The following is a 72089-nucleotide window of genomic DNA, read 5'->3' on the forward strand; positions in this document are numbered from 1 at the left end:
AGTGGACAGATATGTGTGTGTATGTAGGGTTCACATGGGTCAGGTGAGGGGGCTGAAATATGGCTGCCTGCACTGAGCTGGAAGGTAAGTTGAACAGGCACAGGTGTTGGGGCTACAGCCAATAGAGTGGAGCTGCTCCCCGAACCACTGACATACACACTGGCACCAACCAGACAGAGAGAGAGAGTGGCAGTACTGATCCCACAGCTTTCTGGCAGGAGCATCTCTCATTTTCTCACCCCATCGTCTCCTCACTCTCGTCTGTCTCTCGGCCCCCTCCTCTTCCTCTTCTGTCTCTCCACAGCAATGCAACAATTAACCAGGCAGCATCTGGTGTAGCAGAGGTAGATTCAGTTTCTCTCAAACAAATCTGACAGTGACTCCCGCAACCCCTCTCTCTCTGGCTAGCGCAGTGTAAATGGTATTACTTGGCATGATAGTGGATTTCTAGCATTGCTGTATTTTGAAAACATCCTTGTTATTTTGTTGGCACTGGCATGATGTATTTGGAGCAGACAATAGGAGGAAGCATTTGCCAATGTCCTTTAGTATAAGGCTGTTAAATTCTAGCTTGGCTTCAGCAACCACTTATTTAAGTGGCAGGCATTTCTCTTTCTCTGTACATGTGTTTTTACATACTAAAGCCTGTCATTCTTCTAGGATTATGCTATTTTGATATTATAATCCTTTATGTTTAAGAGAAAAGTTTAGGCTGAAACTTTTTTAGGAAACTAATAACTACTTCACATATGGATTCTAGTGGTAGTGATTTTAGTGACTTTATAAAAAAAAAAAAAAAAAAAAAAAAAAAAAAAAAAAAATTCTGATATTGTAATTAAAAAAACTAATTTTAAAAAAAGAAAAGAAAAACTGTATATTATATAGCCTCTTAAAAAATTATTATTATTATTATTATTATTATTATTATTGCTTGTAACTTTTACAATCTTTTCATCTTTTTTTTTTTTTTTTTTTTTTTTTTGGACTTCGGAATAACTAAAAAAAAAAAAAGAGAGAAAGTATTTTCTTTATAAAAATGTCCATAGAGTTTAAAGAGATTTTTGTAGTTTACACAACTCTCCCTTGTCTAAAAATTACACTTTTGAAATAGGCTACCTCATATATATTTTAAATCATTATAAGTTTTCTTGAGGCCCCTTGATTTAGAATCACTGGTCTATATAAGAATGAACATATCATTCAAATCAGTTATGATTTGTTCATAATTCTGATATCACTTTCCAATTCATGAACATGACAAGTTGAGGTACAGAGGATGCCATAATTTTTGTTCAGTAAACAATGAGTTAAATTTCGGTCTGCTCAGTTCTACAAAGCTATCATATGGCTTCACAAGACTTTGAACATACTGTAGTGGAAGAGTCGGATGGACCAGTTTTGTTTTTTATACTTTTAAAGGCATTTTTAAGGGAAACATTGAACACAACCCGTAGAAAAACATCTTCTCACAATTCTGGCAAGAGTAGCTTGAGCTAATGCTAAAAGCCTAAGATCCTTCTCTTCTCATAATTTATTTGTTTGTGGGTGTCTCCGGGGTCTGTTGAAAAGCACACCTGATCCCAAGAGGCTCCGAGAATTGAAACATTGATTCAGTGCTTGTATGACAGCAGACAAGAAAAATGTATTGCTCAAAAACACATCCAGGTCTTAAAGAATATTAGGCTGCAATGACAGATATATGACATTTCAAAATAGTGCTTAGAAACACTAAACTTCTGTGGAGAATCAGTATTACAGCTAGTTACCTCCAGAAAAAAAAGCTTTTACTAACTATCAAGTGCACTGATGACTCTGTTCCTCCAAACATGGAGTCTTCCAGTTGACCCTGAGTAACACATTTAGAGACTGACCTAGTGTTAACAGCCAAAAGGACTCTTTCCAGGCTTTTTGCACCTCTTCACACCCTCTCCTTTTCCTTCTCCCATGAGACCCAAAGAACAGAAACCTAGTTTAGCGTTTTAATAGTTTTCCACGCCATGCACCTCCAAAGGTCAGGAGAAGGACATCAGCAGCATGGCCGGGTTCCTCTTAAAAGCAAGGCTGGAACCACAGAGCACAAGGCATATTTAGATCAACTTTGGCGAAACATGAAAGCACAATCCCTTCTATTGGGTCCTCCACCTAATTATGGCATGTGCCCTCGTTCCCTTCGTAAATTGTCCTCTGCGTCTGGTGTCATGGAGAGTGGTTTTTATTGTGCTCGTTAGATAACAGGCTGGTGATATTGTGGCTATGGTGTTGTAATGGGCCTTGATTAGCTACAGAAATAGATTTGTGTGAATGGCATGTAGCTGGATACCTCACTGACACAAAATTAACATTAGTGTCAATTAAATTTTAATCAGAGCAATACGCTGCAGATGGGAATGAGACCAGGAGTGTACATTAAAACAACAAGCTCTGTGATTAGATGGCTGGATCATTCTCTCAGTTGTTAAAGATAAATCTCCTATGCTTTACCGAAGCCTACGCTCATTCCTTCTTCTATCCCCACTCCTTAGCCTCTGCGTTTTTCCCCATCTATTTTTCTTTCTATGCTCCAACTCACCTGGTTCAGCCTAGATAGTCTCCTGAATACTCATACTGCTTAATCGTCATAGAACATAAATTGAATGCATTTCTAGCAGTCTCCATCCTTTGCTAAAAAATAACTAAATAAATAAATAAATCATTTTGAAGTTGCTTTTGCACTGGTGCCAGATTTATAAATTATTTGGTGTGAATCTTATTCTTTGATTAACATCCATCAAATAAAATGCTAAAAAAAAAATATGCAAATCTATAAATTAATACATTTATATTTTAAAATAATATATTTTTTCACCAGATCACAATAGACATTACTACAACGTTTTGTATTATCTAAAACAATTTAGAGTTACATTTTCAGTAAAACAAACAATTTCATGACTTGCAAAATTAATATTTCTGATCCTAAATTTTGATTGGCTGAGCCACGTTTGAAGCTTTTGTAAAATTCTCTATAAGCACAAAACACTCCCTCTCTCACACATGTAGATACTCCACGTCTCTATATCCCTCGAACGCACTGGCTCTCTACCATGCAACCATCTCCACACGAAATCAATTGCCAGCTCTCGGCTTTTTCTCCTCATACGGCCCTTTTTTTCTTTCCCCTCTTACAAATCTATGCATCTTCTTCTCCTCCACAATCACTCTCCTCACATCTACCCCCGCCTTCAAAACACTTTTCCCAGCACAAATCTCTCTCAAATTCGCTGGCAGTCCACCTCCTCTGTCTCAGGCGAACAGGTATAGGGTTTTTGAAATGAGATGAGACAAATGATATTTATGGATTTGCCGTGGTGCGCGAGGAGCCTAAGCTGAGGCCATCACTGAGCCCATTGTCTGCGCACATGTGATTCTTAATGTGCTCCATTTGATTTAATGTCTACGATAGGTAGGATGAGGAGAAACTAGGTCACAAGTGTCCTTACTTTTTTAAATAATAAGGCGAGACTAGAGAGTGTGTGTGCGTGTCTAAGTGCGTAGAAGGCTTCAAAAAAGAAAAAAGACTGAGGTGGGAGGGAGTCTAATTCAGAGAGAGAAATGGCGTTTACAGGGCAAGCGGGAACCGAGCGAGGACTGGTGAAGACGAAGACGAAGCAATGGCAGGAGTGGGTGATAGCGCTGGCAGCTAACGAGAGAACGAGTCTGTGATTGCCTCTCAGCACCCGTGGTGACACTCTTCTGATAGGCAGAACAAGTGAAAAAGAGAAAGAAGGTATTTATATTGCTAAAGCTCCGTGTATTCTTTTTCTCCTCCCCAGTGGCGATTCTAGACTTTTTTAATAGGGGTGGCCTTAGTGGAGCACTGATTAATTCAAGGGTGGCATCATAAAATCATGCATCAAACACCATACTCATAAATTGAAGGACAAAGGCTGTACTCTTACATTAAATTTATTTTTATTTGAATAAAATCAAATATAAATAAACAAACATCTCAAACATAAAAATACACCTTCAAGACTTTTTGTTTTTACAATAACAACTCAAACATAATATCTTTGGCCATCTATTTCTATAGCTGTTAATATCCAAAATCCAAGTTCTCGGCTAAATACTATTTATTCATGGAACAATGAATTACAATTTGTTTGACCATCTATATATTGTTGTTAAAACAACTGAATGCGCCGATTTTTGTGTGAGCTGGCGAAAACCTTGATAAAGTCATCCATATTTAAAGCTTTTGCTCTCCTGGATTCAATACTTAACACACCTAAGTGGCTAAGCCTACCATCAACCATGGTGGTCCTTAAGTGTGTCTTTATTAGCTTCAGGGCTGAGAAGCTCCGTTCACAGCCTGCAGTACTCACTGGGATGGCTGTGGCAACCTTGCAAAGCCTAAAGAGGTCAGGGAACACCTCTTTATAGGGTTCCAAAAATACAGTGAAGTCTGTAACACTTCCCAATTGTACTGCCCCACTGTCCATCTTTCTCTTTACAACCCTTCTGGCCTGATGCAGCTCATGGGTCAAGTCCTCTTGATCACTGCCATACAAATCACCTAATTGTAAGACTTGAACCTTGTCTAGGAATGTACAGCTTTGAGGGTTCAGTGCCTGTATCCCATTCATGAGTACACAGTTTGACTTTGAAAACCTTCTGTCCATCTCACTCATGATGCAATCTAGGATTGGGTACAGTAACCTTTGCCTAAATGAGTTTTTGTCCTCATCACCCCTGCGTAGGCCTATAGTACAAGTTATATGAGACCCACCCAGTTTTGAGCTTACTCTCTGTTCTCTCTTTTTTGTGACATTTTCAACTGCTACATTACACAGCTTGGCTGTATCAGATATTTCTTGCCACAAATCATGTGCAAATGTCTCGTTCCTGTACTCCTGAAATGTAGCATGAAGTGATTCAATCAAATCAACTGCTATGGCTAAGTCAAGTGAGGGGGCCTGTAGCAGGTCAGAGAGTCGCTTTGTGGTTCCAAGGAGTTTTTGGAAAGTTGTCAGTAAGGCTATGAATGTAAGGTCAATCTGTGCTAATAAACCTCGAGCATCAACAGATCTGTCCCCATTGTCCTCTGAACTGATCAGCTCAAGAACATGCAGGACGGCTGGTAATCTATCCAATAAGTTCCTGCAAGCCACTGCTCTACACGCCCATCGTGTATCACTCAGTTTTTGCAACTCTCTGCATTGGCCACCATACATATCTTTTTGAACCTCCATCCATTTTTGATGTACATAGGACCCGGTCATATACACATAGAGTCTTTGGAGGAGGGTGAAGAAACAATCTACCTCTGCCACTGACTTCACGGTGTCCACTAAGACTAGATTCAGGCAGTGGGCATTACAGTGGACATAAAATGCCTGTTTAGCCTCTGCCTGAATTCTGGCTGCCACACCCGAGTGTTTCCCACTCATCACAGCTGCTCCATCATAGCCTTGCCCAATCAGGTTCTCCTTGTAATTGAGCCCATATTTTTCAAGGCATTGTATGATTTTATCACTAAGTCCCTTAGCATCCAAATCCTGAGCATGCTGAAAATCAAGGAAACTTTCATGTATAGCCCCACTGTAGTAATACCTCACTACCAACGACAGTTGCTCCTTTTTCTGGAGGTCTTTGCTTTCATCTGCAATTACTGAGAAAACCTCACTCTCCTTCACCTCCTTTACAATGTCATCCCTCACCATGTTTGCAAGACACTCCAGAATTTCATTCTGATGGTTCCAGATGTGTACTTTGCATTCCCCTTTTCCCTCATTTTCTCACTTATAAGGGCATCATGATTAGCAATCACAGTTAGAGTTTCTATGAAATTCCCCCTATTGTCAGAGTCCTCTGACTCCCGGTGGCCCCTCTGAGCCTGCTTCTGAGTTGCTGTTAACAACAGAACCTCTGCAATTGTTTTTATGTATCTCCTGTTCTCCTCAACTTTTCTTTTGTACTCTTGATCGATTAAATCCATTAACCCAGAATCAGACAGCATACGATTCTTATATTCTCTCCAAGCAAACATTGCATTAACGTGACTGTCAGACCGGTCATGCAATGTAAGGCCTCCATCTTTATACAGCGCTTTCTTCCAATGTGAAAAACCTGCCTGGGACGTAAATACTGATTCTGACGCTGAAGGGAGTGAGAAATGTCTACATGCATAACAGTAAGCTGAATCTTTGCTAACAGAATACTCTAACCAAGAATACTTGCTGTACCACTGCGGGTTGAATGCCCTTCTTTTCTGACCTTGTGTGGTCTTGGGAAACATCCTCAGCACAGGTTGAGTTGGATCTGCTGCCCTTGATTGGGAGATATCTGGAAAGAACAAAAGTAATTCAGCAAATCATACAAACATGTTTTTTCTATATATATTTTAACCAGGATAAAACATACAGTACACACCATGAGGTCCAGGGGTTGGGTTTGTAGCTGCACGTGGACAACCAGTGAGACAAGATGATGATGATGGACCTAAATTTAAATGTAAAATACATTTTGTTGTATTAACTAAAACAAGTGCAATTCAATCAAATATAGCTGATATGTCATACCCTTATAAGGATCTGAAGTGTCTCCAGCACCCTTGTCTGAATCTGAAATAGCATTTAGAATGATTTCACTTAGATGCCAAAACATTTTTATTTTGTGTAGGCTAAATAAAAATGCTGTTAAGATTGTTTTTCCAAATACATAGCCTATTAAATCAATGATACCATAAAATCTAATTCTAGATTTTACATACCCAGGTCATCAGGTGAAGCTGCTAGCTCAGTCGCTTCACCCTGCCTGTCATCATACTGATCTGACTCGCTAACATTATCTGAACCACTGCTGGTACTGCTAACTTCAGCTGCTCTGATCAGTTCACTGTCTTCATCAGGTTTGCTTTTCTTGCTAACGAAGAACTGTTGGATATTCTGGTTCCTTTTCATACTGCAATGAAGTCAGATTTCATTCAGAACAGTCCAACCAACCCCTAGGCTACATAAACACCAATTAAATACTTTTTTTTCCCATTTACATTATTAGTAATTATTACTTACATTATTATTAGAAATTGAAATGAAACAAACGTGGAATGGCACAATGCACAACAAAAGAATGTATTATTTACAATTAATTACACATAATTAAAGCTTAATAAAAGGCCACATCTGACCTGTGAGCTAAACTGTTACTATTTATAAAGTTTAAACGATATAGACTACTCTTTCATGTCATTACTGCATTGTTAATGTGCAAGTCGAATTCAGTGCCTGTCACTTTAAGGCCCTGACGGCCTTGATTCTCACGGTTTAAACTAAATTGTTGTTGTGCATTGTGCATAAGGATATGTGGATGAAATTAATTATGTTTTCCATGTCGTTTGTTAAAATAAATGCTCTAAAGCCTAACAACTCGAAGAAAATCTGTCTTGGATTACAGGAGATGCTGTAAGTGTCTTGTAATGATAATTTCTATGATTTTGGAAACACAAATAACTATCTCCAGATGTAAATGGTTGCATATCCTATTACTCAAATTCAACTAAACCCACCAGTAGGCTAGACCTTAATTTCACAGCATAGGTATGTTAGCAACACAGCTTGAAAACATTGACTGTATAGCCTATAGAACAAACAAAAACGAAACCTTACGTGGAATTTATCTGGGAATATATAGCCTAAAGCCTAATTTCCTGAAGGTAAGGGCGAGCTATGGCGTGTTTAATTTGGTTAAAATATAATGTAGGCTACGTTTTTTGCACAAAATTGCGTCTGCTAATGATAAATCTTTAAATGCTTTTTTACAAAAGTAGCCAACAGTTAATGACCTAGCAGATGTCGACTGAGTAGGCAGGTAACTTACAGTAGATAAATTACCTTAACGTTACATGACGTGATTCAACAGACGTGATACTGGGCTGTGTGTGCGATTAGATATCAAGGCAGATGTGATGGGTAAATAGATATCTTTGCGTGCTAGCACAAGTAACGTAAATACTGCTGTACACTCACATGCTAAAAAAACAATAAGCCATGTATCGTTGGTTAGCTTATGTCAAACACTTGCTACTTACATTTCTGAGTTCTGGTGTCTGACTGCCAAAGCTCCCGCGCTGATTTAAAGGCAGCAAAGTGCGTCAACAAAGGTTCCGCCTTTGACCACGTTAATGGCCAATCGTAGAGTAGGATTTTGGGGTGGCACCTGGGGTGGCCAATCGAATCTCAGGGGTGGCGTGGGCCACCCCAAGCCACCCCTCTGGCTCCGCCCCTGCTCCTCCCATCCATTCTACTCCAGGGATATCCACAACAAGCCCTGCTGCTGATTGCTCTCGGCCATTTCTCCACACAAGTTCCACTTTCGGAAAGTCTGTGCTCTCTCTCTCTGCCTCGATGACGGTAAATTGCTGGAGCTCTTGATTGCGAGATGCTAGTTAGCTTTTAGCTTTGAGATCCTCACAGTGTAATAGTCTTTGTTGGCGTGATTGCATTGAGGGGGCTTTGACAGATATGTTTTTTTTATAGGCCACTTGGGTTGGATTCTCAAGGAGAGTGGTTTAAACTTCACGATGTGATTACCTCAGCATCTAATGTGCCGTAAAACTTCTCTGACCTGAGTTACTTCTGCAGCAGTCTCATGTAGCCAGGGCTTTCACTAAACCACATAAAGCCCATATTGGAACACATTCTGGCAAACTTAGACAGGAAGAGACAGTCTGGTCAGTCTGACCACTTAACTGTTTAAATACTTTTTATTAATATGTTACTATTTATAAAGTTTAAACGATATAGACTACTCTTTCATGTCATTACTGCATTGTTAATGTGCAAGTCGAATTCAGTGCCTGTCACTTTAAGGCCCTGACGGCCTTGATTCTCACGGTTTAAACTAAATTGTTGTTGTGCATTGTGCATAAGGATATGTGGATGAAATTAATTATGTTTTCCATGTCGTTTGTTAAAATAAATGCTCTAAAGCCTAACAACTCGAAGAAAATCTGTCTTGGATTACAGGAGATGCTGTAAGTGTCTTGTAATGATAATTTCTATGATTTTGGAAACACAAATAACTATCTCCAGATGTATAGCCTATAGAACAAGGCAGATGTGATGGGTAAATAGATATCTTTGCGTGCTAGCACAAGTAACGTAAATACTGCTGTACACTCACATGCTAAAAAAACAATAAGCCATGTATCGTTGGTTAGCTTATGTCAAACACTTGCTACTTACATTTCTGAGTTCTGGTGTCTGACTGCCAAAGCTCCCGCGCTGATTTAAAGGCAGCAAAGTGCGTCAACAAAGGTTCCGCCTTTGACCACGTTAATGGCCAATCGTAGAGTAGGATTTTGGGGTGGCACCTGGGGTGGCCAATCGAATCTCAGGGGTGGCGTGGGCCACCCCAAGCCACCCCTCTGGCTCCGCCCCTGCTCCTCCCATCCATTCTACTCCAGGGATATCCACAACAAGCCCTGCTGCTGATTGCTCTCGGCCATTTCTCCACACAAGTTCCACTTTCGGAAAGTCTGTGCTCTCTCTCTCTGCCTCGATGACGGTAAATTGCTGGAGCTCTTGATTGCGAGATGCTAGTTAGCTTTTAGCTTTGAGATCCTCACAGTGTAATAGTCTTTGTTGGCGTGATTGCATTGAGGGGGCTTTGACAGATATGTTTTTTTTATAGGCCACTTGGGTTGGATTCTCAAGGAGAGTGGTTTAAACTTCACGATGTGATTACCTCAGCATCTAATGTGCCGTAAAACTTCTCTGACCTGAGTTACTTCTGCAGCAGTCTCATGTAGCCAGGGCTTTCACTAAACCACATAAAGCCCATATTGGAACACATTCTGGCAAACTTAGACAGGAAGAGACAGTCTGGTCAGTCTGACCACTTAACTGTTTAAATACTTTTTATTAATATGGAGGGCCAAATTGAAAAATAGCCTGACTTTTTACCATCATCATAAATCCTGGTGCACACTGTTCTAGGGGCCTTTCACACAGAACATGCCTTTTTTTTTCATTTTAAATAGTGATAACAGCAAGACATGCTTTTATGACAAAAAAGTAACACAACAAAAAATGTGCAATGGTGCAACATGTTCTGTGTGAATTGGCCTTTAAAAAGATGGTGCCGGTATGATTTTATCATGAAGAACACAAGTTATATATAAGAAAATGTTGTCAGTGTGGGCAGTATTGATTGCCAGAGACAACATACAAATATACAAACCAAAAATATTACAGATTAAATATAACAAGAGCACATGAATTAAATTAATCAAGCAAAATTCCATGAAATAATAATAATAATAATAAATGTCAGTTGTGATTTCATGGTGACTTTAACTCTGAAAACAATCACAAATTATGTTGTGCTCGAAGACATCTTGTTAACTTGATCTCACTGCCAAAGAAATCTTGAACATCTTTCAAAAATTGTGATTTCTTTTAATTAGCATATTAGCATAATATAGACTAAACATGGAATTTATTTGAGACAAACAACAGTGTATACAGCAAGCATTTATCAACATTCCTATTAGTTCTGGAACAACATTTCTATCAATGATCTAGATTTTAAGGTTGTGTAAGTCTAGGGTTTAGGCTTCAACAAGGCTCACTCAACAATAATAAATCAACATCAATAATATACAGCATTACTAATGGTCAGAACTATGCTTTTCTGACAGGAATGTTGATTCAGGAACACTTGCTACTTGGCAAAACCACTGTCACTTTGTAAATCCCCAGTCAGCAGATATTCAGTGGTACTGAGCTATAGGTACAGATATGTGATCGTGTACTCTTAGCACTAGTCATCTTTCAGCAGGCCACTCTGTTGTACTCCTGCTCACATTACTTCACACTTGGGCTTTAATGTAACATTTTGCTTGAAGCATGTGTGTGTTGGTGAGGAGTCTGTAATGATGCATTTTTGCCCTGAGTGTGTGTTTGATTGACAGACGGGTGTTTGGCTTAAAAACACGCTGCAGTAATTAGCCCGGCACAAGAGCATCTGGTCCTGGCGTACACCTGCTCCTATTGTACTGTGAGTATCTGTTTGTGTGCATGGGCAATATTGTTATTCAGATCATACTGGCTAATAACTTTATGCTCCTAGCTCACTTAATTAATTGTTGAAATGTACCTGTGCTTCATAACAATAATTCACAATAGAGATAGGCCAAAAAAAAAGTGTCCTCATGTAGAGCTGCTTCCTTATTGTTTTGATGATAACAATAATAATAATATAAACTTACTTATATTAATTTTTATTTTGTACTGTCAATCCTAAAAAAAGAACACTGAACATTATAGTGGACAATAGCATTGTCACAAAAGCACAAAAACAACCCAACCCATGGTGTGGATACACACACACTGAGAATATTGGAGTGTGAAAATACATTTCAGCATGTGTTCACCTGGAGGCATGTGTTTACCCAGGTGCGGTCTGCTTAACCTGTCTGTTTTAATTGTGAAAAAAAAGAGACTCTATGAGTGTTAACTATCGACATGCTCACATAAACGGTCACTAATACCTCAAAGCTATGTTTCAAAAACAAAAAAAGCTAAAGAGCATTTGATGTTTATTGTATGCGGATTAAGATCAATGCTATTATTACATCATTAAGCTGTTGTGTATCAGACATTTTTGGGATTTAAAAAAAAATATATATACATATTAATAATATTGATTGTAATATTGTCTAACAGACACAATACAGTATGCTGAGAAAACAAAATGCATCAGTGAATGCTTACTTTTGTCTATTTGTCAGCGACTTAGAATCCGGTCAAGTCGAGTCCTTCTAGGATGCCAGGCCGTAGCTGTTTGTAATTCCTGATCAAGTAAAAAGATTCAATACAAACAAAAATATAACTGATCATTTGTGTGCTGCGTAGATTTTTTATTTTTTTTTTACTTCCGGACACCTGCTGTTGGGCTCCTTTATGAGAAAACTGTTTGTTTTCCACATCACCGACTGATAGGTCAGAACAAGCATAATAATCACAGAACTATTAGATGTCTCATTAACAACTGTTTACAGAGAGAATTAAACTTGAAAGTCACCAGTTGTTTTACAGAACAAATACACACATGGCCCTTTAAAGATTGTGTTCTCTTTGATTTCAGGCAAATCACTGTACAGTGAGGCATATTTTCTTTCTTAAAACACAGAGGACCAAATCGTGTGTGTTCACTACAACTACTGTTAGTTGATAGAGACATCGTGTCTATAGTGACAGATCAGACTGTCCTCTATCTGTGTGCCAAATTTTATAACTTTCCCACAAGTGATTCTAAGAGCTGCCGTAGGCTTCCAGAGTGGAAGAAGAAGAAGAAACTTTGGTGCTTGGCCCTTAATAATGACAAACACTCATCCAAAATGCTAATGGAGCACTTTCTCAAGGCCTCCTTGAGTCAAACACCTCATATCTACTTCTATCTAACAAACAGTATAACAGAATTAAAGCCCAGTGAGGCCAGTAGAAGCCAAGCAAGGTAGCTTAGCGTATTGTAACGTCACCTTTAGTTCTGTTTGCGTACCAGCACAGATGGCAGTACGGAGAGGAGGCCGCCGCCCATAACACTAACGGAAACACACCTTTAATGCGTCGGCGGAACACTACAGATGGTGACAGAGAGGAGGCCATAGCCCTCAAGCTGAGACAAGATGCCTGCCGGAGATCAGACTGCACTAATGTGACTCAGAGATGGTGATCAGTCAAGCACAGTAGCACACAAAAGACACACACTTGAGATTAAGTTCAGTCGAGTGTTACGGGTATCGTTGACCATGCCGTGGTGGAACAGATCACACAGTGGAGCTTTATCCTCTTCCACCCTGAAGACACACACGCACACACCACACACACACACTGATCTGACGTTTTAAACTGTGACTTCCATCTGTGATAATAGCTTAAAGGTATGCTGAAGGTGAACTTTGACAAAAAGCAAACCCTTCCTCGCTCTATTCATACACATGGCATTTTTCCCATTTCTGTTATTCTTGAAAAGCTTTTTACTTAGTTGGCACAGTTCTGCCGTGCTTTAACTTTCATTGCCAGTACCCTTTACTGGGGTTTTACACAAATGCACTGACACTCATTCGTTTTCTTTGACACATACTTTGCATACTGTAGCCTGGCATAACACCAAAGTGTTTCTGACAACATCAAAAGCAGTCGGCGATGCGTAAAGTCTTGACAGGGTAATATAACCTCTCTGCCTCTGTTTAACCTCTGGAAACTGGGCTAAGCTATGTACACTACCGCCGATCCCGTACACGTCAATCTCGATGCTTCGTTTTCACTTCGTTGTCTTTTTTGGTGGTGTTTAATACCACTGGCACATGCTTTAACACAGTATTCTTAAGAACACAGTATTCTCACCATCCCAGGCAATGGAATAACGTGCCTGTGGTGACATTTCTGCTAAATTACATTTTGTTGCCTGTTGCATATTTCGCAACCCTTTCAAAATGAAATGTCAACTGAGTGTAGCTAAAAGCGCATTCAATTTTATCTGAAACAGGTGAATGTGAATCTGGAAATAGTTTATGACATTAGTTGCTGTACACTTTAAATTACATTTCTGGTGAGAGGTGGTAAAATGTAAAATTGAATTTGAAAGTAATATAATACCGACACTAAACCCTACCCTAAATCTAACCAAAAGTGTTAACAAGCAGTTAACATATGTAATAACGTATTTGCTGACGAAACCATGGTATTTTAACTTGTTCATACAAGACTTTTGACACTTTTCTACTGCATGGTACAGCATTGGTACGGTTCACTTTTGGGGGGTTTTCTAATGGGTATAGTACCTGGTACCTGGTACTTTTTTTAGTACCACCTCGGTTGATGTTCCAAGTTAAGCGTACCATTACCAAAACGTGACATGTAAACTCTGCTGATCACTGATTGGCCGGAGAAAATCTTTACAACCTAAATCACTGAACTTGCGACACAAATACGACAGAACCATTAGATTTAAATCAGCACAGCCAGTGAAGGATTGAACCCAACTTTGTTTTGAATGAGCGCACCTTTTTTAACAATCCAGAAATGGCTGTTGCATTGTCTATTGAGGAAGAACAGACGTTCCTTTCATTGATAGCAAAGGAGCGGATCCAGCAAGAGCTTGATTGGGTGATGCGGAATGAAAAAGTTTTTCACGAGTCGGGGCAGTAGAGGCAGCGCAACAATAACAATATGTGAATAATCCCGCTTACTCTGAAGCAGTACTAAACAGCAGTGGAAACACAAACTGAGTTGAGCCGTGCTGTACTGTACTGAGCCGAGCTGAGTCGTACCACACAATTGAAAACGCGTCATATGAGCTCTTTTATCATGATCTGAGTTTCATCTGACTCATACTGGAGTGCTCCACATTAAGTTAGAAAAGCAATACATATGGAATTGATTTTGTGATGTGTCAAAATGTAGTAGCTTATGAATAATATAATATAAATTATAGTCTTTACATTTTACCATTCACAAGGAAATCTGTAGAACAAATCTGTGAATTTTTAAAAACTGAAACATGCGTGAGTTGTGAAACATGAGTCAAATGCAATAAATACTGAAACATTTTGGTTGTAAGATGCTAAAGCACAAGACATAGAATAGATAAATTCTGTATCATACAAAATGGATGGTAGCACTAGTTACTACACACGACACCACAGTAAATCATGCCCATAGCAATGTTCGCATTATATTAATTATATTGCTAACAAACAATGGTGTTAGCGTACACTATGGTTACACACTCTAATGAAAACAGCTTAACTGAATGTTACAACTCTTGCTCTGGCCCTATTATTTATTTTATTATTTGATTTGATTTTGGAATGGCACAGATTAAACTGTGCCTCTCACTTGACACTCAGTAGTATATTTTATTATCTTAAAGAAATCATCTAATGAAAAAAAAAAACTGCTTGGAACCTCGTATCTAAAATAACAGGCTCACTGAACAGGGAATTAATAATTACTAAAACAAAGAAAGGAAGGGTGCAGACAGGAGGCCACCATAGCTATATAGGAAAGAAACTTTCATGACCCAATTTGAAAGGGAGCCATGCCATTTCAAGGTAAGTTAATTTTCTAAAGCGGCTGAGTAATTAATTTCACAGGAAGACCTCACTTTTAGTGCAACGTTTTCTGAAAATGGTTTGACGGCGTCATGAACTAATTGCATATCAGACATGCCTACCTTTCTTTTTAACATTATATTCAATTACACATTGGCAATTACAAAAGCAAAATAATTAAAGGCATAATTTTATAATTTAATCTACATAACCATATTCAATCCTTGACCCAATGGCTGAGTTCTCCCTTCTTCAATACAAATGAAGTAGCTCAGATAAGATACACCTGGAATTTCACCTTGAGCAGTCAATCAGCAGAAAAGTTCATAGGTTACCAGTGCACCACAAACAGAACAGGAGCCAATTACAACCCAGAGCCTCTCCGTTGACAAAAGAGCCAAACTGAGATAGAGTATAGATTTTTAATTTAAAACTGCAACATTGGTGGCCAAAACACTCTCATTTCAATAGATATCAAAGGGAGGGGTCGAGACCGAGCGAGCGGGATTTAGGATATGGAGAAATTATGTTTGAACAGAAAACTTATGAGGGCTAATATGCTATGTTCCAGAGTTAAATATGCATACTCAAGTGAAAATATTCATATTAAAGTGCTTCTAGGTTTTCTTTAAATGTTGTCTCTTCACACAGCCTTTGTCGCAATTAGTTATGTGTGTTTATTCTCACTTTGTTATTTACTCCGATTACACTTTATCTTTGACCATGTGATATAATTGTAAACTTTGCGGAAGAACTATCTTTGTGTAGAGGTTTTACTTCGCATTGTGTTATTAAAGAATAAAAGACATCTCTCACAGGATGAAGCAGTTGTTTGTGTTATAGCTGGTTTCCATTTGCTCTTTCTTTCACTGCATTAAAACATAACAGGCATTATCTGACCAATTTAAAACCAGACTTATTAAACATTATCTGAAGTGTTCCCAACTTAAATTACTGATCTTATATTGAATAGAACAATGTTTAAAAAAAACAAAACAAAATTGATACATAAGCAGAGGTGATAGAAACACACAGTACCTCTCTTCTCTATAAAACTAAGTGGAATCAAATTTATCTCAAAGGCAGGGTAAGTGATTTGGTTCAAAACCCTTTTTTTTTGGTTGAAAGTCTCTTCTCATTCCGACAGCAGTTAAGGTATCTAAATGCATTTTTTATGTATTTATATAATCTGTGGAAGGTGTAGGTTGATAAAATGTTTGTCCGATCATATCCTTTGGTCCAAGAACTACAACAGGCTATCCTACCTGCCTGTCAATGTACAGTATGTATTTGCATACCTCCACTCACTGTGTTCGCACAGACATGATGCGTCATTTAGCAGATTCCATTATGCTATTGCAGACCCAGTGAAAATGGAAGCTGTTATTATTTTCATATTATGTAGTTTATACTGTAATGCTTTCTCACCAGTGAACGAGACATGAGGCAATCTGACAGCACTGCATTCAACCTTCCTCCAACATTGTCTCTCATCTTATCTTTGGTTAGCCTCTGGGCTGTCTGTGAGCATTCTTTGGAGAGTTATTAGCAGGGAGAGTGGGATCATATGCTTTTAAAGTTAACTTGCTTTCGCTAGCCTCTCCAAAATCACCTTCCCAACCTAAATGACTAAATGACCAAAATGACTAGTCAGTTAAAAGTAAGCCTTACATAATTAGGTTAATTACGTTTTTTTTTATTTTTTTTTTATTTTTTTTATACAGACTGTTCCTCATAGTCGCAGCTTTCAACGTTCAACATTGAAAAAAAAATGCAATGTTTGTGTTGCAAGACACTAAAAAACATGACAACTCTAGAATTGTAGACTGAATCCAAAAATGTCAATTCAAAAGCAAAAAGCCTAACAGTAATCATAAGAAATATACAGTATAGTTATTTACAATATGTAGTGTAGAACTTGCGTGTGTAGAAGCTGCATGTGTTGTTGAAAGTTGGAACCAGAATGTCAGGAAAATTTGCTGAGTTGTCAGGGATTCTTCCTGGTGAAATGTGATGTAATCAATGAGCCCCAGTCGCCAGTCTGTTGCGTAATGTGCAAACCACAGCAACTTCATGAAAACAAAACAATAGTGCAGTGTGAAAGAAAGCTATCCTTAAACTTTGAAAATCTTGTAGTGTGTACCCGGCATTAGCGATACATGATGCAACTCTTTATGAGAAGATCACACATTACATGCATAAGTGTTTACAAAAAACATCACACTATGTTGTCTGTTATGTCTTTTCTGGAAGTGTGACTGAACAAAATAATCCAGGAATTTTCTGGAACCTCTGCGTGGAAAAGGCTTTTGTTACCAAATGTCACTTTCTATGACTGTAGTGTTTGCATATTGACAGAAATGAATTCATAGACTCAACTTCCCTGACAGAGTTTACCATTCGGTTACCGCTATTTTACACTCTCAGTATGTCAAAACCATCTCCACTAGGTTGCATCTCTAAATTCATTTTTGAAAGTAATCACAACAGAAAGTATTAGAGTTTAAAAAACCATGACCTTGCTGTCCAATCCAAGTAGATCGGTTTTCTGTCCTGTGATAGATTTTTGGTAGGTATGAGTCAAAGTGGTGTGTGTGTCTGTGTGAGAGAATAAAACAGAGCAAAAGAGAGTGGGAAAGAGAGAGAGGTGAGAATGTGACCTTTCTAGTTTGTGTGCATGTCTGTTGCTGTTTGTAGCAATCGAGGTGTTGCTAGGGGTCCATCTTGACAACTTCCTGTGATGGGATGTAATCAGGCTGGCGGCTTTCCTCACACCTGATCTGAGTGTGTGTGGCCTGTCACCTAAATTTAGCTCGTGTAAAAGTCCACACATTCACAACCGCACACACTTGCATCACAAATGCATAATGCCAGATAATACAAAGCACACACAATGAAACATAAATCATCATCCTTTCACATTTACAGTCATACACAAAATAAAACTCTGACAGGAAGGCCTAATAGACCAGCAGACCTGATCCTGTTCAAATATACACAATCTTATACTTAACCTAACATATCTAATGACCCAAAAACCAAAATGGTCTCACAGTCATGCACACACACACATTAATTCAGTGCACCATGGCTGGAAAAACCACAGAGCCTGAGTACACACATAACCTCGCTGAACATACGCAGTCTGTAATCCCTGTAAACATCGACAAGAGGATAGCTGTCACTTCCAAGCTATCAGCAGCTCACTAAGAAACAGGGCAAGCCTGAGGTGCAATGCACTCTCCTTCTAACCTTACTGTCAACATTTCAGACTGCACTCACATGCTTGCACTAAAGAAACAGGAGGAAAAATTAACCATATTCTGTCAACTCCTCAACCTGGGTCTGACTCTCTGAAAAAAAAGCAGCAGCCCACCTTTCCATATGAAGAGAGAGTTCACACAAAAATGAAAATTCTGCCATCACTTATTCAACCTCAAAATGTTCTAGACCTGTTTCCGTTCCCAAGAGGACAGCCCCATCATTGTAAACCAAACAGTTGATGGTAGACATTGAGTTCCAATGTATAGAAAAAACAAACATACAAAATGAAAATAAAAATACTATGGAGGTAAATTACTACCATCAGCCTTTTGGTTACCAGCATTCTTCAAGATATCTTCTTTTGTGATTAACAAAAAAAGAAACGAAAATTCAGTCATTATTGATACACCCTCATTCCAAACCAACAACATTAGGTACCTCTGAAAAGACCTGAATGTGCACTTTACAGGACATACAATTGTTACATGTAAGGTCTAAGAGAAATCACTAAAAACTCCAAAAACTCCATAACTGCTTGTCAGGAGGATACATAGATATTAGTATCAATAACTGCAATAAATCTGCAAATGTAATCTTCAAGCAAACTAAATCTCCAAAACTCAACCCTTACTGCAAACTTTTGTGTTGTTGTTTTGTTTTTAACAGTAAACAGTATCAGTGTCTCATTGTGTCTCACCCCATATTCTCTCTGTATAACTGCATTCCCAAGCGCTTTGTCACACCGTTGATGATAGTTTATATGCATTTGGAATCATCACACAGTGCTTTGCTGGTATTTTCGCTATTATCAGGAGGTCATGGACTAGAAAAGTAGCATTTGTTCAACATTAGGAGAATGTTTGTTTTCTGACGTCGGAATAAAAAGTGTTTGCGGAGCTACTTGAACATCCCCCTTGACAGATGACTCATCCATCAAAGCGAGGTAAACTGATTTGTTCATTTGTGTTACCTCTCTGCCATGAGATCCTGATTGCTTCCCTGCATCATCTCGGCGTAGTTCTCACTACCGCCTACGCAAAAAATACTTTGAAATGTCAGGATGTTGCAATTCGAATAAGGATGAAAGTGGCACAGCTAAATCTAGATACATCTGCGGCACCTGAGAATGAAAGAGCAGAGATTAAAGGCGAACTTGTGCCATGTCCGGTCAACATTCCAACACTGCGCTTTTAAATCAAATTAATTCTGCTCTCATTTCTCTAACAAATTAAATAAGCACCACCGGATTCTATAGTGCAGGTTTACTGCTAACTGTAGGCAAGAACATTTTCCCCTTGACATTATCCATATGATTGCAGTTCCCCAGGTCTTGAGTCTGCACTCACTTTTAAAGGTTTAGTTTGCCCAAAAATGAAAATTATGTCATTAATAACTCACCCTTATGCAAACATGTAAGGCCTCCTTTTATCTTCGGAACACAGTTTAAGATATTTTAGATTTAGTCCGAGAGCTCTCAGTCCCTCCATTGAAGCTGTGTGTACGGTATACTGTCCATGTCCAGAAAGGTAAGAAAAACATCATCAAAGTAGTCCATGTGACATCAGAGGGTCCGTTGGAATTTTTTGAAGCATCGAAAATACATTTTGGTCCAAAAATAGCAAAAACTACAACTTTAATCAGCATTGTCTTCTCTTCTGTGTCTGTGTGAGAGAGAGTTCAAATCAAAGCAGCTGGATTTCCGGTTCGCAAACGAATCATTCAGTTCACCAAATCGAACTGAATAGTTTTAAACGTTTCGCATCTCTAATACGTATTAATACACAAATGACTTAAGCTGTTAACTTTTTTAATGTGGCTGACACTCCCTCTGAGTTCAAACAAACCAATATCCCAGAGTAATTCATGTACTCAAACAGTACATTGACTGGGTGAGTTATTAATGACATAATTTTCATTTTTGGGCTAACTAACCCTTTAATGCTGCTTCAATCATGAGCCATCTGTGGAAAATTTGACTCAGTTTGATTAATTGACTGTATTCAATGAAAATCTATTTAAAAAGACCATAATGACTGCAACAGCCCTAATGAATGATTATGGTTATGGTAAGATGTATCTCGCATCAGCCTGTATTTGCTTTTTTTTTTTTTTTTCTCTTAGAAGAGGGTGATGGGATGTACAGTATCTGTAAGACAGATTTCTTGTATATGATAACATGCAGTGGTAAAGGCCTGTTCACAACACATCAACATAATGATATTGGAGTGCATTGGTGTGGATGCCAATATAGTTATAATTATAGTTATCTTTACAGTTATCATTCTTGGTGTGAACGGGCCTTGACAGATTAACCTCAGCTGTAGAAAAGCAAAATAAGTCAGTGGCATGAATGCAAAAACACATTCATCAGCCTGCTGTTAACTTCACATCTCTCTTACAAAAGCACTTACTTGAATGCACTGGACTTGTCAGTGAATACAAAATTATACAGTAATACCTTTAGTAGTAAATGAGGTAAGCTCAAAAGCTATTCATTTTCATTTCATTGCCACATATTTGGTCACTACACAGACTGAAAATCCCGTGTTCACATTTTCAATGTGTCAAGACTGGGTGAGATCATAAAAAAGCAGTATCTTATCTTGTGCTTGTTGTACGAAGCCATTTTAAATCAAATTTATTGTCCATCATATTTTTGTGCCATGTGCTGCTGATTGGATCATCCATCGTCAATGCTGTTTACTTGGACACTTTGGCCTCACCCAATGCAAATGAGAAGAATACATAAACCAATCACTGTAGCAGCTCAGTGTAAGCATAATTCATATTTCAAGCACTATGGTGTAAAATCAGAGAGATAGAGAGAAACATGGAGAGTCCTTGTGTACTGTCTGGTCTGCTGTGTTCTAAGCATCAGTGATGGGTTACTGTAGCTTAATTTATCTTATTTATCTTTTTATACATGTATTTATGCACGATAACGTACAAACTAATCAACTAATGCAAAAAAAGGAAGAGTGAACACAGAACCTTATATAACCTGAATGGATATAGATAAATTGCTTGTTCCATCTTTACATCGAAATACAACAATATATATATATATATATATATATATATATATATATATATATACTGTATATAAATTTACAGCTGTAGGATACAGTGACCTAAATCCAGTAACGTAACATTATTTTAATTGATAGAAATAATGAAGTGGTCATCTCTTCCTCTTTAAAATTAAAGAATAGTTCTTTTAAAAAACAGGGTTTTACCGTAGTTCTAACATATATATTCTAACATATATATATATATATATATATATATATATATTTAAATGTATTAATATTCTTTTTTTTATTATTCAGCTAGTTTTAAAGACAACATTTCTCATTTTAATTTTGTTTAACCGGATATACTAAAATAAGTAAACAAAAATGACTAAGAAATTAACTTAATAATAATAAAAAAAAAATATATATATATATATATATATATATATATATATATATATATATATATATATATATATATATATATATATATAATCTAGCATTTTATTTTAATTATACTAAAATAACATTTAAAGAACTGTTCAGTGCAAGGTTCTTTGGACTCAAAATTGTCTTCTTTGTCATCGTTCTGAAAACCTTTTGAAACCTTTATTTTTAAGAGTGTACATAGACACACGCATTACATATATATTTTTTTCCATAAAAAAAAAAAAAAAATACAACAAACCTAAAAGTTACAGATATCAAACATTTCTGTACCTGTTATGCTGCAGTAGGAATGACCCTCCTACACTATTTTACACCTATAAAAATGTCACCAATCTATATTGTGCCTCTCTCCTAATTCCTGACTGGTTGCATTAATGGTGAAACTCGGAGCAAGCGGGAATGTTTAAATTGCTGTAGGCAGTAGAGAGAGGAGTGCTTTGAACATTGGCGTAGGGTAATTCAGTAACGGTAATCTGTGGAGCACAGATAGCGCATTTCGGATATGAGTGGAATATGAGAGTGATGATATCTTGGCCAGGCAGGCTCTGCAGCACAGCTGATTATTAGCACTGATATGAATGTTGTTTGATTAGGCAAATATGGATTGCAGATGGCACGCATATGAAACGGGGAGGCGTCGTTGACAACCGGTGTCTGGTCAGTGGAGTGACATGACAGTATGTGCATCCAGAACTTAAATTTAGGCATAGTCTTATTCATGTCTCACAATGTCAACAAAAAGAAAATTGAACCTGATATGCATAAACAAATAATAATCGTCAAATAATTATTTTACATGTCAATAAAACTAAGGTTTGAACGTAAAGGGGGGGGGGGGGACTAGATGGTGATATCCAGAGAGAAAGCATAACTCCAAATCTCAGAAGAGCTGTGAGCTGTGATTTAGGGTCAATAGCATAGCCACGGGCTGATTCAAATTCATGTTGGGGAAAAGCTTCATATTTTCATTTCTGCGACGCATTTGAGACAAATCGCTCAATACCTGAAAGACAAGGAAATTTAACCAATGTGTTTTCCTCTCATTCCACAGTGGTAATTTCTCATTTGTAATCCATTTTTCTCCCACGGCTCTGTGGTCTCTGGGAGCACATATGGGCTGCGAAAAGGGAAGTTGCAGGGAAGATGCATCATTTGACTCGGAAAAACAACAATCTTTGAAGTGGACCACACACACACACACACACAAAGAGTGTCGCTCTCATCTAATTGCAAATTCCAATTTTCTTGAAAAAGACGACCTCAAATATGTAAATCCTTGTGGAGGGTGCTTAGATGGATCAGATTATCTAGTCTTCCACTGCAAGGATGGAAGCCGGGCAGAACGGCAAATCTTCTTTAAAAAGCTTTGATACAAAAACAAGTCCCTGCATGGCAGTCCACATTATCATTCACAAATGGAGTGTCCACGTGAGGACCCTTTGGAAAATATAGAACATTAAGACCGTTGAGACCCTTTTGCATGTTCTACAATGATTAAAAACAGCTCTTGCTATTGATTAAGGTACAATGTTAATTAAAATCACATTTAGCTTTTAACTAGCACGTGTTGTTTGTCCCTGGCATGTTTGTTTGCTAGTCTTGTTTAGGGCTTCCATTAAGGCTACTTTCCACCACAGACCTAACAACTTCCACGAATGCGGAACGCTTTAGTGTCAGTGCATTAGAAGCACAAAACCCTTTTGTTTTTGGTTGCTGTCGTTGTTGTTACAACAAGAACTGTTAATAAATAAAATAAATAAGAATGTAATATAAAATTAACCTTCTATAAAAAGTAACTAAAACAATATATATATATATATATATATATATATATATATATATATATATATATATATATATATTAGGGGTGTAACGATACGCGTATTCGTATTGAACCGTTCGGTACGACGCTTTCGGTTCGGTACGCGGTACGCATTATGTATACCGAACGGTTCGTTGGAGTATTTAATTATATTTGAAAAAAAAAAAAAAAAAAGAGAGAGAGAAATATAATGATATGCGTTCAACAAGGTAGCCCAATAACCCAAACAACGTAACAGGCAACGCCCCTGACACTCCCGAAGAAGAAAAAAACACCATCTTATATGTTTATGTTAGGCTACTCAGCAGGCGCTCGCTCACTCAGTACGCGCTGAAGGCTCGTTGCAAAATAGCCAATGCGTTTAACAGACTAGAAATGAGAAGATCCTCCAATAACCAACAGGTCTGGTGTTTGGGTGCACTTTGGATTCCCTTTAAGCTATAATGGTGATGGCAAGAGAGTGGTGGATAAAAAAACAACGGTATGTCGCATCTGCAACATGACAGGGTACATTTATATTTCTGGTCTGTTAAATGCATTCGACATTTTGCAACGAGCCTTCAGCGCGTGCTGAGTGAGCGAGCGCCTTAGGGGCCGTTCACATATTGTGCCTAAAAACGCGTGGAAAACGCTAAGCGCGTCTTTCTCCTCCTTTCCAAAGCGCTCGGGCAGAAGCGCTCATGAGGCGTCTGTCTTTGCTAAGCAACAATGACGTGCTCTCTCCATGAGACGCGGAAATTTCAGCGAAGGATAAATGGATTTGCAGCTCTAAAAATCGCTTGCAGTAGCTCTGCTACTAAATTTATTTCAAAATTGCAATCCATATACAACTATGATCAGCTGTTCCTTCATCTTGGCTGAGCTTTCAACGTTGTTACGGGAAAGGATGAAGCTGATTGGTTGGTTCTTGTCACATGACCCGCGGTGCGCTTGCGGCATTCTGAAAAGTTGAGATGTTTTTACATTTTGTTGTATCTAAAACGTATCGAACCGAACCGAACCGAACCGTGACATCAGTGTATCGTATCGAACCGAACCGTGAATTTTGTGAACCGTTACACCCCTAATATATATATATATATATTATTATTATTATTATCATAATCATACCCATCAGTCACAAGTCATTAAACTTGGAAGCCATAGAAAGAACCTCTTTTACTTTCAATATACAACATACATTATAATAAAAAAAAAATAAAAAAAAATGAATGCCCTTTATTCATTAAATGCATTATATCAACATAAGGCTTATGGTCACACAATACTTATTACATCTCAAGTCTAATTTCAGCTAAAACCTGAAAACCAAAGAAAGAAAATATCGATATTTTTAGTCAATACACAATATCACATATATTTTATTAAATAGTAATGCGACACATTTGCTAATAATAATGCTGTAAATGAGTCCTACCTGTCCCAACATTCCCTATACCTTTTCTTAAAAAAGAAAAAAGAAATACAGTTTATCAAGGTAAAATCTACCTATAGTTCCCAACGAAAGTATTGTTATGTGTAAAACATGTTGAAGATTAGTAAACAAAAATTTAGTATATATATATATATATACTAAAAAAAGAGGATCTGTTCCTCATTGCTTCAAGAAGTCCCTTACTAACATCAAATATATGTAGTGTTATGATATGATGCCCTGATGGGTCTGAAAAGCTCTCTCTCACACACACACACACACACACACACACACTCACTCACTCACTCACTCACTCAAATTAATTAGGTCATAGATGTCTTGCACCGAGAGCCACATGACCAGACCACTGAAGACATTACAGAGGTGACTATCAAACAGAGCTCAGCAGTAAGGAGCTGCCAGCAGAGAAAAAGAGAGCGCGAGCAAGAATCATTTTTCCCACTTCTAAGTGTGGATGAAACAGTCAGTGCCTCCAGCATAGCCCTCGGTGACCCGTTCCAAACATCCACATTCCACTCAGGTAATTTCCTGCTCTGTGTGAGTGAATGTGTGTGGAAAGAAAAGCAAAGAAACAAAAGGGGAAAGCGAGATAGAAGGAGAGTCACAAAGAGAAGACGACAGAGACATGGAGAGAGAAAGTCAGGCATAAAGACAAAGATCTAAGAAAAGCCTGGTGTTGAAATGTTCCCCCTTTGGCAAAGTGACAAGCCTGTAATCAATATCGCAGCATTACAGAGGCTGACCCCAGGAGGACTGTGTGTAGTTCTGAGAGGAACCTGACAGTGATGAGAGGAGATATTAGCTCTGATGTCACGCGAACATGAAATTATAAATTCCTTATTGCGCTCGCTTCAGCGGAGCTCAAGCTGACAGACAGGTTCCATGCTGCTCTCACTCACAGCTTCACAATGGAATGGCACTACACTCAATAGAATGGGATGGTTTGCACTCCCGCTATGTGCTGGCAGCTCTTGGCGGAGCTCTTTAGACTCGTAGCTCGGATGAGGACTCTATAGTGTAGCTAGCATCAGAGCCACGCCACTCTCAAAGTATTACAATAGTTCATCTTAAAATTCTGGCAGCGTTTACTCAGCCTTATGTCATTCCAAACAAACCTGACTCTCTTTCTTCCAAGAACAGGATCAGCCTGATTTTTGAACAAATCATTCAGGTTTTGTAAATTGAATTTACTAATGACTCGCAAGAGATAAAGAATGATTCGTTTACTAACCAGAAAGGACTTCTCTCACGAAAGTGCCAAGGAGAGCAAAAGTGGATGTGAAAGCAAAAAAAAAATATATATATATATATTTACTAGAGCCATGTACCATAGTATTTACTTTTTTTTTTATGAATTAAAATAAATGTTGAAAAAACACAATGACAAAAAGCACATAAAATTACAAAAAGGTAAACACTAATGCAAAATATTTAATAGTACTATATAATAGTATATACTGTAAATAATACTAAAATAACACTAGTGATGTCTGATATGTCATCAAATCATTTCTTTGAATCAGTCCATCATTTGAAAAAATCATCATCAAGAAAAAAAGAATGCATACATTTTAACAACACATGACCAGTATAACTTGTTTTTTGAGTTTGGGTGTTTTCAAATACTTCTGGGAGCACTTTTGACAATGACTCTTTATTGAAATTGGACTTTTAGAACACTGAAGAATAAATGTCAGAACTTGTGCCCTCTTCAGCTCCATTCTAGTTGATCTGTGTAGCATACTGTAAATACAGCAGTTTTCATTCATTCTATAATGCTTCTAGATGGCTTATTCCCCATTTGGCATTCAGTTTCTGATGAGATTTCCACCATATTTCTTCATAGGCACATGATACACTTACTAGTCTTCAATAGATATGCTGATAAAACACATACTTTTGTTCTTCTGTTAGTAAATGTGTGAGGATAATAGGAGGATGGCCAAAAAGTATGAGAGAGATCGCTGATTCAGCTATATGAATAATGCATATATCATTATCAGTGGAGCTGATTCAAGAGCTTAGTGCATTTTACTCATTCACCAGATTCAAGGCCAGTTATCGAAGCCTCTCTCTCTCTCTGTGTGTGTGTGTGTTAAAGAAGAAGACCAACAAAGACTTCAGCTGATAATTAAATGATTGTGAGGCACTAACAGCACTAACACACAGACCGTTAACTCTTAAAAGTGATGTTATGGTGTACTAAGTGATCAGTTATCATCTACAATAATTCATTCGTAGACTCAGTTTGCATTTGCTTTATCTTTAGCTAACCACAGTCATGCCCATACTGTCAGAATAACTAAACATTCAATCTGAATAAGCAAAGAAGAACAGAGCAGGCATAATTGTTATTCTTAACATCAATATTATATTAATACCCTACTGTTTAAAAGTGAATGTTTCACAAACATACTGTTTTAAACATTGATAACAATAAGAAATATTTCCAAAACACCAAATTAGCATACCGGTATTAGAATGATTTCTGAAGGATCATGTGACACTGAAAACTCAAAGTAATGGCTTCTGAAAAATCAGCTTTGGCCTCAAATAAGGAATCCATTACTCTTTTAAATACATCAAAAAATGAAAACTTATTTCAAACTGTAATAGAATTAGAAACGCAGCAATTCCAAGAGGGTCCTCGTACTGTGGTGCTCGGGCCCTAAAAAAAGAAAAGAAAGAAAAATAAGTTAAATGATAATTAACAAAAATTAGAATGAAGTATTATTATCATCAGGAGAGAGAGAGAGTGAGAGAGAAATATATACTTATATATATATACACACACATAACAAAATTCTCTGATATTATTAGTATTAGATAATGGGATTTTCATAGCCAGCATACCTTTAGGTTTTATTGAATGCATATGTGAAAGACTGAATATGTAAAACGAGAAATATTGAATGCTTTGAATAAAAGTGTCTGCAAACTGCATAAATGTAAAATGTAAATGTACAAATAATCCTGCTCCTCTCTATGCTTCAAATAAGTTATACTTGCAAATAGAGATTGGTGAAAGTCACAGTCCACAGAGACGAAGGAATTTTAGGCTTAGACCAAAGACATACATGAATAAGAAAAGCAAACATGTCCACTCATATATTTTTTTTTTTTTTTTTTGTACATGCAGATGAACTAAACCATCTCTAACATACATACACATTGTAATATCAAGGCCACAAATTGCACATTCAGGATTGCTGGAGAGCAAGCATAATAGCTCGGCCATTGAAACCTATATTGCTCAAAGCCTTTGGCCATTACGGCCCTGTAATGTACATCCATTTATGTGCCATTATGGATATTTCCATAGACCTAGCACAAGATATTAACACCTTCATACAATGTCATACTGTATCTTCACTAGAATATGAAGAGCTTCTATTTGAGGTGCACAGTGATGCATGACTTTTGAAGGACACACTCTGTAAGAATCACTACAGTGTTCTAGCAATGCTCCTGTAAATTGCATTGACTTGATAGGTACATACCTACTTATAACTCTGACCTCCTGCCTTTGATGGATGCATGCTTGGATCTGAAAAGCAAAGAAAGAAACGTTCAACCCAGTAAAAAAAATAATAAAAAAAAATAAAAATAAATACAGTATCTACACAATTACAGTAACATTCAATCAAGGCCACACTCATTCAAGTACTCTTCACCATGTCTTTGATAGGATTTTAATAGCAGAGTAGTGTCATTGAACAAAATTGTGTCATTCAAAATCATTGGATAAAATAATAATAAAAACTTAAAATATACAAAACGTGTATTTTCAGCATAAATATGATCACACAACAACACATAAAATATACTGCATGTACAATAGATGCACAAAATGTTGTCAGTTACTACATTAGTTGACAACACTAGGTAAATTATAAACATTTATGCAGATGAGCGTACGCATTAGTCTTACACAAAAAGCTCTACAAAGACTTTTTAAAGGCACTAGAAAGGTCCTCTCTACAAAAGCAGGCAGTCAGTTCTCACAATGCCACAAAAACACTCAAAATTCAGCATACACTGTCATCATCTTCACCGATTCCCAGTTTTGACAGAAGCACAAGGAGAAGGAAGATGAAGAATGGGATGAAGAAGAGCAGGATGAAAAAGAATAGCGCAGTTATCATTAAAGCGGAAGCAGACAGACTCAAGACAAGCTGGGATGTAAAAAGACAATGAGAATGAGTAGAATGGACAGATGGAGTCTTTTAAAACATCTGAGCTCATGTATTGTTTAGCACATTCAATTTATAATCCACATTTTTGTGGACTTCAGGGAATAGGAGAAAAAGTTGGGTGAAAACATCTCAACAGTTAAAAGCAACCAAGATTTGCTAATAGATTTCATCAATTGACTGCAACCTAGGGTCAAAACAGGTTATATAATAGGAGGAAACATTAACACGTGTGTGTGTGTGTGCGTGTGTGAGACAAGTGTTTGTCGATAATGTTCCAGTCACTTCTACTTAAATAATTCAATAATAATTGCGAACTTGACCTGTATACATTGGAAGCAAAGAATTGAAAGCTTTTAAGAAGAGAAGTAAAGAGGAAGAAAGCGTTCACTGTGGATCTCTTTTGCTTCTGTAGTGTTCCTTAATCAAGATGGAACGTTCTAGACCTTCAGTACGCTTGCCTAGGGGATGCCAGCAGCCATTTCTCAATTAGTGACACAAAAGAGAGCAACAGAGAAGGAGGACAGGGTCCGTAGAGGGACAAGAAGGCACCTGGAAGTTTAATAGGATTAGATGAGGAGACAGCATGACAAGTCCCCAAATGATCAAACGCTAGGCTTCACAGAGTTGGAAAAGTGAGAGCTACAGATTCAGAAATCGAGGTCAGGCTCTCTGATAGCAGGGATGGAGATGGGAGTGTGCTTGCATTTGAGGTGATGTCTGAGATGTCTGGTTAGAGGAAACTTCTGTAGCGGAGCTGAAAGGTAGAGTGTATTCAATCCCAATGGTGACACAAGTAGACTACCTCAGTAGAACATCTCATTGAGCCCTGGTTGTTATGGGTAACAAATTCATGCAGGTTATATGTACAGTAGGAAAGACTGCAACTATCATTGCTCTTTTTGTGTAACATAATGTATCTTTTAACCTGACACCAACTCCAACACAGTGTTCACACACAGTCAACACTGCAAATGGAAAACTGCACCTTCCTATGTAAACTGATCAGATACTTCTCTTATAATTCAGTATTCACTGCTAAAATTTCCTAAATGTTATCTACGAATTAAAAAAAAGGAAGAAAAGGCCCAGTTTGTTAATGGCAAATTTACAATTAATAGACTATGAATGATAACATGACTAGAAGGTGATATAGTGAGTAGCGGCTCTAATTGGTCAAATCAAACACCACGCTTGTGGAGTAACCCGTAGAATCGGCTGCTGTTCCTTTATTGCCAAATTGCATTTAATTTCCTTTTTTCAGGATTATTTTAAATGTGTAGTACAAAAAATAAAGCATACTTTAAAGAAAGTTACTGCTGCCTTTCGGCATGCTAAAAGTTTTTTTTCAAAGGTTTTGAGCTCTGAAAGTTACCGCTTATCTGTACAATAAACTTTTATTTCAAAAGTGATTGCTATTGATATGAAACTAGGCTACTGTTGAATAGATAAATTACTAGTCTTACTCTTGAAAATTGCATAGAGACAACATGTGAAGTTGTATCAGACATAAGTACAAAAAAAGTAAGAAAGAAAATTAGAATTCTGAAAGATGGATTTATAGTATTCAACCTTTCATCTTTTCACATGCTGGAACATGCATTGTGCACACTGACAAGAACTGCATTCACTTACAATGCAAAATAACATAAGCACTCATGTACGTCCACTCTATTTTTATATTTTGATTGTATTTCTCTCACCTCTGGATTTGCATTTATTCCTAAATAAGTGGGAGAAGCAAAATTATGATAACCACCCACTTGCAGCACTAAAAATATATACAGTGACATCACAAATGCTGTGAAACCCAAAAGATGTACAACTCAAATTGGAATAAACGTGACATGTATATACATAGAAAATAAGTGGCACTTGCAGATAAATGACTTCAAATTCTCCTAATATTCCCAACAAATCTGTTAGAATTACCATGAGGCCATCCTTAAAAATATTTTGGTTTGCAGTAATAGTAATTATTTTAAAAAGGGTCGGTAAGTTGGTTTATTTTTTCTTTTTTTCAAGTTTCAATGTAAAAAAAAAAAGAAAAATTTGGTGATGGTGATGACGTAGATATGAATTTAAACAAATTAGCTTATCATGACATCACTGACTGGGTCTTCAACCCGTGCCTTCGGGCGCATAATTGCAAACCTCATTTTGATGCAGGCTATATAGACCACAAACATGCAATCTACAAATGAGATTTATTTTGCTTTCTTGGGTTGTCCCTTTTGTGAAAAAATCCTGTTTGATTTGAGGGACAAGTGTTCATTGAATCGATTTTAAAATGAGACTGTCTGAATACCGGCAGAATTCACATTTCTGTTGTAAAAACAGAAACACTGGGCAGAATTATTATTTGCTGTTATGCGTGTGTCCGAAGCTGCAGTTGCTGTGTGACGCGTGTTCCAAAAAATAAAAAAAATAAAAACCCAGACGCGCTCCGAGAGAAGAAAATCAATTTCCTATTTTCGTTTTAGAAACTTGTGTTGGTTGGTCCAATCGATTCGTGCAATAGATTTTGGAACACAAAGTGACAGTCGACACAGTCACGGTTTTAGACTAGACAAGAGAAGGGATGGGAAAAGATTCCGGGCACAATTTTTCCAGAACTTCGTGCCAAGTTAAAGCGATGTCAAGCTGTTTTAATTAATTTTTTAGATGTATTATGGTGCCTGAACCTGTGACGTCGAGGGTTTTTATTTTAATTAAGGAAGATAGCCTTCGTTTGTATGTAGGCCTAAGGAATTTAAATATTTACAATACTTAAACATAATTAATATTATTGTATTGCTTCTGTATTAGTTGTTTGAAGAGTAAAAGAAACAAATTGGTCGGTCTGAACGCAAATTTACAATCGGCAAGTCGTACGGGCAAAAAGCAAATAAAAAAAAATGTAAAAAAAATTGTGTCGGTCCTAAATTGACAGGGTCGGTCGGGTTACGGCAAACAAGAATATTTTTAAGGATGGCCTGAACAGGGCACTGAGTACCAGCAGCACACAGAGGCTTCGTTCCAAACCTGCCTACAGCAGTTTTCTAGCCATCACAGGTGCATTCCCGATGTGGAGGCTGCTCTGAAACAGTTTTGTTTTAGGCCAGATTCTAAGCCAGTATCATACTTATCCAATGTGGATAAAGCAGTGCCTGAATGCATTGCTGGTCGACAAACCCTAATCCCATAGTGAGCTGTATAGTTGCACTCTTGATGCGAAAAGTACTCCAAAATAGTTGTTAAATTAAAGGTTGCCTTATAAGAAACCTTGATTTGTCACAACTGTGCAAGTAATCCAAGGATCCAATTCTGGATGGATGGATAACAACCAACAGAGTATAGGGAAACACACATTTTTATTTATATTTTAGTAGTGGAAACTAACAGTAACTAAATAGTTTTACATTTAGTGACCAACTTTTTTTCTACTTCTTCTGATCAGATTTTTACACACTACCATTCAAGATTCCTATTTTATGTTCACCAATCCTGCATTAACAAAGTAATAAAAAATAAAACAACAAAAACAAAGAAACATAGTCTTGAGTGTCCTTCAGAAATCATTCTAATATGCTGATTTGTTGCTCAAGAAACATTTATCAATGATGAACATAGTTGTGCTACTTAATATTTATGTCAAATGCCTTTACTGTCACTCTTTTAAACAGTCACTGTACCTTATATAAATGGCCTGCCTCAAGGGTGGCCATCTTAACTGCACCTCCATTCACCCAACCACAGTCATTGCATACACACACACACACACACACACACACAGAGAGAGAGAGAGAGAGAGAGAGAGAGAGAGAGAGAGAGAGACTCATATAAAAGATATTTCCATTCTAATCTCCCTTGGAAGCCCACAGGAGCTGCAGTTGGAAGGATTTTACTTGGCTCTCTTTCAGGATTCATGCATTTATGTGATTTATGGATATTACTTAGAATACAAGCAATATCACAACTACTGCAGCAGAGAACAAATATTGGTCAGTGCCATGGTGTTAAGTTTTGTTTCTTAATCTGTATTGATCCCAAAAAATCCAGCCCTTCAGATTTAATAAACAGCTCTGAATATTCTAGAGCCCCTTTCACACTGTATGTTGGTCCCGGAAATTTTCGGAACATTGCCGGATTGCCTTGTGTGAATGCAAGCACAATCCGGGATTGATTGGTTGATTGATTTTGAAGGCAGATCACACGACGGAGAAATATGTGCAAACTCTAAAGAAGCAGAGATCAGATAGTTCCTCACTATTTGTGATGAAGCTGAGATCGTTTGCCAGTTTAAGTGAAAGTTAATGTGCCTAGCTTTATCGACGTTATCGTACATAACACGTCACATCCCAATGTCAAGTGTCATTATGGGACCTTTACGGGTTGTGTGTGAACGCACGCACTGAATCCGGAAAATCACTGGCAGATTTAGAGAACGATTTTGAAATAAATAAAATATATTTTACAGCTCTACATGGCCAAATTGATCCATTCCAAAATTTGCTCCCTGTTAAACATTTATCTCTGCTATTTCATTTAACTCTGCCATTCTTAACCAGTATTGTTTTATAGCAGCCCATGATTTTATTGATGCTTATGCAAATTACCAGTGGGGTTTGTGGGGTCTAGCCACACCAAATAAATGCCCAACCCTCTGATGGATGGCCAAACGATAGGATACATATATCCTAAATATTACATACTTGTTGTTAATATTGTAATATTACTCAGTACTTAACTGAATAATTACACTGTAACAAAGACATCCTAAAATAAAGTGTAACCTAATATTGTTTATAAAATAATATGGGCCATACTCATATTAATGGACAATAAATGCATGCAAAACTAAGCATACTGAAGGCAAAGTCTAGTAAGAATTCATACTATAAAAGGAATTTTATAGTAGTAGTATATTCTGATATGTTTACCTCACAGTGTGGCATAGCAGTACTGTAATGTTGGTTTTTGGGTTTAGGTTTCTTGTCTTTTATTTATAAATGTTTTCATGTCATGGATCCTGTCATTGTCATGCGATTCCCTGTTCCCTCCTGTGTTCTTGCCATGTGCTCCCTTAGTCAATGTGTGATGTTGTGGTTGGTTGTTTCAGTCATGTGTTGTGGCACCAGTTTAATCAATTACAAATGTGTGCAAAAGGGAGTAAAAAAAAAATATTTGTAGCTTGTGATACCAACATTAGCCTCTAAAGGAAACTATCTGAAACTGAATTTTAACGCTAAAATGTGCAAAATCTGCCAATGGACAAAGACAAAATACATGTATATTCAAGATATATTTTATACAAGTTATAATAATGTATGCGACCCTTGACAGATCTTTTACAGAAACGTGCTGTGATGGTAGTACACTGATACTTTGACACATACTATGATTATGTGCCACGGTATTTAAATTGTACTCCAAGGTACCTTGAAGAAGTGTGTACTTCAAACAATACCCGGGTATATGTTTGGATATGGTGCAGAGATTCATGTGAATTAATCTTACTTTTACCATGAGACCAAAGCTACAGTACTTTAAATTCAAAAAGACTTGGAACAGAAGTCTCTTGAATCTTAAGCAGTGTATCACACAGCGGTGGAAGTACATGCACTTAAATGCAGTCTTCGCTATTGATTCACACCTCTCCTATTGTCTTCACTGTGACATTAGCCTCACCTCTGAAAGAGCTACTGTAACTGTCTCTGAGAAGAAAAGAAAAATCACGTGGGGTAGTCAGACAGAGAAAGGTTAGATGGAGAGAAAACATGATGACATAGGGGGAGGTAGAAGGGTGGAAGGAAAGTACTTCACTTCTAGACGGATTTGTGCGCAGATCAGAAGCTGAGCCAGAGGAGATCTGTGTAAAATTATGCTAATCCGTCTATATAATATGCAGCGAGCTGCTACAAAACTTTTTTTTTTTTTTTTCAAAGAGGAGAAGAGGATTTATCTCACAAAAAGAGGTGGGTTACACAGGTACTTAGAAATAAAGTCACAGAATGAAATGGAGATGTAGGATGTATGTCTTGTGAAAGATTGAGGCTTGTTTGACATCTTTGACATCCGAGTGTGACGCTTTTCTGAAAGCAGCAAAGTGAAGTCTACGAACAATCTGATGTCTTGCGATGAACTGGCTGTCGAATCAGATGAACAAGCCATCCGAGTGCACACACACAGCAGTGAACACACACACACCTGGAGCAGTGGGCAGCCATTTATGCTGCGGCGCCCGGGGAGCAGTTCGGGGTTCGGTGCCTTGCTAAAGGGCACACAAGTCATGGTATTGCCGGCCAGAGACTCGAACCAACAATCCCAGGGGTTAGGAGTCAAACTCTCCAACCACTAGGCCACGACTTCCCATAAATAATAATAATAATAATTATTATTATTATTATGTCCAGTCCAGTCATATACTGTAGCACATAGGATACATATGTATTTCAGCTTAATGTGGCCAATTTCTGTGCAATCTCTCTCTAGCCATTATCAAACATTGAAAAAAGAGACACTCCTAACATTTTTCTCAACACAGTTACTATATTTATCTGCATTAATTTCACAGTATCATTAACTGTTGACAGAGAAAAACCTTCTTGATGACTAATTTGTATATATGTCAAATCCAGATGAGGCATTTAACTAAAGGAATTTAGAGCATTTATGGTGGAATTTCATCACTGAAGCTCAGGCGTGAATTCACACCTACTGTTAAAGCAAACTGTCATTTTTACATTAATGATAGGACCATATTTTTACATTAATGAGTGGTTTACTACTCCCAAAACTGTCACAACTTGAATTATCACACACACACACACACATTATATATATATTAGTGGTGGGCCGTTATCGGCGTTAATGTGCTACGTTAACGGGAGACTCTTATTGGGCGATAAAAAAAAATATCGCCGTTAATCTATTCTCAAAGTTGGGTTGAGAGCTGGGTCTATACTAAGCAAGCTATGATGACCAACCCTATCTCAGGGCCAGCCTAAAAAGATGCTCAGGACAGTTGACGGTTCAAATCCAATCCAAAAACCAACATTACAGTACAGCTATGCCACACTGTGAGGTAAACATATCAGAATATACTACTACTTTAAAATTCCTTTTATAGTATGAATTCTTACTTGCCTTCAGTATGCTTAGTTTTGCATGCATTTATTGTCCATTAATACGAGTATGACCCATATGATTTTATAAATATATTAGTGGTGGGCCGTTATCGGCGTTAATGTGCTACGTTAACGGGAGACTCTTATTGGGCCATAAATAAAAATATCGCCGTTAATCTATTCTCAAAGTTGGGTGGTGAGCTGGGTCTATACTAAGCAAGCTATGATGACTTTCACCTTGATATTTTATATAACCGACCATCGCTATCTCAGGGCCAGCCTAAAAAGATGCTCAGGACAGTTGACGGGCCACTGCTGTGCATCGCCACGAAAGCTTATCTTTTCACGTGTTTTTAAGCCTTACTGCTTGTCGATTTAAACATTAAAGTATCCAAACACAAGACGCGGAAAAGCTGAACAGCGTAGCTGGTTACTCGCGCTGTGTTCGGTGCGGAGAGAGAGAGAGAGAGAGCAGCGAATCACGGACAGTTCTCCTCGAAGTCCCTCCTGCACCTGAACGAACAAATACAAATCTCAGTTTGAACAAACAAAAAGATGTGAAAGAGCCCAATTCAGTACTCGCGGTGTACTTGTGTTCAGGACTCACACAGAAAAAGGCGTCTCAAAACACTTGAACATCGAATTTGCTTATTTTTGCTCTTGTGCCGAACAAATACATACAAAATATGTCAAAATATCCACCTTGGAAATTATGCTTGAAAAAACTGTCAGTTATTTCTTAAGTGTAAGTAAACAGTTGGGGGAAAAAATGGGATGTGTATTATATTGGATGCGTTCATCGTCTCTTAAAGTGACCGCGCCTAATTTAGCTACTGGCTGCTGTAATGTAATGTACCTTGTAGTTTTAACAGTTAAACCAAAAATGATTCAGACACCAGATATAATTTTTGAATATACAGCATAACTGTAATAATGTGAGAAATGTTGAAGGTGTCTGAATAAATGTAGGTTTGATTGTATATTTATTTTTTACATTGAAGACTATCCAGTACAATTTTATATTTAAATATTTGGTTTCTATACCTTGACACTTACTTGAAAAAAACTTAAACATTGTGTAAATAGCACACATAAATAAAAAGAAACGAACATACACATTAAACAATTTCAAACAGGGCCCACTGGTACAACTTTCACCGGGTCCCCGCTGACCCCAGCTACGGCCCTGCTCACCCCTGTTTCACACATACTCCGTCTGCAGTGCGTATGCAGTCGGTGTGCGTTACGTATGTGGTGCAGCACGGACTTGATGTGCTTTCACACAGGACGCGTTTGCAGTCCGCCCCTTCTCTAATGCACCACCTAGCTTGATATACCCCTTGTCAAAGACTTATTGTTTGTCAATTTTATTTGGGTAACACACATATTCTGAATGCCTTCAGCAGAATTCGAATGAGCCATTTTAATCTAGATTAATCTAGATTAATTTCAAGATCACTTGAAATTAATCTAGATGAATGAATGAATGAATCTATTCCTACCTCTAATATATATATATATATATATATATATATATATATATATATATATATATATATATATATATATATATATATATATATTCATGCCATCTCATAATATGTAAAACATTGTATTTTTATGGGCAATATCTGGATATCACAGCTGCTAAATTTTGTTGTTGTTGTCAATAAATTTAACAGGATAAGTTTTTTTTTTTTTTTTTTCAGTAGGTCTGAAAGAGTGTAGACATAAACATTTACTCAATAACATACATAAGAAAGTTAAAACAGATCCACTGAAGAGCTCTGCAAAAAATAAGAATTACAACACTAATTCGCTTAAAGTTTTAAGACATTATCCCTGCTTTCAGACAAACAAGTACAGAGTAAATCTTCTGAAGTATGTTTTCAAGCCTTAAACGATTATTAAAAAGGAATCCATTGAAATAACATAATCTTACATCCTAGTCATCCTATATCATTCCTCTGAAATCCTTATCCAGAGTAAACTTTTTTTTTCCCCAATGCAGTCTGTTCAACGCTTTGCCTGAGTTATATAATATTGCAGCCAGTGTTATTAATAAAACAATACACTAATACAGCCCCGCTTTATTACCAGCAAGTGTTGTTATGGTGCTGCAGTGACCTCAATTAAATTTAAAGGCCATTTTACTGGCTTAGGTTTTCTCCAGTGGTTTAATCTCTCTAGAATTGAATAACCCAAAGGCAGTGTGACTTTTAAGATCACTGTCCCTCTCAAAATGAAAGAATTCATTTTATGAAATAAATCACTTTAGTAATATGTACATTATTACATTTGCATTTATATAGTGGATTTAGCATACACTTCTGAAAGCATTCAAGAACTGCTGTAATATAGCAGTAATATAGTTTGAACAATAGCACAGGTATAAATAATGTTAAAACAACCCTTTTTAAAGACAGAACTCAAAGTAGAGGTCCTATTTGGGAGATTGAATGTCTAATGCCGAAATGAAAAATAAAAAAAATGGGATTAGGGCTGAAAGCAAGAAACCAATGAACTCACAACAACAGATCATAAAAAAGATTATAAAAAAAAAAAAAATTAAGAGCTCAACCAACCAACCAGACTCCAGCATTAATGACATAACAATGGGATCATTCTAATACTCTTCTTCATGTCCTTAACACGATTTATTATGACTTAAGCAAGCATCAATATGAACATGTTTTCATATTAATACATTGCACAATGGAATCTACATCAAATAAAACAGTATGCACAAACAATGGTATTAAACTGATTAAAGCAATGTGATAGCACCGTGGACTGAGTTTCATCAGACCACTAACACTACTCGCCCAATGCCACACTGAAATGGAATAAGCACTTAAATTAAAACAATGTATCATACAAACAATAGCTTAAGAGGAAATGTACATAATAATAATAATAATAATAATAATAATAATAATAATAATAATAATAATAAAAATAAAAGATCAGATGCTGGTCAAAACAAATGTTTTCATGATAAAGCAACTAATCCTTCTCTAAAATAAACACATATCAATTACTAGAGTTAATAAACGATCTGTTCTGTATTTAGGAGTATTAGCTGCTCATAACATGGAACTCCAAATACACTAAAGAGCAGATCCATCTCTACTGTACTTTCTGTCATTGGGTCTCTGGGTATAGCATTACTGTACATAACCTGCTCATCAATATGAATGGTATTATGCTTTGTTAAGAGTCTTACTAGTTAAAAAAAAAAAAAATAAAAAAATAATAAAATAAAAAACCTTTTTATATGCAAAGTTATTATGGAACAAAAGCTTTGTTACATGGTTATTTAAAATACTAAAAATAACAATATATTTACATGATTTAATTTTATTATTTTACAGACTGGGAAAATAAAGTGCCTGGAATAGCTCTGCAACGTGACAAATACGAGGACAAAGGAACGAGGTGCCTGTCAACTGAATGAGAGTTGCATTATACGTCTCCAGTGTAGGCAGCTTCATTGGACAAAACTAGAGCACATTATTATCAATCTACGTTTGTGTCTTGCCTTGAGTTGTTGTTTTGAACACTTTATGTGGACATTTTCCTGCTTCCAGCCCCTTTAGCTGTTCTTTGCTCAAGACCAGCAAGTTTAAGGGGCCCCGAAACACCTTTTGTTCAGAAAAACATGCAAAATAGGATGAGATTGAATGCCAGTGTCAAAAGAAAGTAGATCCTTCGTCAAATTCTTGACCACAAGCAATTCACAACAATTGTTAATGTGCAAGAGTGTTAAATGTCCAGATATTTCAGTTAAAGAACATTGTTATTATTATTATTATTATTTATTAATAGTGTACATTACATTTTGTACATTTTATTTTATTATGCACTATACAGTATATAATAAGCAATTATACATATTTTACATTCACTTCATCTGTTGCTTGGTATACTACTAACTGATTAATGGATACCTGATTTCTCAGGGAGAACCCGATTTCTCATGACACCGCATTGTGTTAGTGTAAAAGGGCAAGCGTTGTTGTTGTTTACCCAAAGCTCATATGAAAAATTCACATATTAATTTAAAAATGAAGGAAATGCTGAAGTTTGAGTACGAAATTTCAAATACAGTAGTGGAAAGCAGTCTACATAATAACAGCAGTATATCACAGCTAGAAGAACGTGCAACACATCAGCTGTCAATCAAAGCCCTTGTGTCATAAATTTAAGTCCATCATTCTAATGAACAAGGTTTATGAATCTCCTCTGTGGTTGACTAATGTTGACATACAGGAAGAAAAGCAATCAAATGGTGTCCTAAAAAAACACTATTTCCATCGAGCACATAACCTTTTCCAATTATCCATCTCCTGTACATGTTCCGCTCGGTTCTGTGGAGGCGTCCAAGATGCACGGTCGCCACCCCCCATCTCACGTCGCAGAGGGACATGCCATATTTACCCAGGGACTGATTGAGTTAATATTGAAATGTAATTTAGCGGGAGCCAAGACCTGGGAGCACGTCTAACATGAGGCCCATTTAAACTAATGAAAGAGGAGCAAGGTTCCCTGCAGGAGGGGGACATGATTCAAGGCGACACTGCTGACAGTCAGCAAACAGACTATAGGGGTAATGATGATTAATCTTTACAAGATAAAGTTGATCTGAAATAAATAAAAAGTGTCAGAGGGTAAGAGAAGATAAGATAATTAGGGAGGGGTGAAGACATCCACAGCAGGGTGAAACGGGCCCTTCTGGACTAAAAAAAAAAAAAAAAAAAAAAAAATATATATATATATATATATATATATATGATTTCACCAGTGTAAATTGTCACTCAAAGTGAATCATTCCACACTGCAACACATCTTTTTCAGGGCTAAAGAGATAGTTCCCCCAAATATGAAAATTCTGTCATCAAGTTGTTTCAAGCACGTATGAGTTTCTTTCTTCTGCTGAACACAAAATAATGTGGGTACCAAACACAATTTCTTCTTCCATATTGTGGAAGTCAGTGACTACCAGCAACAATTTGGTAGAACAATTTTAAATTTTAGAAAAAAAGTAGTTGATCTTCTTTTAGTTGTTTCACAGCTGAATCAAATTTATTTCATGATGAATTTCGCAACATCTGTTACTGAAAGAATTTAATCAACAATGAACTGACTTGAATTATAGCTGAATTGTTTCAGAATTGATTAACTTTAAAAATGTATTTAACTGAACTGAATCAAGACGGCACCAACTTGACCTGAATAATGGCAATATTACCTTTCTGAATTTGTTTCATATTGATGTAACCGTATACATAAATGTATTCATGTAAACGTATAGTATGCTTTAGCTCTTACTAGAGTTTATGATGAAAATGGCAATGTCTGATTCATGAAATATTTATTTTGTTAAGTCAAATCTTTTCAATCAGTCATTTGATCCAAATCACCACATTGGTCCAGATGTTTTGTTTATGAATGAGACTGACCCACTTCTCAATCTCAACTAACTAACTTACACTGGCTGCAACATTTTACAACTCAGAGTGGATGATTTTGTGCAACTTAAAATTAATATCACGCAAAGCTCACAAAGACTCTTTCTGGTTACGTTAGCGTTAAACTTTTTACCGGGTTACCAACTTGAAAAGCTTGAAAGATTGGCTATAACTTTGCACAGACAAGATCAGTAATCGATGCCTTTACACTCATGTCAAACCAACACGTATAACGTTTTGTGGCTATACCTTTGAAACCGTGTGTATTTTAAAGGGGGGGGGGGGGTTGTGAAATGCTCGTTTTCACTCAATATCCTGTTAATCTCGAGTACCTATAGAGTAGTACTGCATCCTTCATAACTCCAAAAAGTCTTTAGTTTTATTATATTCATAAGAGAAAGATAGTCTGTACCGATTTTTCCCGGAAAAACACCAGCGGCTGGAGGCGTGACGTGTGGGCGGAGCTAAAGAATCAAGAGCGCCAGTAGGCTTTTGCGTTGAGAGCATGTGGAAACTGTGACATTACTGTGAGGGAAAAACCATCATCCAAAACAAACCATGGCTAACAGTCAGATTCAGCCGTTTATTTATGATCCAGAATCAGATCCCGAGGCTGAAACTGAACGAGAGCAGCAGCAGCAACAACTCGCTCCAAGCGGGGCTCGAACCCGGATCTCCGGCATGGGAGGGGACGCACTAACAAGGAGGCAGAGATATTTTAAGCAATTTTACTCACCGCCTGCGGTTCCAACACACGATCGTGACCCTTTTTCGTAGGGATTGCATCATCCTTAAGAAATAAACGATACGCAAATCCGTCGTCAAACTGGGCCTTGTTTGTAAAACAAGCATCTTCGAAATGCAGGGAACAAACAAAAACACTTGCACAATTCCATTGATGCTCTGTAAAAATAAACTCCATCCACTGGTCCCTTAATGCTGTTTTTTTTTTTGGTAATCTGTGCAGGGTTGTCTTGCCCTGGCAACCAAAAACACACTTCTTTTGTGACTTCTCGCTCTGATCAATGAATCGCTCTGATCATTGAAATGTCTGTGCTCAGCCTTGCTATACGGGAGCGCGCGCTCTTCCGGCAGAAGTGCCCTAGGACCCATATAAGGAAATTCCACTCCATCTAACGTTACACAGAGCCATACTCGAAAAAAAAAAAAAAACTCTCCGAAACTTGTGACAAACCGGAAGGAGTATTTTGGGAACAAAAATACTCCTTCAAACGTACAACTTAATTTTTGAAACTTTGTCCATGTTTAGCATGGGAATCCAACTCTTTAACAGTGTAAAAAACTCAGTTTGCATTAAATAGCATTTCACCCCCCCTTTAATGTTTTTTTTTTTTTTGCAACAAATGCTGCCGACAGAGCTTATATCGTACTGAACCTGCACCTTCCTTAAAAGTCTGTTGCCGCATCCAGCACTAACTCTGCTGAACTCCGTAAAGCCACCTCAGAAATGAATCCTGTGCATTTGGCGATTACATCTCCTGCAGCTAGCGGCATTGAAAGAATATTATATCTGTGTGGGTGGGCTTACTCAAATCGAATGAAATGAAAAGGAAAGCTCTCATATTAAAGCCAAGATGTGGCTTCTTCTGTTGAGAGGGATCATTTTCGGCATCTCTCATCCGGATGTTTGGCTTATTTTTTTGACCTTGCAGTGTCTCCTGTGTTTACAGAGAAAGAGAGAAAGTAATAGAGCGAAAAAGAGAGGGGGAAGAGCTACTTTATTCTTGTCTGCATGGAGGTTTATAGAGTGTCACAAAGCCAGTGTGTGACAGGAAATGCTAGGAGTCATGGCAGGCTTTTGCCGGTGATTGGGGCAGCTATTGAAGGCGCTGGAACAGAAGCATCAGTCCATCATAAGTAATAATTTCTGTCTGCACTCCATCATCCGCCAGCTTCTCACTTTCGCTCCATCCACTTCTTTACTATTATACACTGAAGCCCACAGGAGCCATATATTACAGTGGGCTTAAAAGCAGTCCACTCTCTCTGAACATTCTGCTTAAAAGACCAAAAGCTATTAGCAATTCAGCCCCCTGCATTATGCAATGAAATGATTCGATTCTGCCTTGTTTCTTGTTTCCTTATCTTAACTCGCCCATACTCTCTAGCTTGAAGGACAAAGAGGACTAGAGCAGGGCTCCTCATTAGAGCAATATGTGTGACACCTTTTACAGTTGTCAATTCTGAGGGGAGGGAGAAGGTTTCTGATTGGCCCCCGGCGGCTGACATGTCACATCAGTAAAAAAAAATTGCATTCTGATTGGTCCCAGTCTGTGGAGAGAGATACTCACAGATCTGCATCAACTTTCACCTTGAAAGACAAGTTTCACAAATAAATTAAAAATGAGACTAGTCAGAAGAGAGGAATTTCATAAATCCCACTGACGGAGATGAGGGATATGAAGCATATGAACTGGTTATTGGCTGTGAAGGCACTAGGAGCTGTATTGATACGTTTCCAATTCTATTTGTTTTGAGTGTCTGAATCGAATGGCGTTTTGCTTAGTTTTACCAAATTCTATCTTCTGTGGACACAAATAAATGAATTTAAGAACCTTCTTTTATCTTTAACCCTTGTGGTTTGTTCAAATTCACTACCCTTTCGAGTTGTTCGGGATGAAAACATCCACTCAATTAAACTGCTGTAAAATGTTTCAGATTCATATCTTTTCCCATTTTTTTTAATTTTTTTTTTTTGCATAAATGTGTTAATCAACCTCAGTCCTGATCAAAACTACCAAATGTTTAAAAAAAATCCAAGATTTTAACTCTTTAATTGCCAAGTTCATAAATGATGTCACTGATTTGGGGGAAAAATTAAACTAAGCCTTTTTTTGCACAGGCTTATCTAAAGGGTTAATGGTCCCACCTAGTGATCAACTGTAAAAAAATAAATGTTACCTCTTCCCAACAGGGAAAACAATCAATAATCTCACACACACACAAACACTATAATTTGCTGTTATACTCCATATAACTCCATATAAAAGCCAGAAACCAAGCCTTTTATTTTTGCACAGGCCTATTTAAAGGGTTAATGGTCCCACCTAATGATCAACTGTAAAAATATTTTTTTTTTTACCTCTTCCCAAAAGGGAAAACCACAAACAATCAAGAATGCCTGACTATATGGTGTCATGGCTTTGCAATCAAAAAATGTTGTTATAATGGAAGTCAATGGGGCAAAAACAGCCACCAACAACAAATTAGGGAGTAAAAAATGTAAATCTAATGCTGCACAAAAACTAACAATGCATCAAAGCCAATCTTGTTACTAATCTTTGACATGCCCAAGACTGTGATAAAAGGTAAAAAAATATCCAGTCCACAATCACTTTTTATATTGAAAATATGTAATTTTGTGTGTTTTTTTTTTTTTTCAAATCAGTGACATAATTTATGAATTTGGTAATTAAAAAGTTAAAATCTTGGATTAAAAAAAAAAAAAAAGGTAGTTTTGATCAGGACTGAGGTTGATTAATAGATTTATGCAAAAAGAAAATTGAAAAAAAAAATATTTATCTGATACATTTTTACAGCAGTTTAATTTAGTGGATGTTTTCATCCACGAACATCCCGAAAGGGTAGTTAATTTGCCCACAGTGAACCGTTGAGTTTTTGAAAAATTTCAAAGCATTTTCCCAAAATATGGGTCAAAATAAGATTTGTCACCAAAAATCATTCCATTAGCTCAAACACAGAGAAAGTTGTGGCCAAAATAAGACTCAACTTTACCCCCTAGTGGACGAAAACGTCCCCAACAACCCACAAGGGTTAAGAATATCCTTTATCCTTTAGTCATGATGTCTGATTCATTATTAGATTGTTCTTGCAGTTTAATCTTTTCCCATGTATCCAGTTCTCAGAAACGGTCTGAATGGTTCATGCACAAATGGGAACCACTTGTCTTACTCGATCTTGCTGCAATGTATTTCAGCTCTATTTTGGTCTATTCATCAAACAAAGCTATTAAATGGCTTTGGTTTTTGAAGATGCCTTCTTTATAATGAAAAGAGTAGCCAGCAGATTATTCAGAAATTCATCTTTTGGGTTATAAGATGTCAGACTATAATAATAATAATAATAATAATAATGGAAAAGACAAACAAACTGTTCCAGTACTACTTATCCCTCCTGCTTGCTACATTTAGTTCAGACCACTTCTGAAAATTACCATCAAATTGTGAAAAAGCTCCTCTCCTCCAAAAAGTACACAACATTCACAACACCCAGGATACCTCCAAACACAAAACATGTAATGATTATTTCTGTTTCAAACTATATGATACTGAAAAGCGGTTGTTTTGTTAGCCACATGCATAAAAGGTATTTTCACAGCTGAGACATAGCCCAGCTGAGAGTGACGTATCAGTGAGCTGCAACATCAAAAGCATTTTCAACATTTTTAAAATAAGAAAATTGCTTGTCTCTGAAGATTTATTTATTCATTGTTATTATTATTATTTTTTTTTTTCTGAAGTTGAGAGGGATGGGGAGGAGAAAAGGATATGAACTCAAGGTGAGAGACTAGAGGAGAATTGTCATGGGGACGCAAGTTTATAAGAAGGAAGAGAAAGACAAGCTGTAAAGGGTATTTTTAAAGCAGATTTGTTCAGGGGAGGACACAGATAGAAACAGTGCCCTTGAGAGAAAGAAAGCAAGAGAGAGGAGGAAAAAAGGAAGGGGGAGAGAGGGAAAACAGAAAAGGAAAGAAGCAGGGGTCAAGAAAGATCAGGGTAAATTGAAGGGCTTGGAGAAACAAGTGTCAGAGGTTCAAAACCCTCAGCATTTAAAAGAGACGACAGTGGAGTGACAAACACAACACTCCATAAAAAAAAAAAAAAAAAAAAAAAAAAAAAATCTTACAAAGAAATGACAAAATGCTGCTAGACACATCTCCTTCAATAATATAACTCAAAGCTAACAGTTACAAAGTACATCTAACAACTAAATTGCACTTGAGAGATGTTAATTAGATTGATTTAAATGTAATGAATGAAAAAAAAGTTAACAAGAAAAATAAGTCAAACAACAAAAATAAGTTCAATTAAAAATAAAATGAAACTATTTAAATTTATAGTGGCACCATATAGGATTTATTTTTCACCAACCTTATCACAATGTATTGTTGGACTGCCTTCATTAGGACACGTTCAATTAACTTAAGAATTTGGCTGAGACTAGGAGGCATTATAATTATGCTGTCTACATTTTGGATCAGCCTTGATGCCTTCAATTGTTGAAAATGGACAGAAAAATAAATGGAAAGTTTAAATAGAAAATGCTTACAGGCAAGAAAGAAAGAAAGAAAAAAACATGAAAGCAAGAGTGCTCATTCGTTGCTGCAACCCACAGTCCTTCAACCAGCTCTCTTACGAACCCTTTTAAACCATATGAAGTTTTTTCTCCTTCAATCTTGATTTTTCAAGACCTCAACCACTCTTACCCACCCACTGTCTCTTTATAGACTTACGTTTCCCCTCCTATGCGAGAGTAATCAGAGGGACATTCTATTAAGAGGCAATCTTGTCAAGCAGGTGCCAAAAGGTCATCCTGACAAAATAGAAGTATGGAATGCTCTCCATCACACAAACTGAGGGGTCTGCTGTAATCTCACTCATCTGCCGCAGGATTAGAGAACAATGTGTAACAATCATATTCCACAGTGCACTGCATAGATTCACCACTACCTCACACAGACAAAATCAGCAAGTACACCAGGTATATTTTAGTCATGCGGTTAACAATTCCAGGAATTTGTTTTGCTTTGTTTTGTTAACTTTGTGCTTCATTATTCTGAGTCGTATGGGACATGGTGTGATGATCGGAGACCCAGTGAAACGCAGGAGATGATAGATCCAATCGCAGTATGGGTTTATTAGGTAATCCAAAGAGAAATGAACAAGCAGGGGTCAAAACCAAAATTCCATCCAAACAAACAAACAAACAAACAAAATAAACAGGAACAGGAACTCGGAAGATGAAGAAACTGGGTGACGGAAAGAAAGGACTCCATGAAGACCACTAGTTGAGACTCAGGGAAACAGAGACCAGAAAGCATGACACATGGTAACACACGGCCCTCTCACAATATATGGCTTTACACATCTATCGATTTTGCCACTCATAAATATTCACGCAGTCATGCAGGATGTATCAGAAGATCAGCGCTTCAGCGCGGTTAGGCTCACACTCACTTATCTATATATAACTGATCCACGCTCTGGCCCACCTCTTCTGAGCATAACTTGTTTTTCTATAACAAACTATAAAATACTTTCTATAAAAACGTTAATGTCCTGGCAGTGACAAATAGCTTGTTATAAGTTAAGATTTACAAGAAATATTTTAACTGCTACTATGTAAAATGAAAACTGCTGTAAAAAAACATTTTTAAATTATACCAGTTGCAGCATTAACTTCGACAGCCTAAATATATTAAAATAAAAAATACAACTATGCATGATAATTATTACTAATTAACATATCTATACAATTTCAAGTAAGTATTGTCGATTGGCATATATCTGGGGAAGTCGTGGCCTAGTGGTTGGAGAGTTTGACTCCTAAACCTAGGGTTGTGGGTTCGAGTCTCAGACTGGTAATACCATGACTTAGGTGACCTTGAGCAAGGCACTGAACCCTCAACTGCTCCCCAGGTGCCGCAGCATAGATGGCTGCCCACTGCTCCGTGTGTGTGTGTTCACTGCTGTGTGTGCACTTTGGATGGGTTAAATGCAGAGCACAAATTCTGAGTATGGGTCTCCATACTTGGCTGAATGTCACTTTTTTTTTATCTCAAATCAGAAATAAAATGGAATAAAGGCCACCGGTTCTTTTAACTGTAAGACATGACTATGAACACCGTATTTTACCAATGTCAAATCTTAGAAGAGTCAAGTGCAGTCTACACAGACATTGTCAGTATAATGGACATGTGCTTTGTCAAAAAGTATTTTGTACTGTTTTCTCTTGCAAAACAGTTCAAAGACCCTCCAGTGCAAGGTTTGAATAGCAGCTTTCTAAATCAAACTAGAAATTGTAGTCCCTGTGGTCCACGCTCCAACGCTTTCACAGATAGCCCATAGATTATATGCTATTGGCATGAATGCTGGTGCCAAAAGCACTCCATTGGCAGAACCAAGCAATACTATAGCCTAAATCTTCAAGGGCCTTGGCCCCATTGGATTGATCCATTTCACATTGGCAGAAAACAGACTGACATCGATATAAAACGATAATGAGTATGAATGACCTGCTGATTCCATCTTTTCCATGCTCTATTGCAAAGCTGCTCTCATTAATTCATACTCAATACAGCTGTGTCAAGTTTACTGAAATTAAACTCTCGTTAAATAACTGATAAATGTTGTAAACACATTTTAAAACCGAGAAATATGTCTGATTGGAAAACCAATCAAAGATCCACAAGGTTATGGCGGGATACTGGTTAATGGAGTGATAAGCGAGAAAAGCATTGTGGGGCAACATCTGGCAGTGATGCTTATAAAAGGACTGAGAGGGGTAGGTCAAATGGTTTAACATCACAATTGCATTTGGCCTGTTTTTACAATCCTTAAATTATTGAATGCTGTGGAAAAATACCAACTGAATGTGCAAGCAATTGTGATCTTCAGGACAAAAATCTAATTGTGTTTGCAAACGATAAATTGTGAACACAAAGACAAAAGTCTCCACACACTGTTTATTGTAAGGATTAGTCATCATTTCACTGGTTCCCAAGGTTTTTTTTTTTTTTTTTTTTTTTTATAATTAGTAATTTCAAGGCTGTTCCATTCAAACTTGCATATTAAGCAAGACCTCCAGTGAAGTGTGCCCCTTAGGACTTTGGTACATTGGGGACAGGTGGGAATGGGCAGACAAAAGAGTCCTCAGTCCTCCAGGGAAATTAGGATTAGCACTAGAGGCCTCTGTCTAAAAGGAGAGATTTTGGGGTGAAAGACTATGTTAATGTGAGAGGTTAAGTGACAGGGAAGCCCTTGACTTCTGAACCCAAAATCATCCAGACCTCACGCAGCACCAAAATTCACTATTCATTGGCCAAAGTTCTTGTCTGTCGAAAAAAGTTCTGCTCTGTGAGATTGGGCGGATTAATCATATGCTGATTAGCTTTAATTAACATTTAAATGCTTGTAAGAATGTCCTGTTTTAGACAAGAGTGAAGAGGCCTGGTTTATGCTAATTCGCTGTATGAGATAGTCTATGGGCCTTTGGCTTTGAGAAAGGGATTAACGGACACCTGATTATGACCAATGAAAGGTCAAGTGGTGCTCTGATGTATGCCAGGCATTGTTATGCATGTATATTCTTTACCCTAGTCTGAAATTTTCAACTCAGAACTCTGCAAAGAACCATGTCAAGTAAAGAGTATGTGACGCCTTTATCTGGATTTCCACATAACTTCATCATAAAATTTGGCAGAAACAAACAATCAGTCTTCTTAGATAAATAATGCTTTCATGCCTTCATTGAAGACACATGTAAATGTTTGCAGTTCAGAGAAGAAAAAAATATGGGAACTCTTTGATTTAATAATTGACCCTCTTTTTCAGCAATAACCTCCACCAATCTTTCCCTGTAATTGCGGATGAGACCTACACAACTGTCAATATACATTTTTCCCCATTCCTATACAGAAAAGTTTCAGTTAAGCAGTATTATTGGGATTTTGGGTGTGAATCATTTTCAATCGAGCTGAACTCGGGACTCTGATTGAGCCACTCAAGAAGGCATATTTTCTTCTGTTGATGATTTACTGTACTCCCATGCTTTGCATTACAACACAATAGTAAATCAACTTCTGTTGATCCTCAACCATCAGACATATGAATTTCCATTTTTCTGAAAAATGTCCTGATAAACTTGGGAATTTATTAAGAAGCAACACACTTTGATGGCCCCTCTACCACAATTTACAGTTTAGGGGAAAAGTGTTGTGAGTTTTTCCAAACATCTTAAAGGTCCCGCTCTTCGTGATCCCATGTTTTAAACTTTAGTTAGTGTGTAATGTTGTTGTTAGAGTATAATAATATCTGTAAAATTCTAAACCTCAAAGTTCAATGCCAAGCAAGATATTTTATTTAACAGAATTCGACCTACATCGAACGACCAGTTTGTACTACATCCCTCTACTTCCTGCAATAATCTGACATGTCACTAGAACCATTTTTTTGACTAACCTCCGCCCACGGCAATACACAAAAAAGAGGGCATGGTCTTGTTGCGCTCCAACAGAGAAGAGGAAGAGGTGCGTTTGTGTTTGTCGCCATGTCGTCAAAACGCTGTTATTTTCATCTCGAAGTCCAATCACCTTTGTTTGGCCTTCCCAGGTATTCTGTACCTAGAAATCAATGGTTACAATTTATGTTTAACTTGGTTCCCGAAAATTATAATCCACATCTAAAACTATGTGCAGCACATTTAGCTGAGGACAGCTTCCTCAATCTCAATCAGTTTAATGCCGGATTCACACAAAGATTATTCTTGAAAGATGGAGCAGTTCCCTCTCTTTGTCTGGAGGAGGAGTTGTTTATGGTGTATTTTATTATTTAAGTTGGTGTGTTTAACAGTTTCTGTAATTTATTACACAAAGGGCAACACTTTTTAGCTTTGTTAACTAGATGGTAGGGCTGTGCAAAAAATCAAATGCGATTTTCATGCGCATCTCGTCAGTAAAAACGCTCCTGTGATTAGAAGTACATTTCCAGCACATGCGTACAGATCAGGATTGCCAGGTTTTCAAAACAAATCCTGCCCACTTGCTTCTCAGAACTACTCCAAAACTAGCCCAATTTCGTTTCCAGGAGGCCAACGCGCGCTAAGCTGGTGTCAAATCACAACACAGGAACCGCTGGCACAATCAGAACTCGTTACGTATTTCTGAAGAAGAGACTTTTTAGAACAAGGAAGTCATCAGCCCGTTTTTATGACAGTAAAAACAGCGGTATACAGATAAAAGAATTGTGTGAAAAATACTGTTGTTTTTTTACACGAGAAACATGAACACATGTTATATTGCACAGTATAAACACAATCAAAGCTTCAAAAAAACACGAAAAACCTGACCTTTAATATTGCTTTCATCTGTTCACAGAACATATATATATATATATATATATATATATATATATATATATATATATATATATATATATATATATATATATCCACAGGGCAATTTATACAGTATCAGCATCACAAAGAAACAATCTAAGTCATCAAGACACTGCTACAAAACCCGGGCATTAACAGTACACCATTCCTTCATGTATTTAGATATAAAATGTAAAATTCAAGATACACGTTAATCGTTATGCTTCAAATGAGTATTTACAATCAAAACTGGATTTGAACTGCATCGAACACTGTTCGACGTTTTGAGTCGGGTTTGATCTGGATCTAAATTCAGTAGAACAGAGAGCTAACAGTACCAGAAATGTCCCTCCCTGGCCTAGGGATTCTCATACCCCACTGCACATCAAATAATGACCACTTCAAATCTAATAATTATTATACATTGGGTGCATATACACTCTTTCCTGCAACACGTACTGTTTCACACAATCTACAGTAAGAAACATTACATGCAATAAAAAGGTACACTGCAAGCAAAAACTAATGTTTTATCAGCATTAGTATTAAATTTGAGAGAATTTAAACGTACTTGACTCAAACACTCGGCCTGTGAGAATATTGTATTTCTGCTATGCAACAAACAACATGGGCTAGTCACTAAAAAGCCCTTAAGCTGAATCAGTTCTCACTGAAACACAACCCTATTGCATCATTGTCCAACCGGCTGGCTGTTTTGAGTTGTTTTATGAAGAGCGGTATGTAGTTTAATAAGGATGTTACACTAGCCTTCAACCACTCTAATAGCACAGAATTACAAGACCAAGAGCTTTCTGATCAAAGAGCCATGGAGAGCATTTCTGGAGCCTGTGACAGAACCGGATAACACTTCAATCTGATCACACACATTAGCTCCTCAAGTCTGAAGTATGAGCAAGAGAGAGAGAGAGAGAGTGATACACCAGTCCACCTCATATATTTGATCAATCCATACCCAGCGACATCACCGATCTGTTTACATCTTCCTCTTTTCAAACGAAGAGTGCAGAAATCATAAAGGTCCCTTTTCAAAGTGATGAAAGATTAAAAACATGCTTTCTAACTTACTCCCCTGCAATTTGTATCAAGGCCTGAAAAAAAATTAACAGCTTGATCAACAAGCAGTTTTTATAATGTGAAAAAAAGAAAAAAAAAAAGCCTTTTTGACCTCATGCAAATTGCAAGCTTCCTTTTCTATCGCTGATGACCCTAAATACATTTCAATTCATTATGAAAGAACTCTGTTTCCCTCCTCTACTCCCACTTCCATCCAAGACTCTATCTCCCCAAGTCCTTCAATAATTAACATTGCTGCAAACTCAGTTGTCTCACAAAGCTGTGAATAATAGGAGACATTTGCATTCCCATTCACTCACGCACACACTCGAGCGCGTTCACTCAGGAGAACTAAAGGTTGATTAATTCAGCAGACCTGAGTGTCTAGAGCAGATGCTCAGGTGGCTAACGAAGGCAGGCTCATTCATATGGAAGACGGGACTGCTCACAAAGAAATAACGGGAGAAGTGTTCCACTTACAGAGCTTCTCATTTTTTGTTTCTCCCCCAATTCCTCTGAATGTTCATCATTAACTACAAGAAATGGTAAATGAAAGTATTTCACTTAAAAAAAAAAAAAAAAAAAAAAAAAGACAGGCGAGAAAATGTTAAGGTTTATAACCTCAAAGAACACTTTTGAGATGTTAAAAGCCAGAAAGATCCTTTTGTTGAGGCCTTTGTACTGAAATGTGAGGCAAATCTTTCAAAAAAAATGACTGATGTTGGTAAGTGCTCACGGATCATGCTATGATAATCATGCGCTCCCAGTTGCACAATGCTAACAGCAAGCTTTACATGTAGAGTGCTCCTTTCCTCATCCATATTTTCAAAGTCTAACACACACCTTGTGGTTCTTAAAATGACTCGCTCCTAAAAACCATAAAGCACAGAAATGACACACCCACACTCTCCATCAAGAACACAGATTTTTATGGCAAGCGAGGTGACAAATGAAACATTATTTGTACTATTTTAGTGTCAGAGGCAGGTGAGAATTCCTCTCTTCTCTAACCTATAACTAGTGCCACAATTGGCTTATAAATCAATCAAAAACCAGCATGGCACATTTATGATGGTTGCTGCATTGATACTTCAGTCGTGAGAAAAAAATGCATGATGTGTCCAGGCAGGAAATATGTAGCCGAAAGACTGCCTAGCAGATGCTCTCGCTCGCTCGCTCCTGACAGCGCATCAGTCATGGAGTTTGAATGGTTCACCGGCAGTAGAGATTACATTTGAAGGGGTTGGGAAGGCTAAAGGATGGCTTGACTGTCAGCGTTTAAATCTGCACATACAAGGATAATTTGTTCACAGAATTTAAGAGTGGTCCCAGTGAGAGATGGGGTGGCAATGTATTGGGAAGAACTGAAGGTATAGTTCTAATTCATCTGTGATAGACTGCCATGAGTGGGAAAGGAGAGCGTGGTGACACCGGTACGACACATTGGCGTCGGTAAGGATTCCTCCTCGACAAATGGCTTAGAGGCTGTGCTCACAAGACATCCTCTTGATCTTTAGAGAGACGGAAAAATATGAAGGATACAGCTAACACATTTTTCTTGTGGGATTAATTAATCCATGAAAGATGACACAGTCCAAAGAAAATTGTGCAATATCACAATAAGCTTTAGTAATGGTATGCCATCAACCATCCACAAGCCTTGACAACATGACCACAATTGGTTGGTTAAGGGTTAATCACGGATTAAATAATTTGACAAATTAACATCCCCAGTTTGGAATGAATTTTACGTACATAGTATTTTAAAAAGAATACAAATAAATACTGGGACCATCTGTCACACACCTGGACTCATTTAAAGTGTTTTTGCCCGTGACCCAGTTTCTGTCTTCCGTGTCTAGTTTGATTAGTTCCCAGGTGTGTCTATTATCTTCCTCATGTGTTCCATGTCCCTGTTAATTTAATGATTCCATCCACCTGTGTTTCCCCAATTATCTGTTGTACATAAGCCTTGTCCTTCAGTTCTGTTTTGTCGGGTCTTCTCACTTGTGCTCACTTGCTACTTACGTGTGTCTACCTCTGTGCTCCATGTTGGATATCCCCTGTGTTGTATATATTAAAAACCTTATTCCGTTTATCCTCGACTCCGTATTCCTTCAGGCAGCGTAAGACCGTGACAGAAGACCCGACCTAAAGAAGAAAATAGAAAACTGCGTGTTTTTCCCCTCCGTTTTGTTTTTGTGTTTTCAAAGTCTTTTTGTTTCGTAGTGTTCTATGGATCCCCTCTATCGTCCCGAATTCCTCATCCTTCTGCTGAAGCAGGAAGGACGTTCTCTCGAGGACCATACCAGACAGTTTATTCTATTAGCTTATGCCACCAGCTACCCGGACAACGCGCTCTGCACCTTCTACAACACCAGCCTGAACTCCAAATGCAGAGCGTTGTCGTCCGAAGATGGTCCTCGAGAGGATTTCGCCGCATTCGTGGAGTGGACTCTGGCGAGAAATGGCTCATCTTTCAACATCTGCCCCATAGAGGACCTCGCCAGCCCCACTCCCGACCCAGAGACCAGCCAGCCACCACCCCGCTACACGGAGCCAGAGCCCACCGCAGCCGCAGAGCCCGAGCCGGATCTCGAGAGCGCGACTGACCAGGTGTGTGAGCCGGCAACACCGTGCATCGTGGGAGTCCTCGTGGAGATCGAGGGCGTGGAGGAAAGCCCTGCCCACACTCCTGCGACTGAGGGTGAGCTATATACAGTCTCTGAAGGTCATATGGAGCAAGCTCTGGATCTGATGGACTGGTCTATGGAGGTAATCCCTAATTTTCCTGTTTCCCCGCTGGTTCCGTCCAGCCCTGATTCCCCTGTGTAACCTCTCAGTCTCCCACTCCTACCTCCTCCAGTCATTTCCTCTGCTCCATTTCTGCTGGTTCCGCCCAGCCCTGAGTTTTCTGTTTCTCCGCTGGTTGCGCCCAGCCCTGAGTTTTCTGTTTCTCTGCTGGTTGCGCCCAGCCCTGAGTTTTCTGTTTCTCCGCTGGTTACGCCCAGCCCTGAGTTTTCTGTTTCTCCGCTGGTTACGCCCAGCCCCGAGTTTTCTGTTTCTCCGCTGGTTACGCCCAGCCTTGAATCTTCTGTGTCTCCGCTGGTTACGCCCAGCCCTGAATTTCCTGTTTCTCCGCTGGTTACGCCCAGCCCTGAGTTTTCTGTTTCTCCGCTGGTTACGCCCAGCCTTGAATCTTCTGTGTCTCCGCTGGTTCCGCCCAGCCCTGAGTTTTCTGTTTCTCCGCTGGTTACGCCCAGCCCTGAGTTTTCTGTTTCTCCGCTGGTTCCGCCCAGCTCTGAATTTTCTGTTTCTCCGCTGGTTCCGCCCAGCTCTGAATCTTCTGTTTCTCCGCTGGTTCCGCCCAGCTCTGAATCTTCTGTGTCTCCGCTGGTTCCGCCCAGCTCTGAATCTTCGGTGTCTCCGCTGGTTCTGCCCAGCCATGAATCTTCTGTGTCTCCGCTGGTTCCGCCCAGCCCTGAATCTTCTGTGTCTCCTGTATTCCCTCCCAGCCTCCCTCTCCCGCCTCCTCCCAAACCTGCTGGTCCCTCTACTCCTCTTTCGCTGGTTCCGTCCAGTCCTGATCCTCCTGTCCTTCCTCCCATCCTTCTCCTCTCTCCTCCTCCTAGACCAGCCAGTTCCTCGTCATCCCTGCTGGTGCCAGTCAGTCCCGCAGCTCACCCTCAGTCCGCGCCATCGGGGCGCGGTGGTTCGCCGCTGGACTGCCAGTCTCCAGCTCCGCCTTGGCGTGTTAAGGCCCTGTCTCCGCCTCCAGCCTCCGAGCCCTGGACTCCTCCTCGGTCCTTCGACCCAGCGGCTCCGCCTTGGCTCTTAGCTCCCTCGTCTCCACCGTGGCCTGTCATCCCACCTGCTCCACCGGGCTCCCTCGTCCCTCCGGCTCCACCTTGGTCAGTCGTCGACCATCCGCCGCCTCGGGACTCCACTCCTCTGGTTCCACCTCGTCACTCCATCCCTCCGGCTCTGTCAGGCTCCTCCTTCCCTCCGGTTCCACCTCCATCCTCGGTCGCTCCGGCTCCACAGCGGTCTGCCAGGACCCTGCCTCCGCCTTGGTCGCCTGAGCCTTCTGCTCCACCTAGGCCCTCCGGAACCTCGACGTCCCCCTGGCTCTGCGGCTGTGCTGCTCCATCTTGGGCTCCTCACCCATCGGTGCAGTCTCCGCCTGTCGGCCCCCTGGTGTCGTCGACCCTTCCTTCACCATGGCTCCTCCCGCTGTCGACTCCACCTTGGATCTCCGTCCTGGCTGGTCTCTGGTGGACCATCTGGCTCCTCCTGCTCCTGTCTCCTCCCTGCCTCCTCCCTCTGTGGTCCCTGTCTGCTGGCCCCCTCCTGGGAGTCCGTCCTCCACCGGAACCTCCTCCCAAGTTCCCACCCACGCCTCCCTCTGTTGTTTCTACGGTGCGAGGACGCACCTACCGGGAGGGGGGAGTACTGTCACACACCTGGACTCATTTAAAGTGTTTTTGCCCGTGACCCAGTTTCTGTCTTCCGTGTCTAGTTTGATTAGTTCCCAGGTGTGTCTATTATCTTCCTCATGTGTTCCATGTCCCTGTTAATTTAATGATTCCATCCACCTGTGTTTCCCCAATTATCTGTTGTACATAAGCCTTGTCCTTCAGTTCTGTTTTGTCTGGTCTTCTCACTTGTGCTCACTTGTGACCACTTGCTACTTACGTGTGTCTACCTCTGTGCTCCATGTTGGATATCCCCTGTGTTGTATATATTAAAAACCTTATTCCGTTTATCCTCGACTCCGTATTCCTTCAGGCAGCGTAAGACCGTGACACCATCTATCAACATGAAATCCTAAACTTTCCTAGAATGGTCTTAAGATCAAACAACCAATGTTTTATGATGATTTTAATGTATAGGCCCCCCCAAAAAGTACATCAGGACACTATGGATGCAAACTGAATATAAATTTGCTAAAATGATGCATGAAAGCTAATGATGAACATTGTTCAGTAGCATTGCTGGCCTCTGTGACATAAGTGAAAAAAAAAAACTGTTTTAGAGGAGCAACAAGTGATTAAATTAACAGTGTCCTAAGCAGGCATGATGCTAGGCATGGTGTTGTTCCATACCAAATGTGATAAGGGGGCATGACATAACCAAGCTGCAACTTTCTCTCCTGAAACCAACATGGAAGTGACTAAAACTGCAATTCATTGACTGGCCGCTAGAGTCTGGCTCCAAAAGGGAGTCAGTCCCCTAGACTCCCCATGATAGAATGCCCAACTTTATAGAAGAACAAGCGTGTGTGTGTGTGTGACAACTCTTCAGTTGAAATTATATTAAGCCTTAAAGTTCTGCATAATTAAGGGCATGGCCACTTGAGTGAGAGGTGGATTGCTGCTGCTGCTGTATGGTTTTAGCAACCAGCTCCAGCCTCTTTGCCCATTTTCGATTATCCTGGAGTGATGCACTGCCAAGATGGTGACGGCCCGTTCTGCCCACCTTGAGCTTCAAAAATGTGGGTGACGTCACAAACACTACGTCCATGTTTTTATACTGTCCATGGACATAACACAATCACAAAACAGAATAGATCAGTCAGAATAGTTCTCTCTGTAGGTGCTCTCTCACACTCTTAACTTAAGAACATTACATTATTTATTTATTTTTTTGGTTCTCTTTATGGAACTTGAATATGTCATCCAATATCTAATTTAAAAACCTAAACAGTATTTCGATATAATGAGATTTTTATGTCAGCTGCATGATGAGATGCCAACAAAATGTAGTATTGCAACTGGTTAGGACAAAACTCTGATTAAAAAAACAACAACAGCAAAACAAATGTCCTTATCACCAAAGAGTTTAGATGAATCAAGACAGCCCTCATATTACTATGAATATTTTTTGCAACACATTATATTTCAGAATAAATAGGCAATTGGTAAAAAAAAATCTTCACGTCGTCAGTGCAGCTGGCAGTAAAAGCTGGACCCATCTGAAATATTATTTTTTATATTTTTTTGAGTGAAAGAAACAACATTTATGTGTGGTTAATGTCAGATTTGAAATAACATTATTCAAATTTGAATGTGGCAAGCAGTTTTTGAAATTTCATTTGCCCATTTAAGCACAGACTTTGTCTTGGATGGACAAAAAAGTTTCCTGGAAGAGTTGTTAATATTGCTGCCAAGCGAACTGAGTTTCCCTGAAACAGACTGTGTTATCACTTAAGGGGCCGTACAAGACTTTCAATGTGCAAACATTTTTCGGACGCTGCTGCAAATATGGGCGGGAGCAGGATATAACGTCAGGCACCAAGCTTTCCCCTCAGTTATAACATCATGGATTCTAATGTGCGTGTACAGTGTCTTTTGTGACAGAGTCAAAATATCTTATTATATTGTACTCTCTGTCTCTCTATGTAAATATATACACATTAAGCAATTTAAATTATAAAATATATCCGCATTCAAATGTACCATCTGTTCCTGTTTCCATTGACACTGCAAACCATGCATTTTTATTAAATTTTTATAATCTTTTAAAGATGCATTACATAAAATAGGATGCTACACTATGGCTAAAATTAGCGCTTCCTCAATTTTTGAATTTCTGTACAGAGTGGTCACGCAGTGATGTATCGATCTTCTACTGATCCCACTTCTTCACGTGATGTGAATTTGCAGGTCAAGAGTTCACCGAACTTGAACTTTGGAACGCAGTGAAATGCAAAATTATCGGTCTGACGCATTCGCATGCGTATGAATGGAAGTGAACAGAATGTAAAGTGCAGTGTGTCCACCCCTTTAATCACAACGTGTCTGGTTACAACAATGTCATATTAACAGTACTACTTTCCTGTGTATCGTCCGACCTGTACCCTAAGCTTCTGAATAAAATCTGCTTATTTGACTCCCAAATGACAGACTTCACTTGACGCCAATATGGCATAAGTGTTAAATATGTATAATTAGGTGTACAAGTCTTTGAATGTGTTTGATCGCCGCTTACAGCAGATGGTGCGCAGACATAGGCCTACCTATAACCCTGTATGTTCTCAACAGACACAATCTGTCTCAGAAACAGGTGTCTCACCTCTTTTTGTCTCCTTTTACAGACCAACATCCCCAGCCGAAGAGCTGTCTCTGTAGACTCGGCATGCTGCCGTTTCACTCTTGTTTCTTTCCCAGTTCTTAAGAGGCCATTTCAGGCAGTCCTCAAAGACTGAGCGACATGTCTCCTCTTTTGCTAGGCCAATAAGTGCTATTTGTTTATTTTTAGGCTGCATCCTGCTGACCCAGGAGAGGCTTTTAGCACATTTCCTTGCTTTTCCACCCCCTCCCCCATGCTTTTTTTCCCCGTATTGTTTTGAGCATCCCCCCCCCCCCCCCCACTGTTCTTTTGTATTGAACGAGTTTGCTTGAGGGAGAGAGAGTTGGCAGGAGAACAAACTAAAATGTCGGTGACTCTCTCACTTTCACTCAATCTGTTGCTCTCACCCCCACATCCTTCCATCACTCGTTCTCTCTCTAAACAGCACAGGTGCTGTTGTGGCAATGATGGCAGCCTTTGTCTGGCACCGTGAACTTTGTTATTGTATCTACACACTCGAACATCCCAGATCAGACAGACACACATACGCACCGACCCGTTGTATCAGTGTCCTCAGCGTTTCATCATCAAAGCAGCGTGTGGCCGGCGGTTTGAGGAGCAGAATATGAAACGGATAAAACAAATCGTTTGATGTCAGAGAGACAGGCTTGCCGTCAGAAAGTACTTAAGCTCTTCCTCCCGACGGAGCGCGCAAATTCCTCTCTTTCTTTCCTCATTAAGTTCTCTTCGTCTTCACGCTTCTTTTGTCTTCCCTGTCAGGGCAGTTTCAGAAAGCTTGCATCATTGTTTATGATGCTTTATTGTCAGGAGATTGAATAATAAATATTGACTTGCTAAAACATTCTGTCAAAGGATAAAGTGCGTGATCTTTGTGTGCACAAGCAGCCGTGCATTTCAAACCAGATCTTTGCCTGAGGAAACCTGTTACTGATGTGACTTCAATGCCAGCACATAATTCTCCACAAACCTTTATAGAAGAAAAAGTAACCGTATGTTTTTGATAACAGTTCATTGATTTAGCGAGCCAAGCGGTTTACATGCTTGGTTTACATGCTTGGGTTGACAAATACGGTTTATTCTAGCATCGTTTACACATTTGGTCCAGTGGTGGTGTTTGGTCGACTTCTGAAGTGAAGTGGGCTGCTGTCCTCACTCTGTTTGCATTTTTCATGTTCTAGCTGATATGATGTTCATTTGATGTTTAAGACATTTTACATTAAACTTCAGACTACCAACAGCCATCCAATATTGTAATATGGCAGCAGCAATTTTAAATACTGTTTGCACCAAATATAAATAGCAATACTGAACTTGTCTCATGTATTTTGCCATTTCCCTCCATGACAATGACATTTGACTAACATTTGTCTACCCTTTTGTAGAACATTATTACTTCAGAGATAAAACTGTGGAAAGCAGTCATTTATATAATTTCATATTTGTTTAGTTTTATTTCTCTATTATCTCTCTGTCAGTTATTTTCTCATTGTAATTTTTGAGGAGACTCACATAGGAGCCTCGCATATGTCCTCAGATAAAACGCCCCTGATAGGATGGTATCTCAAAGAGATCACACTCATTGCCAATGTTCTGCCACACATCAAGAGCAAAGAGGAGTCAAGCAGCCTTTAAAGTGTAAATATATCAGAGAGACCTTTGTTTCTCAAAAATATGAATATGTGTTCATATATTTTGAAGATGAAAGGGTGGATATTTAACATGTGTCGAACCTCATCCCTTTGAGTCTTTGAAGCACTTCTGAGAAATAGGTTTTGAAGGCATTCTCATGTTAACCTTAAAAAGCACCCATTACCATGTGATTGATCACCTGATCTTTTTTTTCTTTTCTTTTTTTAGAATAAATCAATCCAGTTTACAGTTCACATTTGAGGCTTAATGTTATAGAAAAGCAATAAAATATTTTTAGTTAAAGTGCTTTCAGCTTATTTTCATCTAAAAATATGGCATGCGGTTGCTTCAAACAATGATATAAACAGAATTCATTGTTATTTGTGATAAATTAACATTTTAAGGGAATAATCAACAATTATGATTTTTGTCAGTGCAGCCTTAATGGGCACTTAATGTATGACCTCTAACATCACATGTGATTGGGCACTTAATGATGACAAATCAGACCCTTGAAAAACACACAACTTTGAAGTCATCAATAAAAAAGCACTACACCATTGACACAGTTATAATTTGATGCCAGAAGGGGATTGTTGGTGAACAATGGAACGCAGCAGAGTTTTCTTTTTCTTTTCTTTTTTTTTTAAATCTCCAGCTCGGAATGGAAGAATGAAACAAATCGCTCGGATGTCAACTGAACGAGAAAGTTAATAATTAATTTGTCTGGTGGGGGAAGAGACAGAGATTCTTTGAAGAAGGGGTACAGATGGTCATCAGATGGGGCTGAGAGTTGGAGTGTGGCACAGTGCTTTGACATCACCTGGGTGCACACACACCATATGCCACTAGACCTGACAACCTGCCACACACACATGTACTGTACGCACACACACACCTACTTGTGAACTCACTCGTGTTTAACACCTCTCTTCATGCATACTAATCGTGACTAAAATGAGCATGTTGCACTACTATGTTGTTTATTTGTTGGTTTTAGTTGGTTATCCTGAACAAAACTTGATATATATATATATATATTTCCATAATGCTCCAAAAATGTTATGCTGTTATAAGAATGTATATATATATTTTTTTTGTTATCTTAATGCTAAAAATGTATTTTGTCATGCCAATAAAGCTGTTTGAATTGAACTGACCTGAAAACCATGAAACTCCATCTTAGTCATTTTTATATATTTCTGCCATTTACTCTGCTGAATCCAGATGATATTGAAATTTGCAGGATTCATGTAAATTTGAATAGAAGTTACATTACCAGAATGGTTTTGCGTACAGTTTTGGGCTGAAACTCGTTTTTCTGAACACTAAACATTAAAATCTGTTTCCAGATGATGTGACATAATCCTGCATTCCCAGAGTGTTAGTTTGGAAATTAGATAATCTCAGATGATGTATTTCATGAAGGAAGTTGGTAGAGCGTGAATGCCAAATGGGAGAGTGCTCCTTATACACATGCATGCACACATAAACATTCAGGAAAGAGATTATTGATGACACAGTCTGCGAGAGATAAGCATCATTACCCCAGTGTGAAAGTGAGGGCGAGAGAGAGAGAGAGAGTTTTGAGCTTTTTTTCATTTTAAAAGTCATGATGTGTAACATGCACCTTAATGAGTATCATACTCATGAACCAAACACTAGCACACAAACAACCATGAAAAAACATCTCCATCATAGCTAGCATTCATACATTACATAATAGCCAGATAAAACTAGATTTTATATTTTCTGAAGAAAATCTGAGGAGTGCTTGCCATCGCACAATTTACTGCCACATTAGCCTGACAACTTTTAATTTATGTCTTGGCTTTCTAAGCAGCTTTTTTATGTGGTTTCTCAAAATTCACATGAATAAATAAAACGTATACGATTTCTGACTTGTTTTAACATCTACATGGGGAAAACTATTAGAAAGCAATTGCACACAATTTAATGTACTATTCATGTCTTTGGAGCAGTGTGGGATAAGTTATGTGTCCAAAATGTATCCTTAGAGTTTGGTGGTTTGAAGACAATATGAGCAATAGTAATATTGATGTTTTCTTTAGCAAGAACCACTAATGATCTTTCACACTCCAACACACACACACAACTACACCCATTCCCACCAACCAGCTTCCCTCAAGGGAGAAAAGAACAATGGGAGTCAATACCATATTTTGACATCTTACACTTTAAAAAATGACCTGCAGGTGAGTGTCCATGGGAAAACACTGAGGATCCTGTGAGTGAGTCTGTGTGTTGTGTGTGTGTGCGTGTACGCGTGTGATTCAAGATTAAATGCTTAACCTGCACAGATCATAAGCTGTGAATTGTGCCGCATAAAACAAGAAGAGAGAACAAATAATGACTGAATATAATTAATTAGGAAGGAAACAAGTCACAAAAAAGGAAGTGTTGGAATTAAACCTGCTCAGATCCCTACATGTCCATGTGAGAAATAGACGAAGAAATTACAAAAGCAAAAGGAAAATGCGCTAAAAAACTCCTCCTCTTGAGGAGTAATAAAACAAAAATGGTCAAAACAGGAAGTTGAAGAGTGACATGAGCATCCCCCAGCAGCTATGAGAGCCATAGATCACTTATCAAGCCGGAGTGCTGCGTGACACCAACTGAAATATGAAGAGCCGTTTCTTTTGACATCTGGAGTAAATCTGCGCCTCAGCGCTCAATTCTGACACACTAAAGCCACAGCGCCATTTTATGATGACAACAGAATATTAAATTTATATCCCTCACCCTCCCTTCCATCTTCACTCTGTCTGTTCCTCCACCTCCTCTTCTCCATCTCATCCTCCCTCATTTGCTTGTGCAGAGGAGGGATGATACACTGCAGCTTTGTGGTTGACCTACCATTGGATTTAAACTGTTTATATGCATATACAATGCTTTTTCCCTTGACGTTTATGTTAGCTTGACTCCCACGTGGTCTGCAAATTTGTTGTCAGTGCAAATTTTTTTTTTTTTTATTGCATCTCTGCCAAGAATGCGTGACAGTTCCACAAACAATTCCAGGTGTCCTGAACCACTAACTAGAATGATATTCACTCATACGTAGTACTTAATCTTCACAGCACTTTTTACAAAATAATTTTTCACCAAACAATTCATAAGAACATTTATAAATAAGAGTCTTGGGCAACTATGGCGTTATATATGTGTGCCTCAATCCTGAGCGAGTAATAATAAGTTTTGAGCACAGAGAACTATATTTTGCAAGCACATTGCATTATATTTCGAACAGAAATTAACAAATAGCGGAAATGAAATGAAATGATCAAGATGTACACGGACCAGGCGGGCGTTGGTTCTACTAGCGATTTGATTGGAGACCAAAAGCCAATCACAATTGACCTTTAATTTCCTGATTGGTTGATTTTGTTGCACACTTGTAACACTGTTGTAAGTTGAGCGAGCGTGTGTCAAGAGTTTAGCGCGCACAGAATTAAGAAGTTGAGAGAGAGAGGGAGGGACTTGACATAAGTTTGTGAGAGAGCACCTGATAAACTGCGTGAGAAGGGTTATTTCTGCACGTTAATATGGAAAATAGCAAACAAGTGAATACATTTATTGAGCACGGAATCATTTTTTCTTTGCCCAAACACGATTTAGGCACACATGTAACGCCATAGGCAACACAGCAGTCCATTATGTGCTTAAACTGATCTTTTTTCGCTTACCTATATAAACAATAAAAACCTTTAGAAAGACAGTCCTCCTCGGTGATGTGCATAGACCTCCGGAAGGGCAGGGGACAAATGTCATCATGAAGGCGGAATCGTGTGGGAGGGAGATCCCCTTCTTCTGAAATTGCGAGAGAAAAAAAGGAAACCCTGAAAAAAGCTCTCTTTATAATTTCTGAGTATGTTGGCTGCCATAAAGGAGCTATAAATTAGGGAGGGGGTATGGGGTAAATTCAAGGTGAAAAATTATAGCTTATAACTAAATTATTAGATGGATTAAAAAAATAAAAAAAAAATAAAAAAAAAAAAACCTTCAAAGATAATAAACGCACCACAGGAAACATTTAATGACCCCTTTTAATGACCCCTTTAAACAATAAAAAAGCTTCCTCACTACATGTACCCCGTAAATAATCAAACTTAAAAAGTCACTTAAAAGGTCTGTGCAAACTATATAAACCCAAATCAGCCAAATGCTTTTTCTTGTTCACTCTCCTCTTTGGCACACTATTATATTACCTTCATCAAAATACTTTATTTAATACAATAGGGCCATTCATACAATTATCCTTATATTTTACTTGATAGAATATAACCAAGGGTAAAATTGTAGATTTAGCCTGGATTATATCAATCACCTACCCTTTAACAATAAGGATATATTAAACGGCATGATTGTGGAAAGCCATTAGCATTTAATTGGAATTTAATTGATTTATCAAGCTTTTAATCTCATTAAATGCCATTAAATCTCAGTTTATTAACAGCAGAGGCGTTACATGTCTCTCACGTGTGCAGAATTAGGCAGAGTGAATTATGAGGTGGTTAAATACAGGCTAGAGGAGTCAGGGTAGTTGTGATAGATAAGGCCTTTCAGAGGTGATACCTACAGGAAGAAATAAAGCATTAAAATAGAAAACATGAATGAGAAAATAAAAACACCTCTAGTTACTAAAGGGGGGAAGGGGGTGGTGAAAATAAACTATTATTTACTGTGAAAAGTTTTCTTCAACCATTATTGATTAGTTTCAAGATCACCCGTTAAGCTGATAATAATTGAAAAAAGCTTGTGGTGCTCTGTTGGGATGAAGAAGAAAAAAAAAAGAGAGGTAGAGAGCATTTTTGATCCGAGGCTGTTCACCAGACTGAAGAAATGGGCCCTTGGAGTGCACAGAACTGACTGGAGCACGCTCTCTCTCTCTCTCTCTCTCTCTCTCTCTCTCTCTCTATCTCTCTCTCACACACACACACACGCACACACACACACACACACACACACACAGACAGACTGTCACACTTCACACATGCTTGAACACACTCTTTCTGTCTACTGAAACATAACTGCTTCTTTCCTTAATAGAATACTTCACCCAAAAATGAAAACTATATCTTTTCAGAAGACTTGGAATATAGTGCATAAGTCATATGGACCACTTTTCTGATATGTCTGATACTTTGAGCATGACAGCCCTGATCCTATTTTGCTTTTATTTTTACATCCACAACATCGTACAAAGCGACTTAAAAATGAGAAATACAAAAGAAGTGCTGAAATACAGATTGTTCAAAGAGGAAAAGACGGCAACAGAGAAGAAAGTGAGAAACAGTGCATTAAGAGAGAGCACATGAACAGGATTCAGCCAAGAGCTCGTGGAAGAGATGTCTTTTCAGATATTTCTTAAAAGTTGCAAGGAGCTTGTCTGTTCAGGAGGTTAGTGGAGATCATTTCATCAGCAATCACCAGATCTGGTCAATCACCTTTGCCTCTACAGGAATTAATCACATTTTAAAATATATTATTATGGAAAACAACTATTTGAAATTGTAGTATTCACAATAAAATGTTTTATTTATTTTTATCTAATATATGCAGCCTTGGTGAGAATTAGAGTCTTCTTTAAAAAATGTGTTTTTTTTTTTTTTTTTTTTTTTTTTTGCTTTTCAAAAACTCAAGAAACTATTGAAATGAGAGGGGGATCAGGCTAGATTTGATCCTTTGATGCCCACATAAGCACCACAGCACAACATGAATTTAGCAAACAAACATAATCTGACTGCAAAACTCTAATCCATCCACTAGTAGACACAGACAAAATGACTAGCGTCAGGATTAATCAAGTTGTAAGTGGAACTATCAAATAAGAAAATAAATGACACAAACTAAAAAATAATAGATCACGTGGCTGAATCCAATGTCTGTTCCACAAGGAGAGTGTCTGTCATTCGGTGAGATAGTGCTAATCCAGTTCAAAGTTCTGAGAAAGAGCATGACTCTTCCATATTCAAGGAAGAGAGGATTTGATTTGCATCACTTCTTTTTTACATCCTATATCCATAAGTGCACGTGCATGCCCTGTAAAACGTCACATCTGAGCAGTAAACTGACAGTTCGGAGCAGGATTGAGGATCGATGGGGCTATATTCTAATGACGTCATTACGCTTCAACACCCTCCTCACATTTCTCCCCCTCTCTCATACTATATAGATTTTTTAATTCACTGAGGTCACTGATTGTTGTTAATCTAATCTGGCCTGATTTTAATTAGATAAAATCTGCCACCTCCATTAAGAGAGAGAGAGAGAGAGGGAAAAAAAGACTACAGAAACAGATGATCATTTATGAACAACACCTGCTCACAGAGCCACATATACACATTCACACCTTTAATTGGATGACTAAATAATGAAACAAAAATGTAATAAAATATAATACAGTTTATATAATGTTTCCACTTCTTAATGTTTCTAGACTCTCATGATGACCAAGTCTGTATGTATTTGATCAAAAATACCAAATCTCTAAATAATCATGTGATACAGAAGACTGGAGTAAAATACATTCAAATAGAAGAGTTATTTTAAATTGTGATAATATTTCCCAATTGTATTTTTTATTTTTTTTTCAGTATTCAATACAACTCCCCAAACTCAAGCTGTTGGTTGGAGGTAACGTTTCTGTGTCGAAGTGCTCACCGCTCACAAAATATGCATCCAGTAAAATACATTTCAGATTGCAATTTCTGCGGACAGAACAACTCTATTTTAATTCATTACAGGCCCTTGTATATTGGTTAAAGTAAAAAAAGCAGGCACTGTGTGAGTGTGTGTGTGTGTGTGTGTGTGTGTGTCTTGTGTAAGGCTCAATATAAAATGCTTTAGGGCTTTGACAACCAGAGAATCTGCCCTGTTCTCTGAGCCGGACTAGTGGTCATCACTCTTGTGTACTAAGGCTTATACAGCCAGAGAGAGAGAGAGAGAGAGAGAGGGAGGGAGGGAGGGAGTGTGACCTTGATGACAGCAATAAATTCGGACAGGAATGTCAACAGCCACAAGACATATTAGTGTCACGCCAGTGTGCCCATAAGTCTACCTCTGCCAGTTACACAGCAGCCATAAGATCACAGAAGCCAATCAGAGAGCCTGACCCTTACTTAAATCATGGCTGCCAAAACTGTTTTACCCATCTGATGCCTGAAGAATTCTATACTGGACATAGTTGGCTTTACAAACCCCTTTCCCACCGAAGCATAGTCACTAGTGCCAATGCTCAGTCTGGCCCTATTCTGTGTGTTTCTAATAAAGAACATATGGTTCTAGACAGTGTTCGAACTATACCGTAACCTTTGGGGTAGCCTACTTGGGGGGGGGGGGACTATATGCACTATTATACTTTATCGACACAAATTGATATTGTCAAACAGCAAACAAACAGCCACTCACAAAAAGCCTATGTATGTGTTTATTTTATTTTTTATTTTTTGCAACTTGTTCTGAGCAGCGCTGCTTATTCCCCCATTAATCCACTCCTCAGGCAAGTGCGTGCCAGGTACCTTTTCAGACGGAAGGTGTTTTTTTTTTGCGTCTCTACAAGCGATGCACCCCAAGCTTCCATCCTTAACAAACAGCCATGTATATCGGCTCATCCAGTCTCGCCACTGCTGGCTATTCCAGTTTAACGGGAGAGAGGATTTGGAGCAAGAGGGGTTAGGATCGTGTCCGGCCTCTGACGAGCTGTTACCATCTTCAGCCAGAGACTTTTCTTCAGCTTCTTGCGTTATCACAGTGGGAGCGGCGGGACAGTGCTTGCAGCAGGTGAATCAGTCGTGCTATGAATGTCATCACTACACAATTTCTTAGTAAAACCAAAATTAATTAAACTGCCTTGTTTTCTTTTTGCCATGGCTATGATGCTATAACTGCAGAATGACTTTGCGCGTGATAAATGGCCTCCAACGTTTATTTTTTTTCTAAGAATATGTGAAGTGGATATAAGACATAACATGTGTAGAATTTGCAGCGCAGCGCCCCCACACCTTGATGCTCATTACAAGAATAGCATGTATAGTAATCTTTATTGAAGTAAATTAGGTTTTAATCGCCGTCATGCATGAATGCATAATATTTTTGCTATTTTTCACTTAATAATCCATCATGATAACATTACACAACTGAAATTGCACTTCAAAATATTCACATTGTCAATATTTTTGAGACCCCCCAAAATTTCACATTTCTCGTTTTCAGGGGAGCCCATGTCTTATTTAGGGGAGCCGAGCTCCCCCTAGCTCCCCCGTAGTTCGCACTATGGTTCTAGATCAAAAAATGGCTCAGCAGCAGCTCCATAAACCTGCTGTCAAGATGATCGCCACAATACAATGATTGACGAAACTAAATTAGATCGATACAATTAAAATATCAACAAAGCACTGGACACTGCCACTTTATTTCCCCTGACCATCTAAATCATTTGTGATTTCTTTGAAGAGAGTTGGCGATGTGAGGCTTCATGAGGTACACTGACCACTGGTAACTCGACTGGCAGCACAGTATGATAAAAATATATCAGACTGATATTGGGATGGAAACAATTAAGACCTTATGTAGAATTATTTGATAGGACTTGCACTTTGAAGTGGTTCTATTAAGCTTTTCTTTTTTTCTTTTTTGAAAGAAATTACTTTTATTTTGCAGGAGTGCATTTGATTGATATTGATCTAACAAGTACACTTATAATGTTACAAAATACTTATTTAAAATACATGATAATCTTTTAGAATTTTTTATTTGTATTTTTTATCAGCAAATCGGCTCATTACACTGAAGCTTTGGTCTGAGAAACAGCATTTCTGTCAAAAAAGGAATAGCGATGTGTCTTTAGTCACAATGTATTGTTCAAGAGCTTCTGTAAGCATGTACGGTAACTCTTCAGATTCCTGGAAGCCTGATCCATAGGTGTGGAGTATTGTGTGATCTTTGATGGGTTGATGGTCAGTGTGTGTGGCTGAGAGGAAGACATTCGATCAATGAAGCTCTGAGATCTTCAACATGTCGAAATCCTAGCCCTCAGCTCCGAACACTCTTTATCAAACAGACTTTCATTCACTTGTTCACTCCATCCTTTCCTCTCCCTGCTCCACACTCACCATTCCGTTGTCTCTCAGGGATTTCTTTCATTTAATTCTGTGCTGCAGTAGTCCTGGGCTGAGTTTAAAGGGCTTGAATAACTGTTAGGACAGATCAATAGAGCCTGGCACCAACATCAGCTCTGTGGAGACAACACACACACACACACACACACACCACAGAAAGGAAACAACAATCTTTCATCAATACTACAGCATCTGACTGGAGACTCAAGGCAACTTCACCACCACCTCGGTCTCTAATTATGTCCTTCACCCTGTCCTTATGCTGTATTATTATTATTATTATTATTATTATTATTATTATTATTATTATTATTAATTTTTTTGTAATCAGTACATACTTTAACAATTATAATTTCAGTATAATTCAAAAAATGTTCACTCTCAGGCTTTGGTACAGGTGTCTGTTTTTTATTTATTTATTTTTTTTAATAACCATTACATCACATCAAATCAAATATATACCTCAGCAATCATGCCCACCTTAAAGACATAGTACAAGTTTTTTTTTTTTTTTTTTTTTATGTATTTTATTTTTTATTTTTATTAATTTTTTGTACTCTGGAAATAAAATACAATTATTATATATAAAAAAAAGATTTAACAAAAGATGAAAGTTTATTGTTGTTATTTTATATATATATATATATATATATATATATATATATATATATATATATATATATATATATATATATATTTATTTATTTATTTATTTATTTTTTACTGACTGGGTAGTACACTCCAGAGCAAATAGGCTACTCAATTTTCCCCTTTTGAATTCAGGCCATGAAGTGCAACCGGATGAGCTTTACACACATGCCACAAACAGCTAGAGTGTAGGAGGGAAACTAGAACAGCCAAATGGCTTCATCAATAGCACTGATGGCAGAAGGAAACTGAGAGCCCCATTGTCCGTAAACGTAATGCACATCACCTATTAATATCCCTTAACACACACTACAAGTCACACACAAACCACAATCACAACACACAACTCATATCGCACATGCTGATAACGGCTCCATATTGAATGACAAGCTAGAGAGCCACCTCATATCTCAGAGCACACCGAGAGATCCACAGCACTTAATGTGAAGTGTGTGTGTGTTATCCCATCTGGACGGATTTCTTTACCCGGGTTTCCCCTCCCTCCTACTCACATGAG

At 38.2% G+C, this 72089-nt stretch overlaps 1 protein-coding gene and 2 long non-coding RNA genes across 4 annotated transcripts in view; all 3 read right to left on the reverse strand.

Moving 5' to 3' along the window:
- Positions 1-3578: 3578 nt before the first annotated feature.
- LOC113105762 (zinc finger MYM-type protein 1-like) lies at positions 3579-9678 on the reverse strand. Of its 2 annotated transcripts, XM_026267041.1 has the most exons (4): positions 8069-9678; positions 6561-6602; positions 6412-6480; positions 3579-6324 (listed from the first exon to the last, which is right to left on the reverse strand). In XM_026267041.1, the coding sequence occupies exon 4, from the start codon at positions 5700-5702 to the stop codon at positions 4164-4166; it is 1539 nt and encodes a 512-aa protein (XP_026122826.1). In that variant the 5' UTR covers positions 5703-6324; positions 6412-6480; positions 6561-6602; positions 8069-9678; the 3' UTR covers positions 3579-4163. The 2 variants fall into 2 exon arrangements, with proteins under 2 accessions (XP_026122826.1, XP_026122834.1); XM_026267049.1 differs by lacking the exon at positions 6561-6602.
- A 17001-nt stretch (positions 9679-26679) lies between these two features.
- Positions 26680-60363, reverse strand: LOC113063591 (uncharacterized). Its single transcript, XR_003278752.1, has 3 exons — positions 60141-60363; positions 28586-28632; positions 26680-27753 (listed from the first exon to the last, which is right to left on the reverse strand). It is a non-coding gene; the product is annotated as an uncharacterized LOC113063591 (long non-coding RNA).
- A 10216-nt stretch (positions 60364-70579) lies between these two features.
- Positions 70580-72089, reverse strand: part of LOC113064124 (uncharacterized) — a 17460-nt gene continuing 15950 nt past the window's right edge. Inside the window, exon 4 of the long non-coding RNA XR_003278807.1 lies at positions 70580-71040. This is a non-coding gene — a long non-coding RNA (uncharacterized LOC113064124). The remainder of the gene's footprint in view (positions 71041-72089) is intronic.

This window comes from Carassius auratus, chromosome 1 (assembly GCF_003368295.1).
Source record: "Carassius auratus strain Wakin chromosome 1, ASM336829v1, whole genome shotgun sequence".
Taxonomy (NCBI): domain Eukaryota; kingdom Metazoa; phylum Chordata; class Actinopteri; order Cypriniformes; family Cyprinidae; genus Carassius; species Carassius auratus.

Bases quoted from the DNA above. Each gene is read 5' to 3' on its own strand.
- LOC113105762 (XM_026267049.1), bottom strand. From the start codon at position 5,702: ATGGTGAGGGATGACATTGTAAAGGAGGTGAAGGAGAGTGAGGTTTTC.